This window comes from Melozone crissalis, unplaced genomic scaffold (assembly GCF_028551555.1).
Source record: "Melozone crissalis strain CALT ecotype California unplaced genomic scaffold, PUWL_Pcris_2 ptg000012l_1, whole genome shotgun sequence".
Taxonomy (NCBI): domain Eukaryota; kingdom Metazoa; phylum Chordata; class Aves; order Passeriformes; family Passerellidae; genus Melozone; species Melozone crissalis.
The window spans coordinates 13575287-13644897 of record NW_026535790.1 but is presented as its reverse complement, the minus strand read 5'-3'; the positions used below and the strand labels follow the sequence as shown (position 1 = coordinate 13644897).

The 69611-nt window shown below is 54.7% G+C and overlaps 1 protein-coding gene and 1 long non-coding RNA gene across 2 annotated transcripts in view; one reads left to right on the top strand and one right to left on the bottom strand.

Moving 5' to 3' along the window:
- LOC128933992 (uncharacterized) overlaps window positions 1–1881 on the bottom strand; it is a 4016-nt gene extending 2135 nt beyond the window's left edge. Inside the window, exons 1-2 of the long non-coding RNA XR_008482811.1 lie at window positions 1770–1881; window positions 1358–1640 (exon numbers count right to left, since the gene is read on the bottom strand). This is a non-coding gene — a long non-coding RNA (uncharacterized LOC128933992). The remainder of the gene's footprint in view (window positions 1–1357; window positions 1641–1769) is intronic.
- Window positions 1882–28033: 26152 nt separating this feature from the next.
- On the top strand, window positions 28034–57255 carry KCNJ12 (potassium inwardly rectifying channel subfamily J member 12). Its single transcript, XM_054270945.1, has 2 exons — window positions 28034–28227; window positions 55802–57255. The coding sequence occupies exon 2, from the start codon at window positions 55960–55962 to the stop codon at window positions 57247–57249; it is 1290 nt and encodes a 429-aa protein (XP_054126920.1). The 5' UTR covers window positions 28034–28227; window positions 55802–55959; the 3' UTR covers window positions 57250–57255.
- The last annotated feature ends 12356 nt before the right edge of the window (window positions 57256–69611 follow it).

Here is a 69611-nt window from a genome sequence, read left to right as displayed (position 1 = left end):
TGATTTTGGGGGTACCAAAGCAGGAGGGGCAGAGCAAGCAGCAGCCTCTCCTCCATCCCTTGGTCCTTGCCAGGGCTTGGGCATGGCAGGGAAGGCCTTGGATAATCTGAGACAGCAGGAATTTCCCCCCAAACTGGGATGGAAACAAAATCCTCCACCCTGACTCAACCTCTCTCCTGAGATGCTGGAGGGACAGGTGTGCCCCATTCCAGTGCCCCATTCCTGTGCCCCATTCCTGCTGACCCCAGGGCCCAGGGGAGGAGGAGATGAGGGTCCACAACCCAACCCCACCCCTGCAGTGCTGTGATGTGGGGCTGCTATTGCATGAGGCCACCTTGCTCTGGGTTTGCAGGCTCAGGACACAGGCTTGGTGCTCCTGCTCTGCCTGGGCTCTCCTTGGCCTGGCACAGCTCTGTTGCCCTTGGTTTGGGTGTTACAGCAGCTTTTCCTATTGAGCTGTGGCTAATTTACCTCCTTGCTGTCTGTGGTTTAATGCACCCAATCTCCTTGGACCAGAGGATCCCAGAACGGTTTGGGTTGGAAGGAACCTTCCAGATCATTCAGTTCCAACCCTGGGACAATTTCCACAGGACCACATTGCTCCAGACTGCATCCAGTCTGTCACTGGACACTTCCAGGGTGGAGAGAGAAGAGATCTAAGACAGAACTGCCAGAGGAGGATGCAGGGCTGTATTTGTGGGTGTACATCAGGAAAGAGAGACTCCTGCAAGGAGCCTGCAGTGTGCTGGCTTGGTCCAAGAGAGGTAGCAGCAAGCCAAGAGACTCAGATATCCTGGCCAGAAGGATGGGAGAACATTGCCAAGACAAGCAGGTGTCCAACAGAGCAGCTCAGGGCCTGGAGGAGACTGGGGGAGACTGAAAAGGAGCAATGAGGAAAAAAAAACCCTGAGGTGTAAGGTGACAGCTAGAAATAGAAGGGAGCAAGTGATATTTGTACCAGAGGTATCCTGGGGAAGGTATGAAGGAATCCAGCCCTGAGAGCCCCAGCTCCTCTGTTCAAACTTTTCCTCTCAAACCCAGCATAAACCATCTTAAAAGCTCAGCTCAGCTCACCATGAGAGAGGATGGAGCTGCCCATGGCAGCCAGGCACTTCCACTGGTCCACTGGCTTGGTTCTCACCTCCACTGGTTTGGTTCTGATCAATAATGAGCTAATTAGTTGCTATGGAGATGTAATGTGGGAGAACTTTGGGGAGGAGAAATTATAGGTAATTTTTATTTGTTTGGGCCCTGTTCCTATAGCAACAGGAGAACTTGTCACTGACTACCAGTTGGTTTCCATGGAGTTGGCTGCTAGTTCTGGGTTATTAATGCCTCCAAGCATAAAACAACTCACCTAGTAGGGCTGGTGGATTGTCCTCCATCATCCATGGGAACTTTGCAGTTTGCCAAGTCAGGGCCTGGCTCTCCCAAAAGTTGGGATGGAGTGTTCATCATCAACCAACAGTATGGAAGTGCTGGAAGGATCGATTGTTCTGCCCCTCTCTTGAATTGAAGACATCGTGGAATGAATAATCCATCACTTCATGGCTTGCTCCACTCGCAGCATTGCCTGATTTTTAATTGGGTTTTCTCCGTCTTCAGCTTCCAGATGCTTGGCGTTGATCTGCCTTTCTCTGCTAAATTAAAAAGTCTTTTAGCACCTGGCAGTTTTGCTGTAAAGGGACTCACTGTAATTAAGTCCCTTTCTCCTCTCCCCAGCCCTGGTTCTCCTGAATGGAGCCGTTTGTTTTCCCGCAGCCCCTCACCTGATGCGTTCCCGTTACCGCGCTCCTCCGAACAAAGGGGATGTGGTGTCTGCCTTGCAGAGGGCTGCAGCTCTGTCGAGGGACCTCTCAAACTCCTCCAGAAGCCTTGGAACCAGACCAAACACTCCTGAGCGCTGAAGAGACTGGATTTGGGAGAGATTGGTTTTATGATAGGTTGTAATTTCCCTCCCACCAGCTAATTCCTCAGCTTTCCACGGGTGATAATTACCCAGTAGGAGCTGAAATGTCTCTCCCCACTCCCCCCTTATCAACCCATTCTCCACTTTGAAGGCATCACCACTTCTTCCCAGAGTGTCCTGGCCGATCTCTTGCAGCACCTGCTCATCCTCTGCTGTTTTGGAAGATGGTGCCACATCCACCACCTCTCCCCTTGGAGACCGCTCTGGCTCCAGCTCTGGAGGCAGATAAGTCCATCAGCGTGTGGATAAACCTTTAATGGTGTTTGGCTGAGCCCGCCAGGCAGTCGGAAGGGAGGCACGAAGCAAAGGGCAGCTCCTCACCAGCAGCCCTGCCTGGGATCTCTTGGCAAGCTCTGCTGCTGGCCCCAGCCCTGCATGCTGTGCTCGCAGCTGGTCCGGCCCCGCTGCTGAGGCACGGCCCAAATGTCTCCAAGGAGGCTGCAGATGGGGCTGGAGGATGAGGCTGAGGATGAAGGCTGGCTGTGGGGATGGGAGGAAAGTCCTGAGCTGTCCAGGTGGCGTCTGGCTGGCAAAGCCAAACCTTCAAGGTGAAAGAAAGGCTTCATCCAAGAGTTCCTGCATCTCCTTGGTGCCACTTGATTTGCAGATAAATTATCTGCAAATCTTCTTCTGTAAGAAATCCCCCTGCAAACTCTGTTTGTTCTTCTGTGACCGTGTTCACAGGGGTCCTAGGATGAGGGAAGAGACAAAGATCTGACTCTATGTTTCAGAAGGCTTGATTTATTATTTTATTATCTATATTACATTAAAACTATATTAAAGGAATAGAAGAAAATGTTCCATCAGAAGGCTGGCTAAGAATAGAATAGCAAAGAATGATAACAAAGGCTTGTGGCTCGGCTCTCTGTCCGAGCCAGCTGGGCTGTGATTGGCCATTAATTACAAACATTTAACATGGGCCAATCAAAGTTCTGCCTGTTGCATTCTACAGCAGCAGATAATCAATGTTTACATTTTGTTCTGGAAGCTTCTTAGGAGGAAAAAATCCTAAAGAAAGAATTTTTCATAAAAGATGTCTGCGACATTCTTCCACGTGTTTCTTTCCAAGAGTGGTGCCCATGGAGGGAGAGGCTTGGGAAGTTCTGTATTTATGCACCACCAATAAGCAGTGATGGCTTTAGCAGAGGCTGGCTGTTGGATGGAGATGTTAGCTGGGTGAAGGGGGCACATCCAACACACCAGAACCAGCTCTGGGTTGGGGATGCAGGAGATGGGGGCAGGAGGTGCCCAGGAGATGACATGCTAGGAATGCATCCCATTGTCCCTGCCTGTGGCAGGGCTGGGGTCTCTCTGCCCACATCAGTGTGGTTGGTGGCTGTAAATAACAGGGATGCTCTGGGTGGTCACCTCCAGCCTGGCTGTGACCCGTGACTCACCAGCTTCCTGTCCACAGCAACGCTATGGATTGACTCATGGCTATGGGAGTGTTTCACCCTGGGCCCACAGCCCTTTGATTTCACCAGACACCCTTGTGTGTTTACAAACCAGAGATCTCCATTTGATCAGGGCTGTGAAAACTGGTGACATCCTGCAAAGCCACTCAGCAGGTGATGCTTCATCCTGAGCTTCACCTGGCTCTCCTCCTCCCCCTCCCTCATGTGTGGCTGGAAAGAAATTCCTCCTGGCTTGCTTTCCTCTCAAATTTACCTCCTTGCTGTCTGCAGGGTGCAGCCCTGTGGTTTGATGCACCCAATCTCCTTGGGTCAGAGAATCTCAGAATGGTTTGGGTTGGAAGGGACCTTCAAGATCATTCAGTTCCAACCCTGGGACAACTTCCACTGGGCCACATTGCTCCAAACTGCATCCAGCCTGTCTTTGGACACTTCAGCTTTCCCAAGCTGGGCTTTGCTTCACCTGTGTTGTTGCAGTCCCTTGAAAAATCTGTGTTTTCCCACTTAATGTCAGTGGGAGCAGCCTGGAGCAGCCAGGGCTCTGCACCAGAGCAGGCATGGGGCCTCATGGAGGTGTGGGAAGGCAGATGATGTGGCCCTTTGGAAACAGCATCTGAAGAGGGGTCTGAGCATGGAAATTACCTGGGAGGGCGAGACCAGCCTTTGGAAAATGGCTCTGAGTCACAGAATCATGGAATGGTTTGGGCTGGAAGGACCTTGAGATCATCTAGTCCCAGTGCTCTTGTCATGGGCAGGGACTCTGTGTCCCTGGTGCCAGTGGAGCTGTGCTGCTCTGCTCTGAGCATCTGCCACCACCACAGCACAGCAGGGAAGGGGTGGCGAGTGCCATGTCACCAGGTGAGGCTGGTGCCAGCTGGGAGAGCCATCCTGGGGGCTGTGGTGGCTCCTGGCACGTCCATGTGGGGCTCCTCTCCTGCAGCAGGCTCTGAGGGACGTGGTGGAGCCTCCTTGGAGGGTGTGATGGGAAAGGCTGGCGTGGCTGTGGTGAGCACTGGGGATCCCGCCCAGCTCTGTGGTGGGAGGAGGACACAGGGATTGTTTGGATGACACACAAGCTCGTGCTTTTACTCTGAGTAACCTTCTCTGACAGAGAATGGAGCCTTCTGCCATGCCCTGTGCTCCAGAGGGTCCATGGCAGAGCCCTGGAGCAGGGCAGGCACACCCAGCCCCTGTCCATGAGAGTGTCCATGGCCATATCTGGCAGAAGAAGGTGGCCATGGAGGAGCTCCATGCTGAGACAAGCCTGGGTGGCTGCTCCTCGTCATCCAGCAGCTCTGCCATTACTCTAACAGGCGGGTTTGGGTTGTTCTCCACAAAGTAGGCAGGACCTGTTTGGGTACAATGCTGTTCCAACCTCCTGCTGCAGGTTTCTGCTGTCCCCAGTTTTTTGTTATGCCCTCAGACAGCTCTCCTGGGAGGTTCTCTAGTGCTGAGGTGTCCAGATCGGCTTATGGTGAAGCCTGGGGTCCTTCCCAACACTTTTCTCTGCTTCCCGACACCTCCAGGATTTGTCCACATCCTAAAGGCCAAGCAAACTTTAGAGGAATGAATTAACCACAGAATGGTTTGGGGACCCAAAGATCATCTCATTCTCACCCCCTGCCATGGGCAGAGGCAACTTCTACTGTCCCACGTTGCTCCAAATCCTGTCCAACCTGGCCTTTGACACATTCACAGTCCACCCATTTTCAGCCCTGTTGGTTTCAACCAGCCATAGCCTGGACTTGGAGCACGCTGTGAACCTGCAGATCCTGGTCCTGGAGCAGCTCAGGAATCATTAGGGAGAAGCATTTCTCCAAAAAAACCTCACGTGTGACCTCACAGCTTCAGTGTAAAATAAAACTGAGGAGCACAAAGCTGTATTAGAACACCAAACACCAGAGCTACACTGGGGCGAGCCCAGGCTGGGTTAGTCCTGGATGACAAAGCCATTTTGCCTTCAGGAATTGCCTTCAGCAGACCCCATCCTGCACAAAGGCCTTGCTGGCAGCCTCGTCTCCTCTCCCTCCTCACAGCTGTGGTCAAGAGGAGGTTGCATGTGCCAAGGGGTGGATCTGCAGCCTCCTGTCCCTCCCTGCCCTGCCTCCCTGGGAACATGTCTGTCCAGGTGAGCATGGCAAGGTGTTTCCTGTGGAGCCACTAACCAGTGGTTGAGCAAGCTTGAAGGGAGGTTCTCCTCCTTCCCCAGCCCTTTCCCTGCTCTGGGTCCATCCGTGGGGATCGTCCTCTCTGAGCTGCTGAGGCTCCTCAGCATCCCCATGGCAGGAATGGAGGTGTGGAGGTCTCTGGGCTCCAGCAGCAGAACAGGGCGGTGAGGGCTGGCTCCAAAGAGGTGAGACCTTCCTACACCAGTGCTGGGGAGGCAGGAGCAAGAGGAGAGATCCAGGAGCCATCTCAGGAGCTGAGTGTGAGTCTGGGATGGGATAGGATGGGACGGGACGGGATGGGACAGGATGAGATGGGATGGGATGGGACGGGACGGGACGGGATGGGATGGGATGGGATGGGATGGGATGGGTGACCCTATGCAGCTGCTCCAGCCTTGTTTCACGTCCCACTGAGGTCCAGAAGGCTCCTTGATTGCCAGGAAGGGTCATTGGGAGGTTCAAAACAGTGATCTACAGCAGTCCACCTCTGCTGGAAGTGTTCTAGAGGCTCAGGGGACAAACCAGCCATTTCTTGTAGGACCTGGGAGGGTTAGGAGGAAATCTGGGGGTTTTCTCCAGGTCTGGGCTCCTCATCTGCCCCAGCAGTGAAGGGAAGAGTGGATGGGGTGTTCTGGGGGTCATCTCGGTGCTTGAAGGGACTCAGGGTGGTTTCCTGGTCTAGCTGGGGTGCAGCAATGTGCTCCAGCCCCAAGCTGGGCTTTTCATTCCATCTGGGCAGCCAGGCCAGAGCTGGAGTCTGTTTTTGTACGAATTGTTTCTGCAGAGGGATTTCCTTGGTCTGTCCTTCCCCATCTCACCACAGCCTTTTCCATGGGTGTTCCTGGGGGCTGTTTCTGGGGTGTCTCTGACAGGACTCCCTGTTTGGACACTGACAGGGATTTTGTTCTCGGTGTGTGGACAGGTCATTCTGTGTCCCTGTACCCTGCAGGGCAGGCTGTCCTGGGGCTGGTGGCTCTCTGGGGATGCCACCCTCTGTGTCTGTGCCAGAGAGGCGCTCACAGCGTGCAGGGTTCATGGGTGCTGCCGTTGGGTGGGACCCAGGGCTGTGTTCCATCTCTAGGACACTGTGCTCCCTTCTCCCTTCTCCATCCTGTTTAAACTTCCCCCAGCCAATCAGCTCCTGCAGCAGAGCAAACATCATCTGGTAATTAATCTGCACAGATGGGCTTTGTTTGAGCAAGCTGGTGTGCACTGGCCTCAGAGGAGGGAGCAGCAGGGCCCTGGGGTGGGGGCACCTCACACACCCTGCTCCAGGCTCTGCCCATGTCCAGGGCATCCCTGGCATCACCAGATCCTTTGTCCAGTGCTTGGAGCTGAAGGTGATCCTGGACATTTGGTTTTCTCAAGGGAGAGAGACGTGAGAAAATGAGTTTTGTGGTTTGGAAACCCTGATGGAGCCAGGCAAGGAGGGAGGGAGGAGACTCCCACTCCTCTCTCAGGGGCTTCTGGAGCTGCTCCATGCTCTGTGATCAGAGCAGCTGGGCTTGGACATGGAAAACATTGAAATGGAAAATGCTCAAATGGAAAATGTTACAATGCTGTCAAAGATCTCACCTGGAAAACCTCAAAGTGAATGGGGTCTGCATCTCTCAAGGAAAAAAAAACTTTTGGAAGCCCTCAAGTGCTTCAATACCCTTGGATTATTTTTGCTCCCCTGGTAATTATTGCCTCAGTTTGTGCTGAGTTGGCAAAGTGCTGCTGTTGCCCCAGAACCTCATTTTTCAGGTGATGTTGTTTGCTGCAGTGGTGGCCACAGGGGCTCACAGCTCCATGGGCACAGCTGAGGGCAGCGGAGGAAAATTCCCAATCCCATTGGCACCAGGAAAAATCCATTGAGCACTCAGAGCCCTGCCCTGCTCAAGGAGGGCATTTTTGGGGACAAACTGGGAACATGGAGCTGTGTCCTGAGCCCTTTAGTGACAGAGCCCAGCCAGCCATTAGGGAGATGTGTCCCTCCATGTGTCACCTCCATGTGCTGGCTGCAGGTGACAGAGACCACAGGCAGCTCCATGAACCACAGGAGAGCAGAGCAGCCCTTCCAGCCCCTGAGATTTCACCTCCCTGGCAGCAGATCCCAGCCTGAGCTGCCCTCCTCCCATTCTGTGTCCCTGCCTGCAGCTGGGGCTGCTCCTGTTTTTAACAGAGCATTTCTAGATTACAGCAAGTGACAGCAGAGTGATTTGTGGTGGGTCAGGTTTCCTGCCCTTTCTCTTACAGCCCTGGCTTATAAAAATATCCTCCCTGTGGGATTGCTTTGGGTCCATCTTTGCTGGCCAGTTCAAATCCCTGTGTTTGATTTGTGTTAGCAGGGCTTGGGAAAGCTCAATGCCTCTTGGTGCCAGTGCCCAGCACAGCCCAGCCCTTGCCACGGCTCCAGGATGGGGAAGGCTCATTTCCATCTCTGTGGAGGTGAAGGGAGGTGTCCTGGGGCCCCGAGGCAGGGAAGGATTCACCTTGGCACCCCTTGGCCATCTCTCCATGGTCCAGTTTCACAGATTCATCTCATGTGCCCTGTGTGGTCCTGCTCTCACTGCCTTATAAAAATCCCTGGCTCAGAGGGAATCTGTTGGTTTTGGTGCATGGCATGAGGCTGGTTTTGATGGGGATTGATGTCTCAAGGGTTGGCATGGCCAGAAGCTCCTGCAGATCCCAGAGACATCAAATGAGCAATTAACTGAGGCTGATTAAAGGATCTGAGGGAAGAGTTTGATGCAGGAAGCAGCACAGATCACATCCATGGTTCCCCACCACCCCATTGTGCCCCACTCTGCTTCCCCATGGCCTCTCCCTGCTTTGGGAGATCTCAAAGGGCCTCACAACCACCAATAAATGCAGATTTTTTTATTTTCTGGGCAATCAAGACTGTCCCTGCTTCCCAGACAGGAAAACAGGGTGGGGTGAGATGAAGCTGTTCACCCAAGCCCATGCAAAACCTCAGCAGCAGATCTGAGCCCCAGCCTCCAGCATGGCTGCAAATCCTCCTGCTAATCTCTGCTTTGCTGAAGAGCTCCAGGGGATTTTTAGTGGTCCCATTGAGATTACTGTCATTTCTCTCTCTTACTTCCACTCCACCTTGGCAGAATCGATTTCCTTCACTTGCTTTAGGCCTTCACTGTGGCAACAAAGCTGTGAGAAGATCCTTTTCTTCTGCAGGACCCCTCTTAAATAACCTAGGAAGCCTCCTTAGCACTCAGGAGTGGCTGCAGCTCTGTGTTCCCAGTGCCAGAGGCGCCAGCTCTCCCCTTTGAGAGCCCTTCAAGCACTTCCACTCCAGCTTGTAAAGGTACAGCACAGATCTCACTGAGAGCAGAACATTCCCAGGACCTTCAGGAGGATAGAAACACAGAAGGACAGGCAGAGGAGACCCCCTGGGACATGCAAGGGGAGGAGGAGGCAGCTTGCAGGATGGGCTGAGCCAGGGCTGCATCTATCCCAGGCAGGTTGCGTGTGCTGCCTGCATCCCTGGGCCCAGCTGGAAGGAGCCCAGGGAGAGAAAATGGGCTGGCAGAGGATGCAGTGAGCAGCACAGAGCTTGTTGCTCAGGCAGGAATTGCTGTGTCTCAGAGCCTCTGCTGCAAGTCCTCCTTTGTAGGAGGATGGTGGGGATGGATGGAGAGCAGAGATCTCTGCAGCCAGGTGGTGGAATTTGGGGTTTATTGCAAAGGGCCAAGTGCAGGGCCCTGCTGGGAGCTGCAGCCACAGCTCAGAGCAGGCCTGAGAGAGAGAAAGAGAGGTAAAGAGAGTGGTAAAGAGGATGAGAGAGCGAGGTTCCCCTTACAATACAATAAATCTTCTTTTGGTTATGGAACTTGGGGTTTATTGCCAAGGGCCTGGGTGCAGGGCCCTACTGGGATTTGGGGTTTATTGCACAGGGCCTGGGTGCAGGGCCCTACTGGGAGCTGCCACAGCTCAGAGCAGGACTGAGTGAAGAGAGGGGGAGAGGATGAGAGGGTGAGAGAGTAAAATGGGTAAGAGAGTAAAAGGGTAAAAGAGAGAGTTTCCCATTCTAATACAGTAAATCTTCTTCTGTGTTGAATATTCTAATTCTCACTAACCAATCTAGTACAATGTACAAATCCTACAGCATTTACATACAACCTGCAAGAATCATTACATCACCACATTGTGTTACATTTTAAACCCTAAAAACTCCTCTTTGGGCCCCTTCTGCCAAGCTGCAGGGTCTGCTCTGACCCTTGGGCCTGTCTGCAAGCAGAGGGTGTTGAGATTACCTTCAGTCTGGCTACACCATTGTTTGCCATTTGTTCAGTAACTAACCTCAAAGCTTGCTTTCATTTCAATCTCACTTATAGTTTCCATATTCTCAAAATCTTTTGCCAGACAATCATATTTATAAGGCTTTCCTGTTTCATCTTCCCCATAACCCTTGTCTAGGGATGATGTGGGCAGAGCTGTGGCACCCAGCCCTGCAGGACCTGCAGACCCACAGCTGAAATCCAGCTGGGAATGGTGGAAATGCAAGGCATGGCTGTTGTCACCTGCAAGGGGACAGTGCTGCAGTGTCCCAGCGTGGCACAGCCCTGAGATCAGCTGCTGCTGCCCCTGCCCAGGCTCCAGGGCAGGAATCATCCTCTCTTGCAGCACTTTGGGTGGCTGAGACACTTCTGCAACAGCAGTAACTGGCTTTGAGTCTGATTCTGACCCGACAGAACCCTGCTAATGCAGCTCCTGGATCAGGGCCAGCAGAGCCAGGGTGGAATTTCACCTTTCTCCACACAGGGAGATGCTCAGACTTGGATATGTGCAGGCAACATCTCTCTCCTGCTCAGACACTGCTCCCATTCCCAGCCAAGCAGTGATGGAGCTGCTCTCTGGGGTGGGATTGCCTTGTGGCACAAACTTGGGCTCAGCCTCCCAAAATCACTCAGGAGTGCAAATCTCTGCCTGCTGCAGGCACAGCATGGATGGGTATCATGAGTTGTTAGTGGGGATAGAGGAAATATCTGAGCCATGGCAGGGTGGGGAAGCAGAGGAAAATGTTCAGGGTCTGGTTTGAGAGCTGTAAGCCACCTCCTCTCTCCCCCTGAGCTGTTCCCAGCCCTGTGAGGTTTTTCCCTACCTGCACTGCCTTTTGAGGATTTCATAGAGAAACGGGGAAACTGAGACAGGGAGATGTGCTGAAACTCATGCCAGGAATTCATCTGAAGTGCTTGGGCTCCCTTGGCTTACATATTCCTCTGTCTTGTCCCTCCTTCTCTGGACTAAAAGGGTCAGGGAAAAGGTACAGTCCCATCTTCATGAGGAAAATGGAGAGCTCCCTGTCTATAGTCTAGATATGCAGCAAAAACATTTGCAAGATGGAAAGGATCTGCAGATTCTGGTTTCCAGGAGGGGCTCTTGGATGCTGAAAAACCCAGAAAAGCAAAAAATATCCAAAGGCTGTAGCAAACCTAGAGATCCAGCAGGTCTGCAGATGCAGAGGTGAACCCTTTTCCAAAGGGAGGGAAGGGAATTTGGGGGTGGGAAATCTCCCTGGCAGTTCTGCCACCCCTTTAGGACACAGGGTGAAAGAATGGGTCCCAAACTCACTTCCACCCCCCAGATTAAGCAGGAGGAGACAATAAAAAAAAAATCACAGTGTCCCGACAAATATAATTAACAGGAAGAAAAGGAGAGATTTTTCAAAGTTTGGGTGCTCAGCAGCGATGTTTTATTCATGGCCCGGCAGGGAAGTGCTGGCGGTGCCATTAATTATGGGAGCTGCGCCTGCTCCAGGGAGCTGGGCTGGGCTTTATCATCCTGACACCTGGAACAGGGAACTGGGGCAGCCTCTGGGGCCACCACACTCAGGGACATGAGCTCTGCTTCTCCTCCCTGCAGCCATCCTTGTCCTCAGCCTTCCAGAGGGTCCTGCCGCCCCTGCTCTGCTTGGAGAACCACATTCCCCAAAGATCAGAGGATGGACAAACAGCCCCATAGGGAGGGATCACCACTCTCCCTATGGCTGGGAAGATCTTGGCAGTGCCACTGAAGTCATGGCTTGGTCAAAGAACCAAATCAAAAGAGAAGATGATGATATAAAGAAGCGCATTCCAAGCACAACTAAAGATCTGGTTGGAACCATCCCCGGGCTTGGTGCACCCCCCAGGAGCAGCTCGCAGCTCTGATGATTTCCTATTCTGGAAAATCTCCCCAGTAACTTTCCAGAGAGGTAATAAATAAAATATTTAGTGTTCAGCAAACTAAAGCAGGTGCAAGAACAGCACAAGTGGGAGAAGGGACCTGGGAAGGGTCCCTGTGGGAGCTGGCTGCAGCTTCCAGAGATGTGAAGGAGAGGGACCAGCACAAATGGGGCCAGTATGGGAGAAAGGTGACCTTGCAGCAGGACATCCCTGTGCATCACATTTGTACCCCTGGAAGTGTCCAAGGCCAGGATGGATGGCGTATGAAGCAACCTGGGGTAGTGGAAGATGTCCCTGCCCATGGCAGGGGTGGGAATGAGGTGAGATTTAAGGTCCCTTCCAACCCAACCCATTCTAGGATTCTATGAAAACATTGCCATGAAAGAAACTTCTCCAAAAATCTCTTTGAAATACAAAAGTGGTGAAGCAAGGCTGGAAACTGGGACAACAACCTGGGGGTAAAGAAGAAGGTGACCTGTGGCATTGTTAGATCCAGTCCAGGGCTGCAGCCAGGGCTGCTGGTGCACCTGGTTGGTGACATTGCATAAGAACAGGATCTTTTGTATCTGCAGTGCCTGAAAAGGCAGGGGACAAACCAGGAGAAGCTCTGAAATGGCAGGAGCATCCTAGAGGAGCAGATGCTGGATTAATGGGTGGAACAGCCTCTGTCTGCCTGGCAAGGAGGGACCATCCCTGGGAGTGTGGGATGGCAGGTGGGACCCGCCAGGCTCCTGCTGTCACCTATGACTGGGGGAGCTGATAGTGGGACACAGTCCTGCCTGGCTCTGCTGGGACCCAGTGCTGCATTTCCCCATCTCTTTTAATCAAGGAAATGCTCAGTTGTGTCCAGGCCCGGGCAGTGTCATCGAGGATTGATGGCCTGGCACACCCAGCCCCGGTGGCAGCCCAGGCTCAGATGGTCCCGCTCATCCTTGCTTCCAAATGCAAACTGCATTTCATTTCTGCAGGAGAGGCAGGAAGGGAAGGGGCTGGCTGAGCACTACTGCCTGCATTTTCAGCCTCAAATCTTTCCTGGCTTTGCTACCTCATGGGCAGGGCTCCACCAACCCCAAATCTCTGCTGCTCCATGGAGGGAGCTCTGTTCCCAACCTTATGGTTGGATTCAGTGGTTTTTTAGGAGCAAATAATGTGTCTAAAGAGTTTTGTCTGGGGGATTCCATCCTACACAGAAGGGGCTCATATCCCCCAAGATGCAGAGGGACCCAGAACCCTGGGAACCAGCATCAGCTGCTCAGGGGGATGCAATTAGCTTAACTGGTGTGAGAATTAGAGGGAAGATGGTGTACTCTTGCCCAGCTCAGCCTAATGAGAGGAGAGGCATCCTCCTCCCCAGCCTGCTGGTTATAAATAGGAGGAAACAAGAGGGGTGGGTTGGATGCTGGGCAAGGCTTGCCTGGTGTGGGCTCTGGTGGGATGAGCTGTGCTGTGCTCAGCCCCTCGGTGCCTCCCCCAATTCCCTCAAGGGGGTCCTGGTGCAGCATCTCTGGGGGAGGTGGCGTGGGACAGTCTGTCACCGCAGCAGGGCTGGGCTGGCTCCCAGGCATGGCAGCTCCATCTGCTCCTGCAGAAAGCCCTCCTGTTCCCTCCTGTTCCGCCCCCACAGCCAGCCAAAGGTACCTGGTAACCCTTGCTCGGAGCTGGCTCCGCACAAAGCTCTGTGCTCTATAAAAAGCCAGGCTCCCTGGGAAGAGCCCCCCTTCATTAGGATTTTTATAGAGACACCCGATGATGAGCAAATCTCCCCTACAGACTGGAGTGGAGGCTCTTGGAAAGCAGATCTGGGAGGAAAGGGTTTGTGAGGGGAAAAGGACACGTGGGGGCAGAGGGGCAGGGAGCTGCTCCTCATGGTCTGAGCTGTTCAGGGGTAATAGCAGCAGCACTTGACTTATCCCTGAGCCCTTCATCTTGCTCTGAACGTGTCAGTGCCTGAAACTTTAATGCTTTTACACTGATGCTTTAATTATTAAACGTGGAGGTAATGGAGAAGCCAAGCTGGAAGAGGTGGCTGCCGTGCAGGGATACAATCCTGCATCCTGGGTGTGCAGGAGGCTGCAGCGTGGATCTGAGCATCCCAGGGCTGCTGTGCTGAGCAACACAGATCAGACACTGCTCTGGCTTCGTTCTGAGTGCTTTTTGGAATTCCCCACATTATATTCCTGCTCTGCAGGGACCACAGATGGTCTCGGTATCTCCTGCTCTCTGCCCGTGGTGTGTTTGTCTGGTTAAGTTTGCCAGAGGGGATGGATGTTCTCGAAGGACTGACAGAGGAGATGTTTGTGATCCCTCTGAATGAATGTCTGTGCCTTGGTTGTCTGTAATTTGGGAGAGAACTGTGAGCTGTGTGGCTGCTTCCAAGGCTCTTTCCCAAAGGGAAGTGTGTCAGATCGAAGTGGAGGGGAACGAGCTTGTCTACAGCCACGATCGGAGCCTGATGGTGCTGGGGAAGAGCCTCCCTCTAGCTACAAAACTGCACCGTGCTTGCCAAAAAATGTAAAGCTCTTGTGCTAACAGGGTAATTAATTAATTACAGCTCATTAGAAGAATTACAATCCCATTAGCTCCTTTGGATCATGATGGGGGGGAGCTGATCCTCAGAGGATGAGACTGAAGGCACTCCAGGCTGCTGAGAGATGCACTGGGGAAACTGGGGGTGCTCTGGTTTGTGGGGATGGGGTCCTGCTCAGACCACCCCCAAATGATGGCCCTGTGCTTCCAGGGAAGCAGATATTGAAATTGCTCCTGCCTTCCCAAAATCCCAGTCTGCTCCCAGGATCTTGTCCTGGCTGTCAAACTCTGCTCTGTCCTGCCGTGCTCTGCCCACAACCCCATTTAGAGATGGCTCATGAGACTCTGCCTGAGGAGGGATGGGTCAGGATAAGTATCTGATCCCATGTGGGACAGGTCATGGGGTCCTGGCACCACAGCTCTCTGCTTTCTCTGGAGCAAATCCTCCCTCCTGCCCTCCTTCTCCCCTTGAAATCCCATTAACGCTCCCTTTATTCTTTGCCTCGCTTTGCTGTCACTCGCCGCTCGCTCGGTTCTTTGATCCCTTTAATTTATTACTTTTATTTCACAGAATCTTTTATTATAATTTTTTTTATATATCTATAAGAAAAAGGCTCTATCATCGAGGCTGGGTGAGAGGGGACCTCTCTGATTAAATATAGCAAAGAGACGTGCTGCTCACTGCGTGCCAGCCCTGGGGTGTAGTGCTTGTCCTCCCAGAACTTGGGCTGTTTCCCTCCTCCTCCTCCTCCTCCTCCCTGCTGGGACATGGAGGAGTTCTAGGGCCTGCCACGAGTCCAGATAAATTGCTCCAGACCTTAAGCCCTGACTGGAGCAAACACCAAGTTTCCTCAATTTCCGTTCCCTGAGCCTGATGCTCAGAATCTGGGCGTTTCCATAATGCAGTAACACACCTCATGAATAAAGATTAAGTTGATTAAAAAAGGAAAACCCAGAGCAAGGCTGAATAAAAGTGATTTGCAGAGATTAGATGCTCTAGCACATCAGGAGTTCCCTAAAGGGCTGAGCTAACATGTTCAAACATAAGAGCTTTAAACCCTCTTCCCTGTTTTGTAATTAATGGCTGTGGGTTGGGAAGACTGACTCTCCCACTTGATAATTGTCCCTGTGGGACACACTGAAGTTTTATGCACTGCTCCAGAGGCCAGAATCCCCTGTAACCTGTTCCCTGCTTTCCATGGGATGTGCTTTGGGCAGTAGTTGCACAAACAATTCCCAATTCCCTTCCCAGTGGGGGGAATGGAGCAAAGAAGGGAGATGAGCCTTGTACCCTAGCATCCACAGCTCCTTCCATGCTCCTGGGTCCCCAAACTGGGGATAACTCTCCTGTGTGCCTGAGTCTAAGGAAGAGAAATAGTGAAAACCAAAATTTCCTTCTTATTTGTGAAAGTGAGACTGAATATGAAGTGTGCCCATGTGATGCCCCAGCAGACAGTGTTGAGTCTCAAGTACCTGGAGCAGACAAGGAAAAACACCCAACTCCTTTTGCTGTGCATCAAATCCAATGGGCTGCTGCTGTCCCACCCTGAGCTTTCCCTCTGCCACATAAAAACAAAGGTTTTGTCTCTGAAAAATGGGGAAAATGGGGGGAAAAAGCCTCACAGTCTTTTCTTTCTCCAGGGAATCTCCTTCCCTGGATAGCCCTGGGCCCCAAAGCTTTAAACCTGCCTCTTGCGTGCCTGGGGTGATGCTCTGGGAGAGGGGCACTGTGTGTTCTCTAATGGGACAGCAGGGAAAGGAATGTGAATACGTCATCTGGAAAATCTTTTCTCTGAGATTTGCAGGGGTAGATATACAGGCAGAATCCACCTCGCTCCATTTCAATGATGCAACCTCTGTCCTCATCAGAATTTCCCATTTCTGCTCAGGGCTGCAGAAACATCACTGCTCTGGGCCAGGCCAGTGTCTTGCTGTTTAAGCGAGTGAGACTATTCCTGTATTTAAGCCCTGTTTAAGTGAGTGAGACTATTCCTGTACCTGAGAGATGATAATGTAATTGGCCTTTTTAATTCTGACCTGAAAATGGGAGGTTTTCCACGCCACATATCCCAATCCCCCATCCCTACTCCCTTTCCTCTCTGGAGCTGCTGTCACTGAGCTGATGCTGGTGGTGCCTGACTGGGATACCAGCCCCAAGGAGAGGCTTTGTGTGTCCCAGCATGTGGGGAGCCCACCCTGAGGTGAGCACACCTGGAGTGGAGCATCCGCAGGAGGCAGCTCCAGAACAGGACGCGAGAAGCAGAGAGGGGTAGAAAATGGAGCTAATTTAGAGATTCCCAGGATGGATTTCTGAACTTGATTATGCAGCATGGCAGGGTCTGAACTTGGCACTTCAAGGTCCTCTTCTTGTCCCTGCACGACTCAGGGGCTGCCATTCCTGCTGGAGTATTTTGTGTGTGTGTGAATCAAATTCCATCACGGGCAATTACCCTCAGTCTCTTCAAACTCCTTGGGGAGCAGGGAGGCATTTGCTGGTGCTGTGCCTGCCCGAGGAGTCTCAGGTGTCAGGAGCTGCAGCCTGGAGGTGGCTGCATTGCAGCGCTGCGCTGCTTCACTCTCTGATCCCTTATCCAAATGAAATCCCTGCCTTCCTCCGAGTTCCCCAGCAGCACTGGGAGGGGAGAGGCTCCAGGGGTGCATTCATGTGCTGCCTGTGCAGCTGGGACAGCTGTGCTCCGATGCTGAGGGATGCTGCCTTAGCTTTGAATCCAACTGGAAATGCAGCTGGTGGAGCAGCAACTCCCCCCTGCTCCTCTCCCTTCTCCCTGCAGTCACAGCCATTCATCCCAAGCAGTTGTATCCAGCGCTGTGCTTCAGCAGGAATTGCTTCCCCATCAATCCAGCTGCTGTTTCTTTCCCCCCCGAGGCTTCAAAAGTCTGTAAGTCCGCAGCAATGTGCAAATATTGGAGAGCTGTGCGTGGGGGATTAGTGACTTGGCAATTAAAATATTTGACCTACATCTTGTTGAGTACCAGCAAGGTCAGATGGAGCTGTGCTTCTTCCCAAAACTTCTTCCCAAAGGAATTTCAGTGCTGCTGTTACTTCTGTTGGAACAGGCTGCTACTGAATATAAAGGGAAGGGCTCAGGGTCTGGATCTGTGGGGCTGTGTGAGGGCTGGACCCCCCAGCAGGGATTTTGGGGGTGCTGGGAGATTCTGAGGGCGGGTTGGAGATCATCTCCACAGCACAAAACCCCCAATATTTACAGGACTCTTCCCACAAACACAGCAGAGAGCAAGCATCTTTTGTTCCCGAGATTGTACGTGCTGAGAATCCTTGTCCAAACAAATGAGTGGGTTTTTCTTCCAGCAAACATCACAGATCTCTTTTTTTTTTTATAATTTTTTTTTCCTCTTCTCCTTTTCACGTGTTGTTCTCTCTGTTCTGCAAACAATGTTCTTTTTAAGCCAGGGCAGAAATCTCTGTGTGTGTGCAGAGCAGGACCAGCGATGTCCGCTTGGCAGGGAGAGGGAGAGGAAGTATTTTATAAAGCTCCTCTCATCCCAAAAACAAAGCCCCCCCAGTACTGCTGGCTTTGGATGCTTTGCTCACAGCTGGGGCTACAGGGACAGTAGTCAGAGGGTTCCTGGACACCCCCAGGCTGAGGTCAGGCACAAACCCCCCTTGGGTTTGGGTGGTGATGAGTGGCTGTGACAGGGCTGGAGGAAAACTGGGAATTTGCTGCTTTGGACTGTGAGCTGTTGATTGTTTCTCCAAAATCCACTTGTTTAGCTGGCATCCCCCCCCAACAACCTGGGGAGGATGTTTTGGGTTGTGGTTTGAGTTGTAACAGGGATCCCTTGTTGTGACTGGGTCCAACAGCTCTGCCTGTGACTCCTGCCCTTGGGAAAGTGTCTGCTCCGAGCCTGCCTGCTCCAGGCAGGGCTGCTGAGACACCAGCCTGCTGCCAGTCTAAGGGAGTTTGGAGTTCCTGCCTCCTGAGGCTGAGCACAGGAGGCTGTTGGCATACGCTAAATAAACCTGGAGGTGATTGCAGCCCCTTGGGTGTGACCACAGGGAGGGGCTGTGCAAAATTGGTGTCACTGCTCTGGGACTTGCTGCTGGCTCTAACACAGGGAAATACCAATGCACCTTCCCCTACCTGCTGAGCAGGTGCTCCAGGATGCTGCCTCAGAGCAGGAGGAGCCCAGGTCATTGTTGGGCCCAGCTGATGCTCAAACCAGAGCCCAAAACCCGGGTGGATCCTCATTTCCCAATGAACCCTGACCCTGAGGTTTTACCTGTTGGGCCCAAGAGTGTGAACCTTTACCAAGACTCAAGTAACAGGTTTATCCAACAGCAGCAATGCCAGATTTTGGCAAAAGAACAGCTAGAAAATTGAAACCAACAGGTTTGCAGAAACCCCCATGGTCTGTCATTCCATATGGAAGTCACTCACCCATTCTTTCCATGCTGAGGGCCGCCCCATCCTTTTTTTTTTTGTTTTCAGTGGGGCTGGGGTGAGAAATTCCCAATTGCTGCTGGGGACTCACCTTAGTGAAGGTCACTGATGCTGTTTGCAGTTGTGCTGCCTGCCCTGGTCCTGCCTGGCTTCCCCTGCCTCCCCAGGATCACTCCAGGTGGGATTTGACAGCTTATCTTTACTGAGTCGTGCTGTCCTTGGAGTCTGGTAGCAAGGATTTCTTGCAGAGCCATAAATGTCTTCAGGGCCACCAGTCTGTGAGCCAGCAGGGAGCAGGGAATTGCTGAGTTTGGGTAAACTTGTCATTAGAGAGAAAATAGTTCTTCAGGTTCCTCCCTGAGCAATACACGACTTAAAATAAACCCTCAAAACAACAAGGACAACAAAAAAGAGAAAAATCCAACCTCTTCAACAACCTGCACCTCAGCATGGCTCAAAAGAAAAAGAACATCTTTTTTCATTCAACAAATTTTCCTGCAACCTCTCCCTGATTTTCTTTGGGAAATGAACTTCTGGCTAAACCTATTCAATCTCACAAAACATTTCAATTTTGACAAGAGTGCATATTCTGAAGGAACGTGGTTTCATCAGAGTTCCTCCAGCCAGCTCTAATCCCAAATGCCTCGCTGTGACTAAACCTCATTTCTATGTTAAGTACTTGAGCTTGCCTGTAAGGACCAGGTAAAAACTCAATCAGTGGAGCAGCCTCCCTGCAGCTGCCTTGTTAAACAGTGGGCTTTTAAAACTTTTCTCCTTTTTATCTTAATGGAGAAGAAGTGGAAGATCCCCTGGGGAGAGGCACAGTTTGATCCCTAATAAACCAAGCCAAAAATTCACACTGGAGCCTTGCTGACATGCAGGGAGATGTGGGGGCTTGGGGGTCACTCAGGACTGGGCTCTGGGAAGGTTTTGCTGCTTTGTTTTTTATCATCCATCATCCAGAAAGGAGGGGGAGAGGGGAAGAATAAAAGGAATTCTTAAGAAGCATCTTTGTTGGGAAGCACAAAGTGCAGGCCTGGTAGGCCCTGCCCTCCTGCTGGCTGCAGGCCTCAGGGAAGGACATCAATAACTTCTGCCCTGCCACGGGCATTTACAGCTGGTGACAGCCAAATTCCCATCCCAGCAGTGCTGGATTTGAGGCAGGGGCTGCCAGGAGGAGTTTCCTGGGCTCCCAGAGAGCTGGATCACACCTGGCCTGGGTGTTCCACCTCACCTTGCTTTGCCATCCCCATGTGAGGTGCGTGTGCCACCTGGGCATTGCAGAGGGGTCAGCTCCCCACTGAAAATGAGACCTTTAGGATGTTCCGCAGCAGCTCCATGAGGGAATCAGCCCTTCTGTGTCATCTCTGTGAGCACTGGAGCACCCCAGAGCAGCAGGTATCACCTGATGGGATCTGCTGTGCGACGCCTGCATCCCAAATGGAAATCCCTGGCTCACCCCACAGGGATAAACACCCCAGGAAAAGGGAAAGGGGAATCCTCACCCCTTTAGGAGCTCCCTGCCCTGGGCTTTGCTGGGGTGTGCTGGCAACTGTGTGTGCTCAGCACTGGCACTGCAGAGCCTGGCACCCATCCCAAACTCATGCAGAGCTCAGGAATTACATGTGACTGCTCAAAATGGGGGAGAGAAACAACTGGGAACACCACAGTGCTTTACCTTGGCTTTTTGGAAACGTGAAGTTTTCAGGGAGAGTCAGAATGCTCCGTTTGGAGGTAATTTTTTTTTTCAATTGCCTCTTCTGCTTTGGAAAATGTCTTTTAAATTATCTAGAGGAGACCTGTGATTTACAAATGAGTGCAACAATGTGGTGGGGAGCTGGTTCCTTTTGGATTGAACAAAATGCTTTGAGGCTCATGGAACAAAACCTTTATAATTTAGTCTTTCACTTAAAAATAATTTGTTTCCATATGAATGTACAGTTTTATTTTGCTCCACAACCTAAAGAATACCTCAGCCTTTCATCTCCCTGGCCCTGGGCACTACTGAACCTCTATTTTGTAGGACTCCACCCTCCAGAAACCATCACAGGCAGGTGATCCCAAAATGCAGCTCAGTTTCAGCCTGGCCTCTTGGCTTCCCTGGCACAGCCCTGGTCTTTGGTGTGAGTCCTGCTCGAGGCTTTGAGCAGAGGGTGAAAACTGGGGGGTTTGTGCCAGTTTTGGCTGTTCCTTCACTGTATAAATTCCAATTCCACTTGGCTCTGGTACCTGCAGCTGCCCAGTTGGTGCTGTGTGATTGAGGACAGGACTTGAGCAATCCCTAAAGTTTTACCTTTATTGACATACCCAGATCCAGCTGCTGCCTGCACCCCTTTGCCCTCTCCCAAACCCTGAGAGCTGCCAGCAACGGGCACAGAGGCCTTGCCAAGAGCAGGACAGCACAGATATTTGTGTATATTTCTCTCTGCCAGCTACAGACCCAAATTCTCTGTCTGCCTCTCTTGTCCCCTCCTGGTGGCACGGCCAGCTCAGCCTGGAGCTGCAGGGCTGATGGAGGAGCTGCTGGTGCTGATTGTGTAGGGATAATTTAACCTTGCTCCGTGCCCAGCACTGCCCCGGGAGGTGCAGCAGGGCTGGGGATGCTTTATTTAGCAGCGGGGGCGGGTGTGAAATGCCTCTTGTAAAAGACAGGGCGGGTTTGCAGCGTTTAAGTGACCTGTCAAACAGAGCAGGAGGCTGGGGCGGGTCGTGTGCTGTCTGATCCCTCGGCCTGCTGCTGTCTGTGCCCCCGAGCATCCTCCAGCTGATGTCTGAGCCCACCGAGCTCACTGTGACCTGGTTTGGCACACGAGGGGATGCCCCATGCATGGGCAAGTCCCCCAAGGCTGGTGCTGACAGATAAAGGCAAAATCCCACTCATTTGGGGTTTCCTTTGGCCAAAACCACTGTGGGTAAATCCTTTGGAGATGTGAGCCTGGAGGGAGGGAGGAAATAGTGTCTGCCAGCACAGCCCTCACCTGAGCTTTCCCCTCACTGAGCAGCCTGAAGTGCTGAAGGTGCTCCCAGGTTATCCCTCCTCTGCATCCTGCTCATGCCCCAGCCCAGCTGGTTCTACCCTGTTGTGTCCATCCATGGGCTCTCTCCAGCCTCCCAACTCCAGCTGTCTCCAGAAGGCTGCCCAGGACAAAGAGGAATCTATCTCTCTCTCTCTATCTCTTCTCTCTGGCAGTGCTGAGAAATTTGGGGGAGATGAGATGAGAAATTCCCCACATGGTGGGAGCTGAGCACTGGCAGAGTCTTCTGGCTTGGTGTGGTGTCTCCATCACTGAGGGGACTTCAGCTGTGGCTGGGCTGGAGGTGCTGCCCTCGTAGGAAGGGCTGTTGGGCTCTTCCCAGCTCTGCACCCAGCTGCCAAATCCTGGAGGACAAACAGCTTGGGGGCAGAACTGATTTGTCGTTTTGACCCCTTCTTCTGGTGTTTTTTTGCCTCTGGGGATGGGCAATTCTCCTCCACACACCAGAGTTTTCCTGAAGCCTCCTCTGGGTCACCAAGGGGACCTGACAGGTCCATGATGGGGAAAGCCCCTTCAGACCCCCCAGACCTCCTCTGTGCCTGTGTCCAGGAGGGAATGGCTGTGCCATGGCTGCAGTGGCTCCAGCCAGGCCAGGGGTGCTTACATAAGATATTTACAGAGTGCCCAGGAGTGCCTTGGGAGGAAGCCAGCGTGCTGATTAGGTGACGTCTGCCCGGGCGGGTGGATTTGCCCTGGGAGCATCTGCTGCCTGTGCTGGTGGTCCTGCAGGCCCTGCCCTCTGCTCCTTTATGTAAGCAGCCAGTTGGGCTCTGTGGCTGCAGCCAAACCTCTGGGTTGTGTGAGGTGCCTGTCTGACCCACACCGTGTCCACCCACAGTGTGAGCAGCTCATCACTGCTGCTTTTTCTTCCTCCTTTCCTGAAATAATTCACCCTTTGGATGAGGGAAAGGGGAGCTGAGCATTGGTTGTGGTGTAAGGAAAGCTGAAAAGGCTCCATCGTTTCTCCTGGGTGCTGTGAGCCCCCAGGGGAGCTGCTCTTTGCTGAGCATCCCATGGTAAAAACCCAAAGCTGTGCTCATCACAACTGGGCCATGGAGGTGGCACTGGGATTGTGCACAAAGTCTAGGAATTCTCATCTGCTGCCCCAAATCCTCCCCCCAAACACTGCAGGCCATGACAGCAGCAGATAAGCTTTTTCCTCCTGCTTTTTCATGTTTTTTCCAGTCAGGATCCCAAAGTGATGGAGTTTCTGGCCTGGTCTTGGAGTGGTGGCATGCTGAGGGTGCACAGTTTTCCCAAACTGACTCAATTTTTGCTCTCAGTTGTGGATAAGGAGCAGGCTCCCACCTCTGGCCATGATGAGATGCACTAGCCAAGGTCTCCTCAAGTGTTTGTCCTCTCTGTGTGCAGCAGGGCAGGGTCAGCACCTTCCAACTCCTAAAAAATATCATGACCAGCTGGGAAATCCTCTGGCACTGTGCAGGGAGGTGCAAGTTTTATGGAGGATGTGCTTGTGTGGGGCAGCACTGCTCATGGAGGAGCAAGGCTGAGCCATGCTGAGCTGAGCTGTGTGCACAGGGAGAAGAGAAGCAGAGGAAGAGCCAGAGGAGGATGCTGGGGAGTGCCATTCCCTGGGGACCCTGCTGAAACAAGCTCTAATGGGTGAAATTAAACTGAGTAGAATGGGAAAATTTCCTAAGATGTGTTAGAGCCTCCCGAGGGACACGGTGCTACCCCAGCAGCACAGTCCCCAGGGCAAACACAGGGGAGCAAAGCTGGCAGTGGGATCTGTGTCCCTGCTGTGGGGCAGAGCCTGGGTGTGCAGGAGCCTGAGCTGTGGCACCAGTGCTGGGATGCGACGGGGACGCTGCCAGGGTCCGTGTTGTGGCTGGGGCTGCGATCCAGCTGGAAGCTGGATGGAGCAGTCCTTCATTAGCAAAATCTGCAGAGTTTCACTGGCTACAAGTGGCATTTCATTTTGTCAACTGGCAGAAATACAAATGTCTTTTTTTTCCCCCCTGTGCTAGCCATTCTGGGGAGAAATGGCTCACCTGCTCCTTAGCTTTTCATGGAGCAGATTATTGCTCCTGGCTGATGGTTCCTCAGGCCCAATCCTGCTTTTGCTGTTCTTTCCTGGGTGAGTGGAGACAAAGGTGCTGAGCCAAGAGAGCAAGACCTGCTGGGCATGGTGTGACCAACCTATGGAGAGCTGCTCCACATCCCTGCATGGCAATGGCCAATTCTTGCCCCCATCAGCAGTTTCTGGTCCCCAAGACCTTCACTCATAGTGCCAAAAAAGCACCATAATCAAAAGACCTCATCTGCTGTGCTCCTCCTGCTGCAGCTGGGCTCCTTCCCTGCCCTCTGTCCCTCCTGGTCTCACTGAAGCACAGCCAGAGGTGCACAGGGATGTGCATTCCTCTGTTTCCCGAGAAATCCATGGCAGTGCCACAGCTCACTGCTCCTCATGCCCTGGGGTCAACCTCCCTGAGCTCTTTTGTGCCCCCTCTGTGCTGACACAGCCCTTGAGATGCTCTGGACGTGGATGGCATGGCTGAGCATCCCTCTCTCCATCATCCAACTGCTCCTGGACATCCTTGCTGCTCTCCCAGGCTGAGATCCCCTGGTAACACAAACATCTTTTTGCCCTGGGCCATCATCCCTGCTTTCTCCCCTGCTGTGAGCACTCCAGGGGCCAGAGCAGTGCCCACAGACCGTGCCATCCCTCCCCCCCTCTGTCTGCCGCATCCCCTGGCCCGCTCTCTTCCCAAATCCCACCAGGACTTGGCTCTCTGCCTCCCTTTGCTGGCCAAGACTGTGGCCTGGCAGGGTGGGCACCCCGTGCCCGTGAGCAGATGGCCCAGGCTGGGAGCTGGGGGTCTGCCTGGGCGGGAGGGATGGAGCCAGCTCGGATGGGGCAGCAGTGCCAGGGCGAGGCGTGGCCGTGGCAAAGCTCATGGATATTTTTGACCTGGATGGATGAGGGTTTGTTTCCTGAGCTGGCACGTGTGGCTCTCACCACCCAGTGGATGGAGGGACATGTTTTTGGTCATCAAAAGCCTGAAAATGGCCTTTTTTGGAGCAGAAGTGGGAAGGGAGCAGGGTGCTGGGAGAGAGGAGCTGGTATTCCATAGGGATGTCGCGGTCTGGTGTGGCTTGAGTTCTGCGTGTTTTGCTGGGTTCTGGGCCAGGTGCTGCATCCATCAGCCTTGGGGCTTTCTCAGCTTGTATTTCCAAGTCCCAGTTATCACACTGGGGTGTATAATGGGGCTCCAAGCCTATTTCCCCCAGCACCCCACCTTCCTCCTACTTCAAAACCCATTGGAGCAGATGGGCGAGATGGCCACAGGAGCACACCCCTGCCCTGTGGGATTTGTGAGCAACCCTGCACCTTTTGGTGCTCAGCAAACCCAGCTTCCCTGCAATCCAGCTGCTAGGTTTTCAGAAGGGCTGGAGGACAGTGGGCTGTGTCCCTGGGGTGTGCAGGACCGGCTGGTGGCACCGATCCGAGCGGCCACCAGGAGGATGGGTGACTTAGCACGTTTCCCCATCCCCGCCTCCCCCTCGGCCTCCTCCTCCTCTGGGAGCCCTGACATTAATGCAGCGAGAGGGGGGGATTTATGGACGGCAGCCCTCCAATCGGGCCATCCATCCTGATTAAATTAGCCCTAATGGCTCAGCGCTGACTCGCGAGCTCACGGCCCCGCGCAGCCGCGCTCGCTCGCCAGGGCTCGATTGGAGCACCCCCATTCCAGCCCCTCATCCTCCTCCCCTCACCTGGACAATTCCCAAAAGAGTGGTTTGGGGCAGGGGGAGGTTGGATCCTGGCTGGAGCTGTTCCCTGGATGGGAGCCCACGGAACATGGGGGTCCCCAGGGCTGCGGTCCTGTGCTGACAGAAGTGGACAATGAGCTTCTCCCCACGCGGGTGGGAAAACATGGGGAACTTCTCCCCAAAAGCAGAGGGAATCTGGGGTTACAGGGATGGAAGTCCCAGGCTATTCATTTGCATTTCCTGTAGCAAACTTGGGAGAGAGGGATAAGCCACCAGCATGGGCAGGTGATGGGAACACCAGCCTGGCCAGTTGTGGCTGCCCAGCTTCACCCAGCCCCAGTCTCGGACTGGGAACCCTGAATCTGCTCCCCTCACCCCAGTGGGTGCCCCTGGCCCATGGCCAGTCTCCCAGCCCATCTCTGCAGCCAATCTTTTAATCTATTTTTGAAGGGAGTGTCAGGAACTTTGGTCTGGCACCTCTGGCTGGGCACTGGGGCAGGAAGGTATTTGGGAAGCTTTCCATGGGCATGCTGGGGTGACAGGAGAGCTGGTGTGTGAGGGGCTGCCTGACAGACAGAAAGGAGCAGTGTTTTGGGGTCAGGATGTCCCTGGGTGGTCTTTACAGGACCACCATGCTCAGTGTGTGAGCTGGTGTCCCCTTTGATCTGCAAATCCCAAATCCCTGCTGTTACCTGAGTATCCATCAGGGCTGGGGCAAGGCCCTGCAGCGCTTTTCATCCTGGGATTTTGGTGTTGGTTAAAATTCAGTGTTTCTGAGGTTTGTGGAATGGGGTGAGATGGGACAAGCCAAGGTGGAGAGGGGAGTGGAGGCAGCACTGGAAGCATTGCCCTGAGGTGCTCTGGGGTATTTGGGAGCAGTGAAGGAGCAATCTCCATCTCAGGAGAGGATGGGAGCTGAGCACCAGGAGAGTCACTGCTCCAGGATGCTGTCGAAAGAGAGAAGGAGGAATTGCTGGTCCCAAACTTGTGGTGGGAACCATGGAAAAGTGAGGGAGAGGCTGCCAAAGAGCAGGGGAGGAGGCAGCCTCTTCATGTGCCGTGTTCTGTGGGGTTTCATGTTTTCTCTGTGACCTGCCAGCTCGTGACAGCCACGCTGAGCAGCGCCGAGCATCGCTGGCGAGGCTGGAGGTCTCCTGGCTGTGATTTCTTTTCTTTCTTTTTTTTTTTTTTTTTTGTGAACAAAGCCTGTGAATCCCCAAAAAAGGAGCAGGCAGCAGCCCTGGGATCTCGTGGGTGACCGAGTGTGGAGGAAGTGTAGCAAAAATTACAGACAGTGGCTGGTTTGCATCTCCCTCTGGCTGGGAGCCAGCCGGGGTTGTGAGCCCACTGCAGCATCCCTGTGCCTCCCTCTCCCCTCCACGGGGGAAGGTTTCACTTTGACCCCCTCAAAAAGGCCTCGCTGTTATAAGGATAGTGTGACCTGGAGGCACCCAAAGCCTCCCAAATGGCTTAAAATAATGCTCACCCCCAAAGAAACAAACTTGGACTCCAGTCAACCTTTCGAAAAGAAATAAATAAAAATCCCCGCCTGCAATAAAAAGAAGTGGCTCCAATTCTCAGCCCTCCCTCTCCCCCCATCTCCCCTCCCCACACATATACAACTCCCTGCCCCTTAAACCAGCCCAAAGTGAAGCCTTCAGGGACGCTGTCCCACCATCGATTTTCCATGGAAGGTGCCTAGCGAGGATGATGATGGGCTGCAGGGCTGCTGCCCCCCGAGCAGCGCGGGGGAGCTGAGATGCATCCATCGGGAAGGGGCTGTTGCTTCCCGGCTCTGTGCCTGCCGGGCTAGGAAAAGCTAGGAAGCCATCAAGGTAGAGGAGAGGAAGAAGAAGAAGAAGAAGAGGAAGAAGCAGCAGCAGAAGGGCCGAAGGGCTGGGGCGAAGCAGCCATTAGGAAAGTGCTGATGCAGAGGTTCCCTCGTGTCTACGGGCAGAGTTGGAGGAGTTGCTGTTCGCGGACAAAGGCAGCAGGAGGGAGTGGAGCTTTGTAGAAGCCGGAGCCTGTCTCACTGGGTGTCTGTGTTTCATTCCCTGTCAAAAAGCCTGGGAGCTGGTGGGGGGAAAAAAGCAGGGAAGCAGCGGCGAGCTGCAGCGCTCGCTCAGGATCAGATAGCAGGGAAACCAATAGCGGCGAGAAAAAAAAAAAAAAAAAAAAAAAAAAAAAAAAAAAAAAAAAAGAGAAAACCAACCCACAGCAACCAACCAACCCACCCACCCTCCACGCTGAGGCTGGAACAGGCAGGTCCCTGCCAACTCCACAGCACGCAGCAAGCAGGGAAGAAGGGAAGAAGTCCACCCTCCCCGGGCAGGAGCGGAGTTGAGCCCGAAGGATATTTGATGACACTTTGGCTACGATGGGTCCCCCAGCATCTTCCAGAGCCCATTTGAGGGTGAAGGCTCCGAAAGCGCAGAGGGAGTTTGAAGCTAAATTCACCTGAGTCTGGATCTCTTGGTCGCTGGGATTTATCTGTTTTTCTTTTTTTCTCCACGGGGAAACCGAACCAAGAAAAAAAGCGAGTTTGCTTTTTTTTTTCCCCCTTTTTTAAAAATCTCCCTCCTTTTTTTTTTTTTTTTTTTAAATTTCTTTTTTTTTCTTTTGGAAGAAGATATTTTTTTTCCCCTGTGGTTGGAATGGAGGGGTTGGGTCTGTGCCTAAGAAGCAGCAGCCGAACGTCGGTCCTGGGAGAAAGCCGAGTGGATGTGGGGTGCCCTGCCAGCTAACTGTCCAGGAGCTGCAGCCCCACGGCCCGAGGGGCTGGATGCAGTGAGAGGTAAGTGCCGGCTCCGGTGCCTGCCCACCACGGCTCCTCCAGCTCCGTCTCAATCCCAAGTCAGAGGCAAAAACAGCAGTCTCATAGTGAGTCAATCACTTCCACCTATTGCAGCCCTGATGGAGAAATAAGACGGGGAAGTTTCGCAGCGCCGGCTCCACGGGGAAAGTTCCCCCTCACCCCTGTGCCCCAAATGCCAGTTTTTGGGGGGGGGGATGCTTTGTCAAGCGGCGTCACCGTGCCAGTGCCATGGGCCCCCTCCCTGCCCAGGCAGCATTGAGGGTATTGCTGCTGCTTTTTGGGTTCCTCTCCGTGCTCCCGCTCCCCTCTGCTCGCTTCCCCCCGGCCAGCTCGCTTCCTCACCCAAAACTTTTGCACAGCGGCTGTTTTGGGCGATGCCCACGCGGGGTTGTGCCCCTCGGTGCCCACACAGGGATGTTCACACGTTGGTGTGACACACACACACAGCTCCTGACCCTCCTATCCCCAGCTCCCCGGGCCCTGCCGGCGGGGACGCGCTTGGCGTGAGCCCGGGAGCTGCGGGGCTGGGGGGGCTTGGGAGGCAAACTGCAAAGCACAGGGAAAAACCCGAGCGAGCCGAGCCCGGCAGAGCAGCAGCAGCAGCAGCAGCAGCAGCAGCAGCAGCAGCATAATTGCATCACTGTAATAGTATCGGCGCTGAGCACGAGCCAGGCGAGTAAAATTGTCCAGAAAATGAGCTGTACTAAAGTGCCTCCAGTTAGCAGCACCTGCACGCCTTCACTGGGTGCTCGAGGCCGTTCGTATTTTTAGAAGTCTCTCTTAATTATAGAGCAAAGAGTGTGAGAGGGAAAATGGTGTGTATTTAGCAGCATTCCCGGACAGTTTTGCAGTGAATATGAGCACAAAATCACCAAATAGGGTTTATTTTCTTCCCCCCGCTTTGCACTTGTGATTTTGAACCACCTGTTTTGCTGTGGTGTCAGCAAACGAGGGCTGGGTTCTCTTCTTTCCTGTTCTTAGAAAGCGTGGCGTGACTTTGCCCGTGAAAAAGATGGGAAGCGGTCATGCTGCCTTCCCTCTGCACCCCAAATCCACCCCAATTTCTGACATCTTCCCATTCCCATCCCAGGGGTGATACTGCTGGGGACAGGGCGCTCACATGTTGGCGCCGGGTCCTCTGCAAGCAGCAGAGAGCTGGGGATGTTTTACAGGTCACTGTGGAAAAAAATCCACAACAAGCCCTGCAACAACTCGTTTTGCTTCTACAAACCTTCTTCCCCTCATCCCCTTCTCTGCAAAACTTTCCAGGGCCTTTTGTTTGGAACAGCAGGTGAAATTCCCTTTGTGTGAGCACAAAGCAATGAAGCCACCAGAAAATAATGAAAACAAGACTTAAAAAAAAATTTAAAAAAAAAAAGAAAATCCTTGCCTGCTCTTTTCAGGCCTGGAAGAACAGCGAGCGCTCCCATCCATGCCAGATAAGCTTAATAAAGCTCTGGCTTTGCTGGGGAAGGCACTGTAAAGGCCACTTTACTTCTTGCCTCTGATCCAAAACACACTTTGAAATCCTGTGTTGCCTCTGCTGCTCTTTACCCAAAGGAGTTGCTTTGCCTGTGAAGTCAAAGCAGTTTTTTCCTTAGCGCTGGAATGACCCGGTGGGGGTTATGGCAATTCCCGTGGGACCAGCTGGGTTGGGATTTTGGTGTCACCCTGACTCTGGTGCCGCGGTGCTCTGTAGTTTTTGGTGGTGTCACAGTGGGGTTTTCCCCTGTCCCTGCTGTCTGGGGCAGCTCCACCAGCAGCGCAGCAGAAATGCTCCTGCTGCGGATAAACTTCGGGGGAGCAGCACCGTGAGCTGAAACCTGGCATTTCCACCCAATTCCTGCCAGCTTTAGGGGCTCTTAGGGTGAGAATGTGCTTGAGAGACAAGGGAGCCTCACCCAACCCCTGTGCAGGGGGAGCAGGGCTGGGTTGGCAGTTTTGGGGGTGCTGCCTGCAGCAGGAGTGGGACAGTCCTGTCCTGCTCTCCTGTCACCGCTCGGGTGTGTGGCACTTGGAGGGGACACCTTATGTAAGCAGCGATGGCAGCGCCGTGCCCTGGCCGTGCCACCCTGCTCTGCCCCTGCCAGGCCCCGTCCTGAGGGTCCCCTCTGGGTGCAGGAGCTGCTGGATCACTGTGGAAGGAGCACAACCCCCCTGTCAGGGCAAACAGCCCCAAGCCCAGGGTTTGCCTGTGGGTTTTGCAGAATTCATGGCTGTACCCTTCCCGGTGCTGGCTCTGCCATCCCCAGCCCTGGGGAGGTGGCACCAGGCTCAAGCCCCTTTCTGGGCTCTTTTGCACCCGTTGGTTAAGTCCAGCCCTGTTTGGGTTTGGCAGTGCAGGGCAAGGGCTGGCTCACATGGATGAGGAGGGAGAAATTGTCCCCTGAGTGTGGGGACACTGTGGCAAAGGACCTGTGTCCCTGTCCCAGATCATGAGACTCCATCCCCCTGAGTGCCCAGTGCATACCCAGCCACCTGCCCTGGCCCTGGTGTGCCTGAAATGGAGGAAAAAAGAGGAAAAAATGAGCATTAGGGTCTTGGGAAGCCCCTGTGCCCCAGGGAGCAGAGCTCGGTGGGTGTCTCATCACTCCAGCTCCACTCTGGCTTCTGAGTTGGGGTGCAGGGGAGAAAGGTGGGAGTGTGGTGGCAGGGAGGCTCCCAGTGCTGCTCTGCACAGCTCTGGGTGACAGTGGGCTTGTCATCTCACAGGGATGTGCCCCTTTTTCACCATTCCTGGCTCATTCCTGGCTTGTTCCCTGCTCCCAGCTGGGTCCTGCAGTCCCAGCTTGATCCCAGTTCCCAGCTCACTCCCTGTTCCAGCTTGCAGTGAGGCAGGGCTGCCGGTGGGCGATGGATTCCTTGCAAAGCTCTCTCAGATTCCCCCGTTGGACTTTTGAAGCATCTGGTATCACTATCTCAGCGTCATTATGAATTAATTAACATTAATTTCCTGCTCTGGTATCTCCCATTGCTGGGACCTTTAGCCTGGGCTTTTTTCTCCTCCTCCCTGACATCCTCAAACAGAAATGGCCAGATCCAGACAGTGCCTGACAGCAAACCAGAGAGAAATCACCTAACTGGGAAATGGAGGGGTTTTGGGGTCCGCATCCCGCACCAAGGCAGGGGATGCTGCCGGGATCCCGATGCTCTGGTAGCCAGGATAAGGCTGATCCTGTGGGTGCTGCCAGCCCTGTTTGCCCCCTGGCCATGCCCCCAGCATGAGGATGGGAGTTTGGGGATGGGTGATGCCAGCTGTGCCACCCCTCACCTCCGTGTCCCCGCAGGGATGCAGGGCAGGTGGGGCCAGGGCTGTCCCGCAGGGGAAGGATTTTCCCTCCAGCTCTGGGAAATCCTGCTCGTGGCTCCCCAGCCTGTGCTGGAGGCACCAGGGGTGTTCCTCCTCTCTGGGATGCTGCTCCAGGGACGCTGATCCCAAGGAGGGTGATGGCAGGGATGCTGTCACAGGGATGCTGTCACAGGGATGTTGTCACAGGGATGCTGACCCTCCGGATTTGTGAGGATGGGGATGCAGATGCAGCAGGCTGGGATCAGGGCTGGATCCTTTGCATCCTGCTCCGTGAGTCACCCCGGGGGAGGCACAGCCCGGCAGTCACAGCCTGACCCTGGCTCCTTCCCTGAGCCCTCACCTGCCCGGCTGAGCCCTGGAGAGCCCAGAGGGACTCAGTGGGATGTGGGTGCAGCACCCGCTGCCTCCCAGCCCCATCCCACCCTCCCATGCCCCATCCCCTGCCCCACAGCGGCCCAACCCTCCTGTCCCCCCAGTGCCACCCCCGTGTGCCCCACAGCAGTGCCACAGCATCCCTAGAGCCACCCCAGCCCCTCCTTGCAGTGTGGGCTGGGCTGGGGGGGTTTCCCCCAAACTCCCCAGCCCCGGGGTGGGGGTGGCAGCCCCGGGGGGGGGCCGGGGGACAACCCTGGTGTCCTACATCCCCCGAGCTGGCTGGGGCTTACGTAACGGCCGTGCTGCAGTGTGTGCTCCGCTCAGCGCCAGTGCCACCGGCGGAGCTGCAGCGCGAGCCCGGCTCCCGGGAAATTCGCTTTTTGGGGACGGGGGGAGGCAGGGGGACACCTGCAGGGGAGCTGAGCTCCGGGGAGGGGCAGCATCTGGAGGGGGTGGTTGGTAGGGCTGGCTGGGTGTGGGGTTGGGGTGTGTGCTCACAGCCCCGTCTGGCAGTGACCTTGAGGGTCAGAGGGGCCCTGGATGGCAGCAGGAGGAGGGGTTGGAGATGGGGACAGCAGAGAGGGCACTGTCCTGGTCCTAAGCCAGAGGTGAGGTTGGAGTCCCTGCTGCACCCCCTGCTACCCACAGTGCTGCCTGTCCCCTCTCGGAGAGCACTGTGCAGGTGGGGAAACTGAGGCAGGGGCTGTGCCGTGCTGTGGGGAGCGGGTACCAGGGACCCTCTGGATGGGGAGGGGATGGGGAATTAGCAGCTCCTCAGAGAACCCTGGCTTGGAGGTGCCCCAGCTCAGCCCAAGCTCTGCCCCCAGAGCTGGTGTCCCCAATCAGGGCTGGCACTCGGGGCAGCCTGGCAGGGAGGGGCAGCTCGGGGTGTGTGTGACATGCCAAGGGCCATGGGGGGACACCAGGCTGGCTGCAGCACCCTTGGTGTCCCCAGCTTGAGTTCCCAGAAAGGCACAGGGTGCAAAGCAGGGAGCTGCAGGGAGAGACCTCCCTGCAGGCTGTGCCAAGGCCGTGGTGTGGCAGGGACCAGTGTGTCACCCCTGTGTCACCAGTGTGTCACCGTGCCTGACCGCTGCCAAGTGCCGGGGTGCACCTGGGATCTGACCCAGCCCTGGGGGCTGTGGGTGGGCTCAGGGTGCTGGCAGCAGCCCAGGGGCTCAGGTGGCACCTGCTGCAGGCACCTCCAGCTGCAACGTCACCTCAGTCCCTCTCTGGCCCAGCTCTGCTCCAGCACAGCTCTCTGGAAGCATGAGGAGGGTTTGTGTCCCACTGCTCACCCCGTGCTGTGGGGACCTGGTGGGTCCCTGTCCCTTCCTGCTCGTGCAGGGCCATCCAGTGCCACCAGCAGCTGGGCTGTGCCTCTGTGGTGCCTCACAGCAATGCCACCACCTGTGGGTGCCACCAGGCAGCATGGATGTCACTGTGGGAAATCCCAGTGTGATCCCAGTGTGAAATACGTGGTGTCATCCCTCAGTGACAGCCTGGGTGGGCCCAGGGACCGAGGCAGTGAGACCACCCTTCTCTATCCCCCTTTGCCCCTCGTTCCCAGGCTCAGCTGGCATTTCTGCCAGGGCTGGGTGGGATGGAGCCCCAGCACCTCCTCATCCTCCTTGAGGGCACACGCTGTGCTGGGCACAGGGACCCCACACCCCGAGGCCAGGGGGAACCAAGGACACCAGTGAGCTCATCCCTCCTGCCCGGGCTGGGAAAATCATTGCATTGTGCTCCCTGAAAGAGGCTCAAAGGCCTTTGGTTCCCTTTTAGGATGTGGCTGGAAAGGAGCCACCAAAACAAATGCCAGGAAAAATAAGGCTTCAGTAGTGGCTACTTTCTTCTTGGGGTCTGAATGTGGGTCGCTCACCTCACTTGGGGAGCCCCCAGAGCTTGAGCTGTAGGGATGAAACTCACCCCGACAGAGGCCCTTCATTTCTGCCAAATTCCAACCTGTTGGATGATTCAAATGTTAAAGAGAAGTCTCTGGGTTGTGCTGCTTTGTCCCTGCAGCTCAGGGGAGCCCTGGCACAGCCCCTGGAGGGCTGGGGCACCTGGCACGGTGGGATCCTGCCCCCCAGCCAGGCTGGGCTCTCCGCTGGGCTCAGAACACCCTCCACAGCTCGTCACACCCATGGGCCAGCTAATCTGCATCTGACAGCGAGTCATCCTTCCCACCGTGCCGAGGGCTGCGCTGACAGTGTGCCTGAAGGGGCTGATGAATTAAGTGCATCTTATAAATACACCAGATATTAAAATCCCCGTGTAATTACAGTGCAATGGATTGTGTGCGGTGCTGAAGGGGAAGCAATTCAGCAGAGCAAAGGAATTACAGAGAGAGGCATCACTGCTCTGCTGGGGTAGAGCAGGGGCTGCTTTGGGGCTGCAATGAGAGGCCCCAGAGCTCTGCTGGCGTCCAGGGCTTGTCTGGGACTCTGCAGGGATTGGGGACGTTGAGCTGGACCTGCAGAGTTTCGTGGGAGGGAGTGAGAGAGGGCTGAGCTCTGCTTCATCCCTTGCTCTCCCAGGGAGGAAGGCACCTGCTCCCAGTCTGCCTCTGGCCACACAGATCCACAAGCTCTGGCCATTGCTCACTCCAGCATCCCACTGCTCCCATGTGTGACCAGCACTCAGTGCTTGAGCAGATCTAAGACAAGAGAACCTGATTTCCCCCTTTTCCTTTCCTTTCCTTTCCTTTCCTTTCCTTTCCTTTCCTTTCCTTTCCTTTCCTTTCCTTTCCTTTCCTTTCTCTTTCCTCTTTGTTATCTTCATTCCTTTCCTTTCTTTTTTCTGTCACCCCCTTCTCTTTTCCCCTTCTGTTTTTTGTTTGGATTTTTTGTTGTTGTTGTGTGTTTTGGGGTTTTTTTTCCCCTGCTTTTCCTTTTCCCTCTCCTTTTCCCCTTTCATGCTCCACATTCCCAGCCCCAGGAGCTGCAGGTGTGTGATCTCCAGGCAGAGGCTGCTCCAAGTGGTCAAACACCCCATCCCATCACTCACATCCCCACATTCCAGCACAGGGGGGATTTTTTGGTGCTTTCAGCCCCCCTGGCCCGGGGAGGGGGTGCCACCTGCCAGGACCTTGTGGTCAGAGTGTCCCCAGCCCGGTTTGGCTGCGGGGCTGCCGGAGCAAAGGCTTCGCCTTAATGAGCCGGTGCTGCTCGGCTCGTTAATGATGTGGAGCGGCGCCATCGGCAGACAATTAGGGAGTGCTGTCCCGGGCTCTAATGAGGGCACAGAGCGAGCCTGGGGGTGCTGTGAGAGGCTGTAGGATGCTGTGGGATGCTGTGGGGTGTGCTGGGGTGCTCTGGGATGCTGTGGGATGTTGTAGGGTGCTGTAGGAAGCTGTGAGATGCTGTGGGATGCTGTGGGGTGCTGTAGGATGCTGTGGAACGCTGTGGGATGCTGTGGGGTGTATTGGGATGCTGTGGGGTGCTGTAGGATGCTGTGGGATGCTGTAGGAATCTGTGGGATGCCGTGGGGTGCATTGGGGTGCCATGGGGTGCCACATGTGTGGGCACAGAGCTGGGCTGTGCCAAGACACCCACCTGGCAGCACCAATGACCCATCCCACCACCACCCACAGCACTGCTTCCTCCTCATCCTCTTCTTCCTCCTCCTCTTCCCCCTCCCCAGAAGGGTCAAGAGTCACACAGGATGTTATCCCCGTCATGTCCCCATCCCACACTTGGTGAGGACACGGGGCCCTGTGATGCCTGCCTTCCCTGGTGCAATGGTGTTTGTTCACTAATGAGCACAATCTGGCAACCCACACCGTCCTCCCAGTCATTAATTATTATTAATTATTTGTTATGCAAATAGGGTTGAGGAGCACAGCGCTGAAGGCAGCACAAACACAAACAGTCCTGGGCCTGGGTGTTTATGTAAGGGTGGGCACCATGGGAGGGCCTGGAGCCACCAGGCTCTGTGTGCTGACCCCTGCCCAGGGTCCCCTGGGAGCTGGGGACACGCTGGTGGCATCAATGGCCATTGGTGTTGCAGGGCTGGTGCTGGGTGTGGGCTGTAATAGGGAAATTGTGCTTTTCAGGGTCCTGGGGGAGGAAGGTGATGATCCAAGGGTGAAAGGAGATGTGTTGGTGGTGGGTGGCTGAGGAAGGTGCTGCTGGCAGAGGTGGGAAAGGCGATCTCTGCATTTTGTGGGTGCTGAGGATGCCCTGTCCCACTCTTTTCCCTGTGGTTCATCGCTGGGAATGGTGTCTGGAGGGAAGTTGGGATGTTTCACCAAAGCTGGTTCAATAAGTGGCAGTTTCCTGTCTCCACCCCCAGCTGGATGGAGGATGGGGCTGGGACCCACCTGTGTACCCTCCCAGCCCATTGCCTGCTGCTGACGGGTTGATTTTGGCTGATTTTGGTGCTCCCCACCTTCCCCTTCCCCTCTGTCTGGGGCTCTCTGCTCTGTCCCTGTCTCCCTTCCCTTTGCCTGCCTCTGATCCCACCATGCACCCCAAATGCAGCCCCCATCACCTCCCTGTGCCACAGAGCAAAGGCACCAGTGGCACCGTGCCACAGGCACACAGCCTGGCAGCAGCAGGGCCCTACCCAAGCCCTGCCTGGGCAATGGGGAAGGAAACTGAGAAAAAATGGAAATTAAAGAGAGGAAAGGATTAATAAGGATCCTGCCTCAACCACAATGGCTTTGTTTCAGGAGAGCTGATACCACACACTGCTCCTCAGAGGGTTTTGGGAAGCAGAGAGGTTTTGGCCATGCCCAGGTGCAGATCTGGAGTGCTGTGAGTGAGATCTTGGTCCCTGCTCAGCCAACTGATATTCCCTGGTGTCCTGCTGCTGTCCCCAGCCAAGTGCTGCACCATGAGGCCTCTGTTGGCACAAAGCAGAGCCCTAGCAGAGTGGAGATTTGGGGGAAGAAAGGTGTTCTCACAAGGCAGTGCCTGTCCTGCTGGGTGCTCTGTGGAGCCATCCCTGGGACATGGGACAGGCTGGGATCTGTAGGGCTGCTGATGCACAGGGCATCACCCCACAGGCTGTGCACAGCTCACCCCGAGCACAGAACCACCTGTGTGTTTCTGACAACTCCCTCTTGCAAGCACCAAGCTCCGTGTGGGTCACCTGTACATCCGTGTGTCTCTGTACATCCGTGTGTGTCCCTGTACATCCGTGTGTGCCCCTGTAAATCCGTGTGTCTCTGTACATCCGTGTGTGTCCCTGTACATCCATGTGTGTCTCTGTACATCCGTGTGTGTCTCTGTACATCCGTGTGTGTCCCTGTACATCCGTGTGTGTCCCTGTACATCCCTCCCCAGCCCCGGTGTTCTTTGCTTTTTGCGCTTCCCAGATCCCTCAGTCGGTGCCCCACAAGGCTGCTTCCTGCATTTCCTCCATCCCGGGGCATTTGCCCTTTAGAGGAACATCTCTTTAGAGGTATTCCCAGCAGGGACGGGAGGGGAGCAGCACTTTGCACAAGCTGTGCTCAGAGCTGCAGCAACGTCCCGACAAAGCTCTCCCATTATTCCCGTGCCTGCTGTCCGTGGGGAGCTCAGCCTCTTTTCTTCCCTCTCCGCTGCAGGAACCAGCTCAGGCTGCCGCCAGGGTTATCTCCATCCTCCAGCTTGCAGCACGCTCTGCTGCTTCCCCGTCCCTGCGAGGGCTGGGGCTCGACCCCGGCCGGGCAGCTCAGGCTCCCGCAGCGAGCACCGGGGCTTTATTCTCCCATCGCCCATAATGAGCTCGCAGATAAAACCAGGAATAAAACCGGGGACTTGTGGAAGTTCCCTGCCTGCCTGCTGGGCACCGGTGCGTGCTCTCTGCCCCATCCCGATGCCAAGGCTGAGCGGGGGCTGCGGGGAGGGCAGGAGCCAGTTTCAGATAAAGCCAGATGCCAGTTTCTAATAAAGCTCCGCTCCCGCCGTGAGCCGCTCCAGATGAGAACGGCGGGGAAGCCGCCGCCGGACGGATACGTGAAAAGCGGCTGAAGGTGAAAGGATCTGTGCACTGCCCGTGATGTGTGGCATGAGGATGCTCTGAGGAGCATCTTTGCCTGGCTCTGTGCCCCATGGGGGGCTCGGGGGCTGCGGGGTCCGGGCGCTGCGTGGAGCGCGGCAGGAAGGAAGCGCTCGGCGAGGACCCAGCCAGCACGGCGTGCGCGTCCTTACATGTGTGCTATTTTCAGCCTGACGGGGAGCAGGCCAAGTTCTCCAACAGATTGAGTTGGGAGCTGAAATCCTCCTCTCCTCCTCCCCGCTGCCCAGCACCCACCGCCGGCAGGCGCGGCGGGTCCGAGTGCGCCGCGGGCACCGCGCTCTGCCCCGCGCACCCGAGCTCCCATCCGGAGCTGAGCCCCGCTCCCTCTGCCACCGCTGCCGCTGCCCCACCTCGGAACAAGGCCACAGGGTCTGTCCCTGCTCAGGGACCAGCGGCTGCAGCTTCTCCCTTCCCCACTTCGCAGCTTCTCCCTTCCCCACCGCCACCAGCATCCTCCCAAACCCAACCTCATCATGGGTCTTCAGCCTCACCTGCCTTTGGCTTCATCACACACATTCCCACCTGCTCCATCCTTGCTTTTTTCCCAAGCAGAAGATATCCCTCCTCCCCTCCTTCCTCCCCTTCCCAAATTCCCCCTTCCTCACCCCCATCACCGTGACCCCTCCAGAAGTGCAGCCATGTCCTCGCCCTGTTTGAAATGCAGGGAAGAAGCCCATGTGCACCTTACTGCCTCGGCACCCTGTAATCATTTTGTCAGCCAAAAAGCACTTTTGTCAAATCCCCACAGGCAAACTGGGAGGGGATGGATTGGGAAGAGGCATCTGACACCATTCCCTGCTTTTTTACCCCCTTTTTGCATCCAGGGTTTTGCTTTATGTGCAGGACAAGCATTGGGTTTTTCTCTCCTCTCCCTCTCCGCGTGTTTCAACAACTGTCCAGAGAGAGTGAAAGGAATAAGGGAAATGTTACAGGAAAGCAGCAAGGCTGGAGAAAATGTATTGCCAGAGGCTGGGTCTGCTCAACAAAGGGCAATTACGCAATGGGAGGAGAAAGCTGTTCAGGCTGGGCTAATGGAGCCCCAGGCCTGGTCACCTGGGATGGCCCCAAAATGTTCAGGTGCTGGGGGGGCATTAAATGGCTCCTTCTGCCCAGCACATGAGCTGCTCTCAGGGGTTTTACAGTGGGAGGTCAATGGCATCGGTTTGCTCCATCGTCAAAGCAACAAACTTAGTGACAGCGACTGAGGAGACAGGGTTGTCCTTGATGTCATCTCTCCCACTGCAGCTTCAGGAGGGGTGTTCCTTTCTCAGCCCCTTCATCTTCTCTGATGAGAGTCTGGGATCAGCAGCTGACAGCAGCCCTTTCCTCCAGGAAAAGGGTGGAGGCACTTGGAGTCAGCATTTCATGTGGCCTTGAGGACAGATGGGCTTCCCAGGGACAGGCAGACGGTGTGGGGGGAACAGGCTCTACTCCAAGTACGGGGACCTCTGATTTGGGTTCTGCAGCCTGGGAATGTGGCTCTGCTTTTCTTCCCTGCTTTTCTTTCGGCTGGCACTTGCCTGAGCATAGGGGCGAGCTGTCTTTGCCAGCCTGTGTCACATGAGCACCACGGGGAGTTTGCACAGAGCTGATCCCCTCTCCATAACCTTTCCACTAATGAGGAGGCAAATTCCTGGGATGGCTGCAGTGATGGAAGGTCAGAGTCATCACAGCCTGCCTCTGCCCATGGTACAATCCTCCTTTCCCACATCCTTAGTGGTTTGGGGTGTAAAGAGGAGCTGGGAATGGGATGCTCCAAGGAAATCTCATGTCCAGGATGGCACCACTGACTGGAAAAATGAGGCACCACAAAGCACAGCCGAGCCCTGCCTAACGAACAGGCTGTCGTTAACTCTGCGCTGAAGTGTTTGCAGGTCTCCAACACAGAAAAAAAATATAAAAAAAATCCCCAGAACCCACTTGCAAATGCTGCTCATCTAATTAGGGTACCAGGAAAGGCTCATCCATCCTTATGTGTCCAGTGTGTCCTCAAACACGCACGTGAAACCCGGGCCATCAAACACTCGGAGCCGGCGTCGCAGCGAGACGCTCCCGTCCGGAGACAGGTCTTTAAATCATCCCCGAGCTCTGGGAAAGCTGCAGACAGCTCCAGAGCGGAAAATGAAAAGGCAAAACGTTGCTCCTGGAGCTCTTGCCCTGAATTATTTGCTCAGCTTTAATAATAAGTTACACACAAGCCAAACTGAAGCTGCTCGGGTGGTTTTGTGGGGAGAACCAGCCTGGTGGATGCTGTGGAACAGTGCCTGGGCCCTTGGTACTCCAGCACCTTTGGGAACTGATGTGCTCTGGGAAGACAAGCTGGGAAAAGAGGGGAAAAAAATCCCACTTTAATGGGCCTTTGTGCAGTATGAATGTGTGGGAGCTGGGATTGAAGCTTTTCATTGATTGTCCTGGAGGTGGAGGGGACAGCAGTGCTGGGGATGATGTTCCTCTGTCTCCTCTTCCCTGGCCCTGTTGCTCCCTTGGGTGAATAACTGGCAGGTACCAGCAGGGAAAACCCTGGGCTCTTTCCCTGCCTTATTCTAGGCTAGTTTGACTGAATCTGCCTCGTTTAGGATGAATCACTCCAGCACTGCTGGTTGTGACCTGCTGGCCACTGTGCTTGCTGAGCTTCTGCAATTTCTCTTTTATTGGTGAAAATGAGAAGTTGCTTTTTCTGCCCTTTTCTCTGGGATCACAGATTGCAAATAATGATTGCCTTAAACACAGGCTATTTCCCAGCTTGCTGGGGATGGGATTGCTGGGTGTTCAGTGCTGGTGGCACCAGGAGCCAGGCCAGCTCTGTGTTAACACGGTCCAACAAGCATCTTGATTTAACTCTCTGTAATTTAACTCTCCTTTATTTAACTCTCCCCTTTCTCAACTTCATCTTTCCTAATGGAGCAGAGTGGATGAGGTCTTGCCACGAGCCATGTGCTGCATCCTGCACACCGGGCTCTGGGTTGGTTTCCATGTGTTTCTCATGGAAAGGTGATGGATCCTGCTTTGTTGAGCTGCAATGGATCCCATTTTCTCTCGTGCCTGATTCCACGGGATCCCATGGAGCACAAGGAGCTGTTCACACTGAGTGCCTGTAGCTGAACACATCTCCCTGCATTTATTGGTTGCTGCTTTTTGCTGCTTTTTCTCCCGTTTCCTTTCCATGGGATTATTTATAGCCAGGCCAGCTCTGCTCCCACCCTCCTCTCCCTCCGAGGTCCCCAGGTGCTGCCTGAGGAGGCAGGCACCTTGTTCCCAGTGAAAGATGCTGTCAAGGCTTAGCCCAAGGGCACAGGTATAAAACTTCCTGCAGGAGCAGTTTGCTGCAGGAATTGTGCTGTACCAGCCAGACTGGGTGGTTTCAGGGGATCAACCAGGACTGCACTGAGATGATCTCACCCGCTTGCTTCCAGCCTGATCCCGTTGCTTGTGTAACTCAAACACGTTTTGAAAGGAAAATATAACCTGATGATCCTTCCTCCTATGGACTAAGCCAGGATCTGATTTTGGTGTTCCTGGCAATAGCAAAATATGAATTTTTCCCCACGGCTTCTTCACTTTGTGACTCCCATAAGAGCCCTGAGGATTCTGCTGGTGCCCTGAGACAGCAGCAGGTCTGGGCTCATGGTTAAAGGTGCAGATGAGACACTTGGGGACGTGGATTAGTGGTGGCCATGGCAGTGCTAGGTTAACTGGGTGATCTTAGACACCTTTTCCAACCCTAATGATTTTGTGTGGTGCAGAAAGGCAGGGAGGTCTCCGGGAACCCAAAGAGTGGCTCCACATTCGCCTTGGGTCTGTCAGCAACCTTTCCCTCAAACGAAAACGTGCTTTTGGGGTAAAAAACCCCAACAAAACACATGAAAAAAAAAATCAGTATCTGTGATGCCATCTGTGTCTGCAGTGTGGCACAGCAGGGACAAGCTGTGCCCAGACTGCTGAGCACCTATGCCAGGGAGCTGAAAGAGGTGGCACGAGCCTTCCTCCTCATTTTCCCCCCCTGGGAGAGGAATGTCCTGTTTCTCTTGGGAACAACATATCTCCTTGGCATCTCTCTCTTTAGAAGCTTTGATTTCTTTTCCAACTGCAGCTCTCTAGCCTCAACAGCATGTCTTGGATATTTTTTTCTCCCACCGGTCCCCCTCCTGTTGATCCCAGGGGAAGGCTGGTTGGAAACCTCTCCAGCAGCCCAGGCAAGAGGCAACAGAGGGCTGGGGGCAGCAAGTTGCCAGTTCATTTGTTTTCCTCGATGGGGTTTCAAAAAAAAAGTGATGGGCTGATGAGTTTGGAGTCTCAGGGGGGCAATTTCCCTGGCAGCATCCAAGTTGTGTCACCTCTCTGCTTGGCTCTGTGACGACAGTGTTGATTTGAATTCTTCCAACTTAAGACTGATTTAAATGATGGTGAAGTTGGGGGGTGGCATGTGGGAGTAGAGCACTGAGCGCTATTCTTTTTCGGTTGTCATATGCCTCCATAAAGGCTTCTCCTGCCTTGGGGATTTGCATAGATCCCTGGTCCAGATTGTGCTGCAAAACCCACCGGTGGTCCTCAAAGCTATGGCAACGCTTCTGGGCTGGCTCCTGAGGCAGATGAAGCTGGGAAGTTTAGGTGTGTTTGCAAGCCTTATGCCATCATTGCTCCTTTTTGGGTTTGGGAGATGCAGATGGGGCTGGGAGTGCAGCTGGGAGACCCCATTCTCCTCCTGACCAACAGCATTCCCCCTCCTCTGCAGCCCCATGCCCTGGGGAATGTCTGGCTGCATTTCTATTCTATTCTATTCTATTCTATTCTATTCTATTCTATTCTATTCTATTCTATTCTATTCTATTCTACTCTATTTATATTCCATCCCATTCCATTCCATTCTATTCCATTCTATTTCTCCTCAGCATGTTCTGCTTCGCTGAGCTCTCCCAGCTTCGCACTCCAAACCACTCTAATTTGATGGCAAGATGGTGAGGTCAGGAAAAAAACCCAACATTCTCAATGTTTTTGTGAAAAATAGGTGTTTGGGTAATGACCTCATGGGGAGGGAGGCTGCAGAGTGAGCCAGTCTCCTACCAGCGAAACCGCAGGAGGCGAACGAGTGGGATTGTGCAAATGTCCCAGCCACAGGGGAAGCTTAATTCGGTGCTTGTAATAGCTGAGGACACGCACATCTGTAGGGAAGCAGGCTCCCTTCCTCGCGCTGCTCCCAGAAGGGCTTGTTTGTTTAATTTTATCTCGCCGAGAAAATTATAAAAGGAAAAAAAAAAAAACCAAAAAAAAAAAAACCAACCCATACAACCACCACTCTGTGGTTTTACTCAGCTGCAGCACAAAACCACCCCAGCAGCGGAGCCTGGAGAGCGCCGGGAGCGAAGCCCTCGCCTGAGCCCAGGTATTTCCGTGGGGAAGCGGGGCAGCGAGGGGCCCCCGCGCTCTGCCAGGACCCCGCTGCCTGCTGGCACAGGGCCAGGCAGGATGGAGCCGCTGTAGGAACCGTCAGAGCTGGAGAGATCCGCACATCGCACTGGCTGAGCTGCCCTGCCGTAAACCGCACCGCCCCGGGCAGCGGTGCCCTGCAAGGAGGGAGATGTTTGCCCTTTGAGAGGCTGCAGCAGGATGGGGGTCTCTGGGGCCCCCAGCACAACAGCCTGGCTTGCTCAGGGGCCACCACTGCACCTTCTGGCCGAGCAGAGTGGGCAAGGTTGGATTTTGGGGCAGAAAGTTGAGATCTTTGTGGTGATTTGCGCTCTGCGAGCTGCCATGTAAACCCCGGCACAGAGATGGCTGGTGCGGCTGGATAACGTGGGAGCGCCTGTGCTCTGGTTCCAGCTCATTTTCCTCGCTGTCATTAGTTTAAATTTCCGAGGGAGCCTGGGCTTGGCATCAGACGCTGACATCCTTTAATTTAACAAATGTAAAAACGGGACGGTTTCCAAGTGGAGTGATTAGAAGCGTCCCGCTCCGTCCCGCAGCCGCGGTGCCGGGCGCTGGCCGGGCCGCCCCTGTCACCGCCGGCGGGGCTGCGGCTGAGACCTCCCACACTCGTCACACGGGTGTGACACCCATCCTCACCATCCTCACCGTCCCTGCCCGCTGCTCAGCGCTGTCGTCCCCATCCTCACCATCCTCACCATCCCTGCCCAGCAGCGGGGCTGGGAGCAGGAGCGCAGCTCACCGAGGGGAGGGATGGGCCCGTGCCCCCCGTGCCACCCCCATAGCACCCCCCGAGATGCCGTCACCCCTTCGCCCTGGCAAGGGCCTCCTCCGCCTCCGGGTTTGCGTAGGAGGGCGCGTGTCCCCCCTAAGCTGCTTAATGAGGGTTAAGAAGCTAACGGGCTTATTTCCAGCAATGGTTTCCACAGCTCTGCAGGTGTCCCTGGAAGCAGAGTGGCCCTGCTCCCACCCGGGAGCATCCTGCTGGTGCTCCCACCAGCCAGCCTGTGCTGCCATGAGCACGTCAGTGCTCAGCCAGCTGCCTGAGTCAAAGCAGTGCCTGTTTTCAGGGTGCTTCAACACCCTGTGACAAAGACCCAGGCTGTGGTTTGGGTGGGGAAGGGGAGTAGGGGGGTGGCATCCCTATGGATACATCCCCCACCGCCCTGGTCCCTCTCGCTCTGCCTCCAGAGCATCTCTGCAGCATCCCTAGGCGGTCGCCTGGAGACGGCCGCCGCGGGTTGCCACAGCGACGGAGCCTTCGCTCAGCATCCCTCCAACTCCGCAGCCTTGGCCGAAGTTGGGCGAGAGGAAAATATCCCAGGGAAGGGATATTTGTCTGTCCTCCCCTGGGGTAGCAAGCGCAGGGCTGGGGAAACTGAGGCACAGCTGGTGGAGTTGGAGGCAGCTGTGAGGTGATGGAGAAGGGTTTGGGAGTTGCCTGTGAGGTTTAGTGGGGTAAAAAGGGGTGGAAATGGGGCTGGTGGAGGGCAAGGGGTGCCTGCAGTCAGCACTTTGGGGGGCAGGTGCTGTTGCAGTACCTCCACACGAGTCCTCCCAGCAGCAGCCATCAGTTGTCACCATGGCAATGCTAGCTTGCTCAGGTTGTCATCTGTCGTGACACCCAGCATGTGCTGGGATAGAGGCTGCAGGGGTGTGCACACCCTGGGGGGCTCAGCCACCCAGAACCCAGACAAAAATCTGGGGTCCCCACGCAGGATGGGGAGACTGGCCCCAAAACCATCAGGGTCCCTCAGGGATGGGGCTCCACAGGGTGACACGGTGGCTCAGGCTGGTGCCTGGCCCTGGGGACTCTCTGTGGTGAGGGAGAGGAGGGTGAGACCCTTTGGGGTGACCATGCAGTGGGGCCCCCACCAGCCCCACCACGAGGGCTCCCGCCCAAACCAAGCCTACAAGTGAAGGCGATGTCCGCAGAGGGCGAGGAGAGGTTACGTAACTTCAGCGTCTGGAAAATTCTTTCTGCTCCCTTATCGGCTTTATAAATATCTCGGCCTGGGGCCAGGCCAGCCAGGGGGGAAGGTGATGACAAGGGCTGCTGCCAGTCCCCACACTCAGGCCTCTCCAGCCACTGTGCCTCAGTTTCCCCACCTCTATGGACAAGAGCATCCCTGCTTCTCCTGCTGCTGTGCAGAGGGGAGGGCTCCTTGCTGCCTATGGGAGCACAGAAGGTTTTTCCCCTCCAACAGAAAAAGAGGGGGATTTTTCTTCATCTCCTGAAATAGGCTTGAGGGTGGTTTTGGGTTGCAGACCTCCTTAAGTGGCAAGACCAAAGAACCAAGGTCCTTGCCCTGATCTGGTGTCACATTCCCCAGGTTTGAATTTGTTGCATCCTTCTTGCTGGTCTTTGATGTCCTGGAAGTCCCTGGCTGGGGGTCATGCAGTGCCTTACCCACTGTGTTTTCCCAGCAGGATGCTGGGGTGGGTGCCTGCCCTGTTCCCCCTGCTCCCCACGCCCTCCTGCCCCCTGAACGGCACAGCCCAGCCAGGGGACAGTGGGATGCTGGTGCGTGGCTGTTGCCCACTGCAGGAGCCCTGGGCTTTGAGGGGGGGCTCAGCAGGTCCCCTGCTCACGTGCACTCCCATCTGTGCCACTTGCAGGGCTCTGTGCCCGCGGGGATGTCGGAGGGCGGCCGGGGCCGTGTCGATAGCAGCGCGCAAGGCACACACAGCCCAGGGCAGCGTTGTGTAACTCTCCATGAGGCTCTTCACAGGGCCATGTCACCCTGTCCCAATGCCACCAGACCTGTCATCCTCCCCAGTGCCACCAGACTTGGCCCCTGCCCCAGCCACGGGGTCCTTTTGCTCTGTGCCCTCCCATTGCCATCACGGCCACCCAGCCATGCCAGGATGCTGTGTGATGTCTGTTTGTACTGCTCAGGGGATGCTGGTGGGCAGGACCAGGACCCCAGAGGTTCTGCAGGCTGTTGTGGGTGGCAGCAGCGTGACACCACTGTTACCTCCCCAAATCTTCCTGTTTCAGCATTTTGGGTTTGCCTGCTGGTGCCCCTCTCCTTGTCAGCCCATGTGTGCACACAGCAGGGCCCGGGCTCGCCAACGCCGGGCTGTGCACTCGCCTTGTTCATTGTAGGGTTGCACAAGGACACACGTGGGGGTTGTTATTTTAGGGCTGGCCAAAAAAAAATAGGGATCCCTTCATTGCTGTTGTGATCTGCAGTGTGTGCCTGAGCAAGCCACCCACCAGTGACCTGCTCTGTGCAAAGGAGCAGAGGGGGAACACAGGCAGATGTGCACCAAACCTTGGTTTAGGAATGACCTTTTAAATGCCTTAAATGCCCACATCTCTGCCACAGGCTCTGTGTCTGCTGAGCCCCTTAACAACAGAACCTGATGTTGGGGCCCAGAAATAATGAATCATTTTAGGGCTGTCTGTCTGGCTCCTTCATGGCCCCCTCAATTTGAGCAGGGCTTTCCAAGCAAGGTGTGTGGCCTGGGAGGAACAATGTGAGCCCTGGGTGGTGGCAATGGGTGCCCTGGGACGTGGCAGTGGAGTGTCCCACAGCACAGCACATCACCCCCAGGCTCTGGGCTACCAACATCCGCGCATGCTGACGTCGGGCAGAGATTTGACTTCTTGCTGCCAGGGCCAGGCTGAGAGGGCACCCATGGCTGGTCCCCGTGGGCAGGGAATGAGGGAGGATTAATTGAGTCTCTGATCTCTGACGGCGAGAGGGGCCGGGAGCAGTGACCCCCCCAGCGTTACGCAACGCCTGTGCTAAATCTTCATTCAGCAGATAAAGACGGTCCCCAAAATACCCTGCCCTGCCTCTGCTGCCCTTCAGCTGCTTGGGTTTGGGGTCATGACTGAAGTTTGGGGTCATCCAGCTCTCCGGTGACAGCAAAGGGGTGTTGAAAAGGCAGAAAGATTGGGACAGAAACCTGTTACCCCCTGGGAAGATGATTTCCTCCCATTGAGGAATGAGAGCTTTAAAGGGAGCCCTTACAGGATTTTGAAGGCACTGAAACTCATGAACTGCTGCGGGCAGAGCCATGAGCTGGAGGAAAGCTAATAGCTGCAAAAACAGTGCAAGGGCCTTTTTTGTCTTGAAGATGCCAGGGGAGCTGGACATCCCCAGCAGAAAAGGAGGGTGATTTTTCATCCTCTCCTGAGACGATGGGGTTTGTGTCACGGCCATCATTAAACAGCAAGAACAAAGTGGTCTCGCCTTGGAACACCGCCTGCCTGACACCGCTGTCTGCTCCACCAGCTTGGAACGTGTCTCATCCTTCTGGCTGGTCCTTCACCTCCCAAAAAACCTCTGAAGTCCCCTCCAAGCTGCTTCTCTTCCACCGCCCCTGGCACCGCTAAGGCATCGTGGGCTGCCCACCACTGTCACACAGCGATTCCCCTCCCTGCCCCTTGGAAATGCCACTGAAGGTGCACATCCCCCTGGCTGGCCGTGGCTCCCCGGGGCCGCGGCCGAGGTGCCGTGTCCTGTACATGTAGGGAAGAAGCGAGGCTGTAACCCGAGCTGGGCAGCAATCAGGCAGGACATCCATCCATCGGCAAAGCCCCCGCCGCTGCCTCGGCTCAGCATCGCGGCTCTCGCTGCCACCGCGGGGTAAGTAGGGCCGGGAGGGCGGCTCTCCCCGAGCCTGGCGTGTCCTTCCTCCCCTTTCCTTCCTCCTGGGGTTGCCAGTCACCTTTAGGGCTCTGCTGACACCTTAACCCACGCTGGAAACGCAGCACTTCAGAAATGACAGCTTTACCCTGGCACTGCCGTGGAGGCAGGAAAAGTGCCTGGGATGCTGGGACACAGGCTGGATTTCTGGCCAAGTTGAGCAGTTAATGTTTTGATGGAGCAGGAACCGTAGTGGGTTTAAGGTCCGAAAAAGGGTGGAGGGTGCTGATGAGCAGTTGATGGCTCAGCCTTGCTTATATTAAGGAGGAAGTTTTTTTCGCAGAAAGAGTGGTCAAACACTGGAATCATCTACCCAGGGAGATGGTGGAGTCACCATCCCTCGATGTGTTTAAACAAAGACTGGATGTGGCACTTGGTGCCATGATCTAGTTGAGGTGTTAGAACATGGGCTGAACTCGATGATCTTAAAGGTCTCTTCCAACCTAGAAATTCTGTGATTCTGTGATATCCCACCTCTCCTGACTGGAAGGGATGTGTGTGTCCTGAGCTGCTTCTCGTGGTCATCCCGCTCCTTTCCGAGCATATTCCCAGCTGGAATGTCATCCTGCTCCTTCCCGAGCATATTCCCAGCTGGAATGTCACCATGGGAGATGCCATTGCTGTCCCCACAGCCTCTGGCTCTGGCTGGCAGCTCCATGGCTCCCAACCTGTGTTTGTGCCTTCAGCATAAACATTTCCTGGGTACCCGTGATTTCTCTGGAATGGAGGGGTTGTGTTAGGTGAGAAAAACTGAAACCTGTTTCAGTTTTTAATTTTTTGGTGGTCTCTCTCCGTGACAATCTTGAGGCAAATGGAGGATATTTCAGACAGACTCTCACACTTGGGAATAATGGGATTTGGGAAAGAGGCCTCCACTGGAACCAGGCAAGCAGGAGGTACAGGGTTAGTCCTGCTGGATGAGGATGAATGGATCCAGATCCGTCATCTCCTGCCTCTGACACTGAGGTGTGAGAGGGCTCTTGAAATAATCCGTGCCTGTGATATCCCAGGGATGGATCCACTGGTGTTACCTTCAGGATAGGAAGCCCTCAGCACTGCGCCTTCAGCTCGTTTCCATCTGGTTGGTGACAAAATCCACTTGGAGACATTTGCCCTTTCTGCCTGGCTTTTCCCTTTCTTCCCACGGTGGTTTTTAGCAGCTGCATGCTCCCCCTTGGTCAGGCCAGGGCTGGGGCAGGGCTGTTGCCTCTCCCCTGAGCCTCTTGGCATGTGCTGGATGGGAACCTGCCATTCCTAATGGAAATCCATGTCCCTGCAGAGGCCCCAGCTGTGGCAGGCAGAGCATGAATGACCAATTCCAGCCCTGTCATCATCTCCATTTCTCAACCTCCATTCCTTGGAGCTTTGGGGCTGGAGCTGGAGCCCAGCTCGTGTCTGGATTTGGGAGCTAGCAGGAGGGACCAGGGCCATGTGATGGAGACACCCCAAGCTCACCAACCCATCCAAGCACATCCTCTGGCCCATACGATCCAGGGATGGCTTTTTTGGGAGGGAGGCCACCACCACAGCCTGGCCAGGGAACAGGACTTGGTTGTACAACCCTCTGGCACCTTGGGCATGGCTGGGGTGGGTGGTGTTTCGGTTCTAAGCCCTGGATATCCCCCTGCCATGAATCCCACCCAGGGGGGCTCCTCTTCACCCTCCAAAGACCCCACTGACCCAGCCCCAGCCATCTCCATCACCAGAGTCCCAACCCCAGCAGCTCCTGAGGCTCCTGGGACACTGTCACCATGGCAGGACACGGGCATAGGGCATTGCTGCTGCAGAACTTTAATTTGCAGGGCCCTGGGGCTGCTGGGAGCAGAACTCTGATGTCCTGTGGGTCAGATCCTGCCGGGTGCAGGGTCTGGAGCATCAGCAGGCTGGGAAACCTCCCCTCCCCCTCGCTAAATCCCTTCCCAGGCGCAGGACAGTAGGTTACGGGACTCGACCAGAGGTTGGATTTAAGGAGATTACAATTTCTCCCCCAGGATAATCTAGAAATTCAATTAAAACTCTCTGTCTCCTGCCCGGGCTGCAGCAGGGCCCGGGGCACCCTGTGCCCTGCAGCCATGGCCGGGGAGCGCTGGGGTCCCCCCGGGCACACACCAGGTAAGGGCTGACCCCCCGGGACCCCTGCCTGGGGAGGAGCTGGGCTCTGCCCCTTCCCAGGCTGAATTCCTGGGATATTTACACCATCCTCTGAGCCTGGGGGCTGTGGGGATGGGTAGGGGGTGTGGGGATGGGTAGGGGGGCACCCCAGAGGTTTGGGTGGGTCTCATGTGGACAGGGCAGGCTGGGTGGGTTTTGGGGCATCCTTTGGCAGCCCCTGCCAAGGCCTGTGACCCCCTTGCCCTCATCCTTGCCCCCTGTCCGGGTGTGTGGATGTGAGGGGATGGAAAAACAGCCTGAGATTTCCAGGAGAACGAGATGGGAGTTCAAGACTGGGGGGACAGCAGGGCTGGCTGTGGGTTGGGGTGCCTGTGGGTGTTGTGGCATTGATCCCAGATCCCCCTGGCACTGTCCTGCAGCCAGGCAGGGGGACAGCAGCAGGGGTGGATGTAGAGCCCTGGGGCCCTGTCAGTGCAGGGATGGGTGCTGGAACAGGGATGGGAGCTGGAGCAGGGATGGGTGCTGAGCTGGAACAGGGATGGGAGCTGGAGCAGGGATGGGAGCTGGAACAGGGATGGGTGCTGGAGCAGGGATGGGTGCTGAGGTGGAACAGGGATGGGAGCTGGAGCAGGGATGGGTGCTGAGGTGGAGCAGGGATGGGTGCTGGAACAGGGATGGGTGCTGAGGTGGAGCAGGGATGGGTGCTGGAACAGGGATGGGTGCTGAGGTGGAGCAGGGATGGGTGCTGGAACAGGGATGGGTGCTGAGGTGGAGCAGGGATGGGTGCTGGAACAGGGATGGGTGCTGAGCTGGAACAGGGATGGGTGCTGGAGCAGGGATGGGTGCTGAGGTGGAGCAGGGATGGGAGCTGGAACAGGGATGGGTGCTGGAGCAGGGATGGGTGCTGAGCTGGAGCAGGGATGGGTGCTGGAACAGGGATGGGTGCTGGAACAGGGATGGGTGCTGAGCTGGAGCAGGCATAGCTGGACTGGGGTTCTCAGTCCCCACATCACGGAGTTTGGGGCCAAATAAACGCTCAGTGCAGCCTCTGAAAGGCTCTTTTCCAGGATTTCTCTGATCCAGGGCACATCCAGCAGGAGTTTTAGGGTGCTTAAGCACCAGCCCATCACCCCACAGAGGCCGCCTGGCCCCGGTGGTGACGAAGGCTGCACGTGGCCCTTTTCCTGCTCCTGTACCCGTGGCATCCACACGTGGCTCAGGGGGACAGGGATGAGCCAGTATCTCTCCAGGCACCCTGGGGAGAGTCTTCCTTGTCCCAAGGGCCTTCCTTGTCCCACGTGCCTCAGTTTCCCTTCTGTATATGCCACCAAGACTTGCAGACAGCAATTTCTCACCTGCTTGTTGGAAATAGGGAGTACATGGGTGTTCTGGGCAGGGGTATGTGCCCGTGGCTGTTTTCCTCCTGCGTCCTTGCCAAAATGGAGCAGTTCTTTCTCATTAGGGATGCACTGTGGTGGGAACCTCTTCCCTGTCCTCCCCATTAGTGGAGGGGAAACAGGGAGCCATTTATCCTCATTCATTCTTTATATGTCCTGACCTGGCCTGCCTTGTGCTGACCCCTCATTTTTTGGCAGTGCTCAAAGACAGGCCATTGTAGGAGGGAGTTATTCAGGCATTGCTGCTGCCCTGGCATGGCTGAGCAGCCCCTGAGCTGCCTCCCCTCGGTTTGGGGGTGCCCTCAGTGAGGGGTGGCTTTGTGGGGACGGGGTGAGCAGGGGATATTTGTGCTTTCTCGGCCTCACACAGAGCTGGGTGGCATTGCTGTCCTCCTCACCGCTGACATTGCTGTGCTGCTGCTGCTGGGCCATGAAGGGCATCGCCGCGGGAGATAGCGGCGTTATCTCCCGGAGCAGGGCAGCGTTATCGCGGCTCGGGGCAGGCAGCAGCGCCCAGTGTGACCCGCTCAGCCATCCCCTCCCTGCCCCTCCAACGGGGTTCCTGCAATCTCATCACCCCAAACTCCTCCGAGCCTCACCTGAGCTGCGCCACATTCCCAGGAGAAAGGAAAATCCACGCTGGGAGGGTGCGAGAGGCGGGTGCCAGCCGGAACGCGTCCCCTCCAGAGGAAAGGTGTGATGATAAACGGCATTGACACATCCAGCCGGCTCTAACTAATGACTTCCCCGGCACCCAGCGCATTTTCCCAGCGCGCTGGCCGTCCCGAATATTGTTGTAACATTTAACATCAAAAAGTAAAATAAATAAAATTAAGCGTGCAGTTGGCAGATTGCCGGAGACTCTCGGCGGGGATCCGCTCCGCGTTGGGAGCCGGGTTGCTGCAGCTTCGTGGCAGGAGTTGTTCCTCTCTTGTCAGCTCATTAGCTGGGGCTGTCCTGCCTCCCGAGCCGCGGGGAGCCGGGGCCGCGAGTTCCCGAAACTCGAATTATCAGCCTGGTTTGTTTCCTACACGTAACCGCTGTTTGCTCAGCCCGGGACGCGTGGCGCCGACCCCAGGGGATGGTCCCGGTCCCGCTCCTGCCCCGCACCCAGCGGGGTTTGCCGGAGCTGGAGCTGGGCTGGGATTAACGGGGCTGTCAGGGAAGTTTTGATGTTGTTCCTCTGCGGGAAAATTGTGCTAGGCAGGTTTGTGGGACTCCTGGGAAGCAGAAAGGAAGGGGGATGTACCCTAGGATCGCCTCTGGTAGCCCCTTGGGCAGTTCTGACTGCGGGGATGCCACGCTGGTGCAGAGGATGCACTCCGGAGCCGGGGAGGTGCAGAGTGACCACGGGGATGCTGTCCCCGCTGTTCCCCTGTCAGAGCCCGTCCAGCCACGGCTTTCGTGTGTTTGCATGAGCCCTCTCCCAGCCCGAGCCTCCCGCAGCGGCAGCGTGGGGTTCCAGCCTTCCAATTTAAAGCAAACCAGAAACCCAGCTTTCAGCGAAGTCGAGAAAGTGTATTTCCAAACAAAACTGTGCTAAATAAAGGACGAGCCGCAGGCGGCCGCCTGCTCCGGCGCATCCACTTTGCTGCCTTTATTTAGCTGCTTTATTTGTCTGCTGTCGCTGCCGGCCCGGGACAGGGGGGTCTGTCCCACCAGGAGCTCCGGGAAGGACTCGGGAATGTGGGGTGGGAAAGGGGCTGTGCCGCAAGATTGTCCCTGTACCCAAACCAGAGTCGGCTCCTGGGGTCTGTCCTGGTATCACCCTGCAGCAGTGGGGTCCCTGAAACTGTGTGTGACATGGAAAGGGAAAAGGAAAAAAGGAAAAAAGGAAAAAAGGAAAAAAGGAAAAAAGGAAAAAGGGAAAAGGGGAAAAGGGAAAAGGAAAAAGGAAAAAAAGAAAAAAGGAAAAAAGGGAAAAGGAAAAAAGGAAAGAAGGGAAAAGGAAAAAGGGAAAAAGAAGGAAGGAAGGAAGGAAGGAAGGAAGGAAGGAAGGAAGGAAGGAAGGAAGGAAGGAAGGAAGGAAGGAAGGAAGGAAGGAAGGAAGGAAGGAAGGAAGGGAGGAAGGGAGGAAGGGAGGAAGGGAGGAAGGGAGGAAGGGAGGAAGGGAGGAAGGAAGGAAGGGAGGATGAATAAAGGGGTGCAGGCAGGGGGAACAAGAGCCTGAGGGTCCCTTGAAGCTCCACCACAGGTGAGGGCAGCTCTGCTGCCTCTGCAGTCACCCGGGCACAGCTCCCCTGCCAGCACAGTTAATCCAGACCCCAGCTAATCCTCTCACAGGTCACTGGGGGCTCATTGCATTTTGTTCACTTCTCAAATGCATCTAGAATTAATTAAAAAAAACCCAACTCTAAATTCCTCTTGTGGCAAAAGCATTCGGTGCATTGTCCTGGGGTGAGCCAGAGGGGTGATAGAGGAGCAGCCTTTTCCGGCCCAAAATACTCAGATCTCATTTAAAAAAAAAAGAGGAGAAACATTAATGGATGCAGCCAGGATGGGCAGGAGGAAAACTCGGGGTGGGAGACCAGGTTGGTGCTGGGCAGCTGGCCTGACAGATCAGCTCTGCAAGGCCACTTTGGTCCTGTTTAAATTCCAGGGACTATAAGATTGTAAATATTTACTATTAATATTAACTGTTTGTGCCTATTTTGCTCTCCCCTGTGGCTCCAAGGAGGGAGAGGCTCTCATTCAGTATGTGAGCAATCCCTTGGTCTTCTGAGACGCCAACAAACTACTGTGGCTCTCCAAAAATCAACTTTGGTTGATAAAAATCTTTGTACTTGTATTGCAGCAGGACAAAATGTGTTGTTTGGTATGAGGTGGTGGCACACATGGGTCTGTGTCCAGCAGCTGGGAGGTTTGGGCAGGCTTTAGTGCTCCTGCTTGTGGTGCAGTGCTTCTGGAGGGTTTCCTGATTCTCAGGCTGGGTTTGGGGAGCATTTCAGTAAAAGGCAGTGCAGGGTATCATTGCAATGATGCAGCCCCAGGCAGGCTGTGCCTGGCAATGCTCCCTGGCACTGGGACACTGTGTAATGGAAAGGGTGTGTTTGTCCCAGCGTGTCCCCGGGCACTGGAGCTGATTGCAGGAATCGAGCGCATCGATCGGGCCGGCGGATCCGGCACAGCCTGTCCAGCCCAGCGGCTTCTCTGTGCTTCAGGCACAGCTGGGCTCTCACAGGGGGCTCTCAGCTCTCACAGGGGGCTCTGCACCCGCTCCCCACCCCATGCTGGTGCTCTGTGCAGGTCTCACTACCAGAAAAGTGATTCCATCCTCAGTGGCACGTCCCACGGCGCTAAATAATGGGGTGACCTGTGCCAGGGGGTGGTGTGTGGAGAGTTCCTGTGGTGCCATCTCTTTGAGGGGCTTGAGATATGCCACATGGCTTCTCCACAGTCCTGTGCACTCCCTGATGCAGCCCCACGAGGGGCTGGGGGGGTCCAGCAGCCTGGCAGAGTGGGCTCCCCCACCACGTGCCCATCTCCACCAGGCTTGGGCCACCTCTCCCATGTCCATGTCACCTCTCTCCCAAGCAAAGCTGAGTGTAGGTCCTTGACCCTGCAGCTGAGCCTTCCAGAAGGGACCAAAACAGCTCCCCATTCCCCAGTGGCAGCTGTTCCTTCATGAGACTTGGCCAGCTCAACCCATCTGTGACCGTGGATGGCTCCATGTCCCAATGGACACGTTGGGAAAGTTGCTCCTCAGGACATCTGCCCTGAGCAAGTACCTTCTCCATCCAGATGCATGTTGGCTGCATCCTCTCCCATCCCCGGGCAGGGGGACAGAGGTTAAATCCACATCTCCCTGTGCTTTCCCTCGAGCCCAGAAGAGCTGATGCTCTGAGGTCGCCGCTGGGCTGGGCACCGATCCATCTGGCATGGGCAATGTGAACTGATGGAGCTGCTTCCAGGAGTACCTTTATTGGTATCTGTGTCCCAGGGAGAACAGCTCGGCCTCTCTGCTTTCCTCTCTGGTGGCAGAGCTCGTGGGAAAAGTGAAGTGGAGAAACTCTCCAGGTTTTTAATCTGCTGGAGATGTTGAGTGTCCCACAAATGCAGTAGGATTTGTTCACTCACTTCATATCATGAAAGAAGAAACTCTAACACCTTCTCCTTTCCTTGGTGTGGTTTTTGAGAGCAGCCCAGCCAAGGAAGGGAGAATTAGAGCAGTGCAGGACGTTGTCACTCATCAGAACCATTGGCCAAGCAGCCCCTTGGGTCCCTGTGCCATGAGTGGTAACGGCCCTGTCTCTGTTTTCTCATTGCAGAGCCTCTCACAGGATCCACGTGGTGACGTGGCAGCCAAGACGTGGAAGTTTGGGACTTCTCTTCCACCGCAGCAGAATTTGGGGGGTGGGCAGGGGTGGGTCAGGGGGACACTGGGAGTCGCAAGACCCTTCACCTTCACTGTGGGCTTGGCTCAGGGATGACAACGGGCAGAGTCAACCCTTACAGCATCGTGTCCTCCGAGGAAGACGGGCTGAGGTTGACCACCATGCCAGGTATCAACGGCTTTGGCAATGGGAAAATCCACACCAGGAGGAAATGCAGGAACAGGTTTGTAAAGAAGAATGGTCAGTGCAACGTGGAATTCACCAACATGGACGACAAGCCACAGAGGTACATTGCAGACATGTTCACCACGTGCGTTGACATCCGCTGGAGGTATATGCTCTTGCTCTTTTCCCTGGCATTTCTGGTGTCCTGGTTATTGTTTGGGCTGATTTTCTGGCTTATTGCACTCATTCATGGAGACCTAGAAAACCCGGGTGGAGACGATACTTTCAAGCCTTGCGTTCTGCAGGTCAATGGCTTTGTGGCTGCTTTTCTGTTCTCCATCGAGACCCAAACAACGATTGGGTACGGCTTCCGCTGCGTGACCGAGGAGTGTCCGCTTGCTGTCTTCATGGTGGTGGTTCAGTCCATCGTGGGCTGCATAATCGACTCTTTCATGATTGGTGCAATAATGGCAAAAATGGCCAGGCCCAAAAAACGGGCCCAGACATTACTTTTTAGCCATAATGCAGTAGTGGCGATGAGAGATGGAAAACTCTGCCTGATGTGGAGAGTTGGGAACCTACGGAAAAGCCACATAGTAGAAGCCCACGTACGAGCTCAGCTAATTAAGCCCAGGATCACAGAGGAAGGGGAGTACATCCCGCTTGACCAAATAGACATTGACGTGGGCTTTGATAAAGGTTTGGACCGTATTTTCTTGGTGTCTCCCATCACCATTCTCCACGAGATCAATGAGGACAGCCCCTTGTTCGGGATCAGCCGCCAGGACTTGGAGACAGATGACTTTGAGATCGTCGTCATCCTGGAGGGCATGGTGGAGGCCACAGCCATGACGACGCAAGCTCGGAGCTCCTACCTGGCCAGTGAGATACTGTGGGGCCACCGCTTCGAGCCCGTCTTGTTCGAGGAGAAAAACCAGTACAAAGTAGACTATTCCCACTTCCACAAAACCTACGAGGTCCCGTCCACGCCCCGCTGCAGCGCCAAGGACTTGGTGGAGAACAAATTCCTGCTGCCCAGCACCAACTCCTTCTGCTACGAGAACGAGCTGGCCTTCATGAGCCGCGATGAGGAAGAGGAAGACGACGACAGTCGGGGTCTGGAGGACCTCAGCCCTGACAACAGGCACGAGTTTGACAGGCTTCAAGCCACAATAGCGTTGGATCAGCGGTCGTACAGGAGGGAGTCAGAAATATGACTCTTGGTCCTTCCGTTGACTTTTCCAAGGGTATTTTTTTTCCTCCTCTAATCTCTTCCCCTACAACCCGCTCAAATTATGCAGAACAATGCAAGTGCCATAGGAATGCTTGAGAAATTAGTATCGTTCATAGTTTTCAGTTTCATCGCAATAACCACTGAGCGGTCTGCAGAGGGGACGGTGGCAGGCCACGGCGCGTCCCCCGCGCCCAGCGCCCGCGGCAGGGCCCACGGCTCTGGGGGATGGATGGATGGACAGAGGGATGGATGGACAGAAGGAAGGATGAGGAGAGGAGGGTCTGTGGGGCGTGGGCAGGTGCTCGCCCCGCTCGGCCCCGTGGGGCTTTGCTCTCCCCATGGGGAAAACGCCAGCGTTTTCCTGGAGCCGAGCACTGCGAGATCCAAAAAGAGGAAATATCAGGAAACAAATCTTCCTCTCTCTCTTTCTCTCTTTCTTTTCTTTTCCTTTTATTATTTAACCGAGCAGCGACAACAAAACAATTGCTCCTTCGGCAGGCGGTCTGGTTCAGTTGCACAAGAACAACACTTGAAATAACATGCAACATTAATGTACTTCTTTTTAATTTGGGAAAAAACGGGGGAGGGAGGTGAGAGGGTTTTTAATATTTTCACTGCACCGTTTGGGAGACTGTTTACCAAAATAATAATAATAATTATTATTATTATAATTATAACAATAATAATAATATTAAATCTGAAAGAAGTCATTCAGTATTTTTTAAAAATGAACAAGGGAATGAAGAAGTCACTGGGGTCCTTTGAGGGGGTGACTTGTTGGGTAAATGCAAGAGCTAAAAGTTAAGATTGCATCCGATTTTGGGGTGTTTTTTTACTACTGGCATGACTTCATATGCAGATGTAAGTGACTGTAGGTCTGTGACAGTGAAAGAAAGTAGTGGAATTATTGACAAAGGAGGTAATAAGGATAAGCAGGGCTGTGAGAGAAAAAAGCATTGTAAACATGGTAATTAGCCAATTTCTAGAAATGTTGGATTTTGGGGTGGAAATGGGGTCTGGAACTTCAGCTGCTGAAGTGTTGGGTCTCCCCCAACATCTCTGATGGGGAATTCATAAGGTTCACCATAACAGGGACATAACAGTGAAAAGCACAAAAATGAAAGTGGAGAGCTCTCAAGTTTGGGTATTTCCCCACTTTTCTGACCAATTTGGTATTTTTCTTCCTTGAAGAATATTTTCAAACATGGAAATCAATGGGAAAGTCATCTTGTTGGGCTGCACTTCTAGTCCTGGAGCTGTGTCCATGCCAGGCTGGGCCTTATGAATTCCCAACTCACCAGAGAGTGCTGCTTCAGAGGCAGGTGTTCTCCCCAAAACTACAGATGCCAGTCGACAAAATCACCCCATCTTGCGCTTCAGCCCATCCCTGTGTCCCAGCCTCAAGGTGGATTGTGCCTTAGAGATGCGAACTCATCCCGTGTCCCAGCCCTTCTCCACAGCCCCCATCCTGCATCCCCCCTCTTGCTCTGCAGCACCCTCATCCCATCATCCACCGCCTTTCAGGCTGGCCTTGGGACAACTGCTTCAGCTTTGGCTCTGGCACAAGGCAGAGCACCCCATGCATGGGAAGGGTGCTTCCCCCTGCCCCTGCCCTGCTCCCACAGAGGGAAGGGGTCAGGCAGGTGCAGGTTGTGGGTCCCTTCATCTGGCTGTGCTGCTCGTTGGTGCTCTGGGAGCCAAACTCTGGCTCCCTGCTCCCTGTGGCCATGGGAAAGGCTTTGTACCCTCATGGGCATCCCTCATCTGACCCTGGGCATGGAGCCCTTGGGGAGGGGGCTCAGCAGTGGGGTCCTCCACAGCATTTTGGCTGAGATGGGCTCCCGGTGCTTTTCCCCCCACAGCCCAAACCAGGGAAGCCAAGTCTTGGGGTCAGGACTTGCAGTGGTGTGGCAGAAGCAGGATTTGTCCTGTGTCCCCATCCCCATCTTTTCCTTGCCAAGGGCTCTGGGGAAAGGCTGCCCTGAGTGTCCCTGTGCCACCACGCACCATGGTGGGGACCAGGACATCATCCCTGCAGAGCTTCTGCCCACCAGTGTCTGTCACCATCACCCCACACTGCTGCTCTGGTTTTGGCTTCCTCTAAAAACCACTGGGAGAAAACCTTCTCCAGGGGCAGCACTGGGAGGCAGCTCTTCCAGCACTGAGTGCCCCAAATGTGTTGTCCCCACAAGTGGGGACACGTAGGGACGTGCCATTGAGCTCCAGCCATGACATTTATGTTTCTGAGGCAGCAAAGGTGGATGCCATCCCATCTCCAACCCCTTTGCTCCTGGGGGGATGCTTTTACCCCCTGCTTTTTGCACCACAGCATCTGGGGGGTGGGAAGGATGGATGGGGGTGGGGGGCAGAGAGATTTTGTGTGAGCACTACTTATTTATTTTTTTAAAACAAATGCTTTTAAGTGGTTTTAGGTTCTTTTGAATAAATAATAATTGTTAAAAAAAATAAAAGGTGCACATCTTGCTGCTGTAGAGTTCTCAGAGGGTTAACTTCTTTATAAATATATATATATATATATATATCACAGTAAATATTTGTATAAAAACGAAAGAGAAATAGAGATGTCTTTAAGTAAATTATTGCTTTTAAACAAACTTCTATGATTGTACAGTGTTACCTGGGAGAATAGAATAATATATACAGGTGTATTTTTAAACTGCTGTGTAGGAGGATGTGAACTGGGACAGGGAGAGCCTGTGGCTGGCACAGTGAGGGGATTTTGGACCTTCCCTGGCCCCTGTTCACACACCCCTGCCCCAAGCCCTAGTGAGGGTCTAGCTCTGGTGAGATGTCCTATATCTACTGTATAGTCCTTGTCCTGCCCATGGACCACGCCGGTACATAGTGTATAAATATTATTTTTGCCTACCTGTGAGACCTCAGAGCTACTGGTCTTTTCTCCTACCACCAGGGAGCATTGGGAAGGCTGCCCAGCCATAGCTTAAATCCCATCATTTGGCAAAGAAAGGGGTAAAAAATTAAAAATGAAACAAACAGAAAGGTGGGAAAAGCCCAAGTTCAGGCCTTGTGTTTCCTTAGGGGGCTGGGAAGGCACAGGGGTGCTTTGGGGGTGTGGGTTTTTGTGGAGGGGAATCCCTGTGGGAAGGGGCTTGGAGAGGAGCAAGGTGAAATGTGCCCCCCACCATCAACAGCCGCCGGCCATTTCCTGCAGCCAGCTCCATCCCCGGAGCGCACTCCGGTGTTGCACCTGATCCTTGGGAAGGAGGGAGCCGCCGATTCCTTGGCCAGCATCCCGCAGGGATTGCCCCGGGCCGGGGCTCCCCAAGCCGGGGGTCGGGGCCGGACCTGCTCCGGTTTGGCCTCACCCTGAACAATCCCCAGTGAGGGCAGCAAGCAGCAGCATCCCCACACCCCAAATCCACCTCTGGGGAGAGCATCCTGTGCCCTGGGCGCTCCTCACCAGGCCGTGGAGGGCCGGGGGCCATCGGGACGAGCCTTAGCTTCTCATCACCGAGTTTAGTGCACTTTGTCTTTTAGGGCTGGGACAATCACTTAGCGCTCAACCTCTCGCGATTCGGTGCCTGCCTGACCTTCAAACCTTTTGTAGGAGATGATTTCAGAGCCACCTTTTCTATCTTTAATAAGGCAGAACGAGTACGTTTATTTTTAAACCCTCACGCTTTTCCCTTTCCTCTCGTGCTGACAACCAAAAGAGCCCCCTCTGTGTGTGTGTGTGTGTGTGTGTGTGTGTGTGTGTCCCCTCTCATTTATTGCACACAGAAACGAGCGTGTGGCAGCTGTGGCTGTGTCCAGCACTCCGGCCACATCCTGCTCTCCCACCCCCCAATTCAGGAATGCTGCCACGAGGGGGTTGGCACAGGAGCAGGGACAGGACGTGGGACAGCGCCCAGCCCGATGCCACCCATCCCTTCACCCGCCAGCTGTGCACATCTGTCCTGCTGCCCACCCCAGGGCACCGTGTCCCCTCCATCTCCCCCCAAACGCAGTGCTCCCCCAGGCTTGGCCCCACTTGGGTTTGGGGACAGAGACCTGGCACCAGTTCACAGGGCAGGTTGGCAACTGGGAGCACTGGTTTCCCGGGGTGAAATGCTGAGTCTGTTCGCTGGGGCAGTGGTGGTAGAGAAGCTGAGGGATGCAATGAAGGATCTGTACCTTTTCCACCTCCGGTGTTTCTCTGTCTCATTGCACATATATTTGAGATATATGTGACAATGTATATATATATTTGTAAAATGTATTTCAGATGACAAAACTGGCCAATTTTATGTTATTTTAAATATATTATATATATTATATATAAGAGTCTCCGAAAGATATAAATAGACTAGAGAAAATAATATAAATATGTAATAAATGTATTTTGATCTATTTAAAATATGTCGCGTCATGCTGTATATTTTAAAGATCATAGTGAAGTGTCTGCCTGTAGCCAACTTCCAATGTGTTTCCAAGTCTGTCAGTTGTCACACACACAGGATATGTGGAGCAAACTTTGAGCAAGACTGGGGCCAGCACGACAAAGAGAGATTATTTTTAAGAGCCTTTTAGCAAATATCCATCCTGCTGCCTTTAGGCAAGAGCAGAAAACACACATTTGAATTTTTCTTGGGAGGATAATTTTCTTCCCTGCTGCAGGAATGCTCAGAATCAGGGGGGGCTCTGCAGAGCCCCTCCCTGGGTACCACTCGCTCCAGTGGCTGCCCGCAGGAACAGAGCGCAGCCATGCAGGGAGCCCGGAGATGGGAAAATGTGTCAGGCAGAACAAGCCAAATCATCCAAAACCGACCCAACAAATCTTCCCGGAGCGACCTTGGTCCCCTTGGGCCCTGGAGGATGCGTTTCCTATGGCACTGCCTCCTGTGGGGACCTCAGGGGACATCGCACCGTGTCCAAGTGACAGTTTGAATGTCTTTAATGGTCATGGCTGGAGGAGAGCGGAGACAGTGTGAGATGCTATTTACAGAGAGGTTAATGGCCTGCTGGACACACAGCCCCTGGATTTGCCAGCCTGGATTTTCCTCCTGGCTTTCACACCTGGCTGCCACAGGGAACAGGGCTCATGTACTGAGATAACCTGGGGAAATTATCCAACATCATTCCTCAGGCTGGGCAGGGGCTGAATCCAGTTCAGGTGACCTCTGGCTGATCATTTCCACCCACCAGTGATGGTCTGCTGGGTCCCATCAGCTCCATCCCTTTTGCCATAAGGAAGTTTTTTACTAATTTAAAAATAAAAATCCCCGCCAGCCACTCACTCTAATCATCACAGAGGGGGCTGGGGCTAAGCAAGATTTAAGAGCAAAGCCCGTTTAATTTAGCAAAGGGGGAGACTGAGAGGTGAGTTGATTACAGCATTTGTCACGGGGAGGATACACTGGTACAAAGAGGTAACTCAATCTAGCAGGGAGAGCCATAACAACCACCTCTTCCTGGAAGCTGGAGCCAGACAAATCTATCTTGGAAATAAGGAGCGATCTTTTAATAATGATTAGCTATTAGAACAAGCCACCAATCTCTGTCTCTTAATGCCTTTAAATCTGGACCAGATGCTTTTCTGGAAGCTTTTCTGTTGCTGAGGAGAGGAGCGGGGGGTTCTCGGGGATGCTAATGGCCTGTTAGAGGCAGGGAGGAGAGGAGATGGGAAACACTCTACTCCGAACCACAGGCTGGATCTCGGCAAGGAAAATGCCAGGGAGGAGGTGGGGGATGCTCTGGCAGCATCTCCTGGGGACACGCACAGGCCCGTGCAGCAGCTTCCCACTGCTCCTCCCGTGCTGCTGGGGTTTGCTGTGCCATGAGGCAGTGACTCCTCTCACAGCAGAGACTCCTCTCACAGCACACACTCCTCACACAGCATTGACTCCTCTCACAGCACAGACTGCTCACACAGAATTGACTCCTCACACAGCATTGACTCCTCACACAGCACACACTCCTCACACAGCATTGACTCCTTACACAGCATTGACTCCTCACACAGCACACACTCCTCACACAGCACACACTCCTCACACAGCACACACTCCTCACACAGCATTTGCACTACAAACCCCAGCGCTTCATTTGTGGAAGCATTTAATGATTCAGGAGTCGGCAGCTCCCTGGGGACAGCTCCCACTGCCTCCAGAGTTCCTCCCTCGGTGGCTGCTGCTTGTACAGAAATCCCCAGGGAGCTGAGCTGATGCTGGCACCACGGGAAATGTGCTGCCAGGGTGTTTGGTCCTTGCTTTATTCCCAGTCCAACCATCCTCGTCTTTGAGAGCTGAGCTGAGGGTGGGAGCAGCAGGGATGGGAAGGAGTGGGTGCCTCTGAGGGGAATGACCTTGCTTACACCTCACAGGCCTGGCTGGGGAGTTTTCAGCAGGGATGGGCACCAGGGTAATGAGTCTGGGGCTGTTTCTTAGCTGGCAACATCCACTTCTAATATTCAAGATGTCTTTAAGGGTTAAAACCCTCTCTGAACTCAGCAATGCACCAGCCCTCACTGACTGCCCTCCTGCCTCTCTCCCTTCAGATTCAGGGGATCAGAGCATCTCTCTGTGCCCTTGCAGAGGCTTTTGGCCTCCCAAAAAGCAGGGTGTCTTTTCACCAGCTTGGATGGGTTTGGCTCAAACCCACTGAAATCTGGTTGAGCCAGTCTGTCATCAAGAGGCAGAGAGAGGGCAGAGGGGCTGGGAACTCTGCATTCCCACCAGCTCCTCACCTCAGAGGGATGAAGGCAAGGAACTTTGCCCTGGCCCCACTGGAGATGCTGCTTCTCCATCCATCCTGGCTGCTCCAAGAGGCTCAGGCCCTTCAGACCCCTCAGCTCTGTGCCCTTGCCCCAGGAGCTGCCCCAGTGCCATTCCAGTTCGGGTACCTCGGATACCCAGGGATGCTGGGTTGTCTCTGGGGGTAACCATAGTAACGGAGCATCATCTCTGCTCTCCTGCTGGCAATTTGCTTTTTCATCCTACATTAAGGTGGACCCTCTCCAAGTCCTTTCTGCCCCTCTATAAAGGCAATACCAAGAGCTCTCTGCCAGAGGGGCCAGCTCTTCCACTCCATCCCACACCAGGTTTCACCCCACCAAAAGCAGGATCCAGCCAGGGAAGCAGCCTCCAGCATCCTGCAGGGAGTCCAGGAAGGCAGCAGCTGGAGTTTCTCCTTAACACAGATTTTTAATTGTGAGTGGGACAAAATTAGGGGTTTCCTTACACTTGTTGTTAACAGGTCACTGTCAAGGTTAAAAACCTCAAATACTTTAATTTTTTTTTAATTGTAAAATGCCTCTACTAGCAATAACACTCCGGCTTATTAATATGGATTGGCTTTTTTCAGCGCAGAATGTAATTATCACCCGCTAAGTACTTTGTTCACCTTTCACATTTCTCCTCACTCGGGGAAGGCAAACACATGAGTCAGCGTCCCTTTTTCTGTCACTTTTAGGCAGTTTTTTTGTGACAAGCCATTGTGAATCAGCACAACACTGCAAAGTTCAGGTCACAAGCGCTCCCGAGGTGCTGCTCACAGGGAAATTCGGTGATTTTCATGAAGGAGGTGAAGGACATCTCCTGTGTTGACCCTGGGCTTCGGTGGGAAACACCAGATGAATAAATTTGGAATCAAACTGGGCTCGGTGGCGCTGATTTGAGGGGAGAAGTGAGGAGGGTTTCCCATGGGATATCAGCATGGGGAGGATGCGCTCAAGCTGACAGATCAGCATCCCTTCCCCAGCCAGCCGACACTCCCTCTCCTCTTCCCCTGCAGCTGGCACGTTTATTTTGGAAACACCTCATTAGGATGTAATTAATCCTTCCCCTCTTTGCCTGACGACCCCCAGCATCCCCCCCGTCCCCCAGGCTGGGGCTGTGCCCTCACTCAGGGATGGCACCGGTGGGGGGGATGGCCCCAAAATCGCCTTGCCCGTGGGTCGGTGCCCGCCTCGGGGCTTTGCTGTCCGCTCGGGTTCGTGGCTGACTCAGCCCCAGATGGTTCCGCAGCGCTTACATAACGCGTGTTGTGGCGGGGGCCGGGACGCGGAGCGCGGCGCGGAGGTGGGCGCGGGGGCGAGGGAGGGAACAGAGCTAAAGATAAGCCTGGCAGCATTGGCAGAGCTGTGCCAGGCCCCGCGGGAGCCGCCGGGGGAAAGGCGGCCGGGATCGGGCACCGGGATCGCAGCCGGGCCCCGTCTCCATCCCCGCTGCCGCCTCCCTGGGACCCACCCGTGCCAGGGTCGCCTCCCTCTGCCTCTCACGAACACACCCAAAATGACCCCTGATGCTTCACAACAGGTTTATTTCCCCCTGGTGTTTCGTGATCCAGGACTGAAGCAAGCTGGGTAAAGATTTCCCAGATTTCGTCCCCATCCCTCCTTCCCTCCCTCTCCTCTGCCTCACCCTTGACTGCTGACCAGCACTGGAGCTCACAGTGGGAGCAGAAAACTGATGATATTTCTCTTGAAGGGATGTTTGGGGTGACCTTTGACCTCTGTAGAAGTCTTCCTCTTTTTCTCAGTTTACAGTTCCAATGTGCACACAAAGATGAACCTTGTTTTAGGGGAGTTTTATTTTCATGCTGAATAAAAACCATTCTAATACACAGGGTGTTCTGGGTGTGATGGCTCTTCTCAGGTGGGGCAGCTGTGGGGTTTGGGGCAGGTAATTCATTACCTGAGACACTGCTTCATGTCCTTTATTATTTATACATGGATTTTATTTGTCTGGAGCTGCCCCAACAGGAGCCTTCCCCAGCCCCACTGATTTCATTCCCAAATCCCTTTTTTCCCAAACCCGTGGCTACAAAGCAACCCCAGCTTGGGGGTCCTGGAGAGAGGCAGGAATCCCTTGGAGGGATTCCTGGGTGGCTGAGGGTTCCTGCTGCAGGAGGGATGCAGAAGGCCCCTAGCTGTGTCCTGGATGTCACATCTGAGCACCCCACACTGACACTTGGTGTGGGGGTGACAGCAGGAACAGGCTCTGTCAGGAGAAGGAGCACTGATGCTGGCAGGAAGTCCCCAGCTCCTGATAATTAGGAGAAAAAACTAAATAAATCCCTCAGCAAAAGACAATGTGCAGGGAGAAGCTCAGGCCTGGGCTGCTGCCAGCCCTGGATTTGCGGAGCTGCCCACGCAGGATGGGAGCAGAGACGGGGATTGTCCCCCCAAGGTCAGGGGGACAGGGGTGGCATTGGTGGCTCCAGCCCAGGTGGGGGGCTCTGGGTGCCCCCCTCACATGCAGGTGCCCTCCCAGGACAGGGCTCCATCCCAGATCCCCCAGCACTGAGAGCTGCACTGGATTTACGGCAGCAGGAATCTGGGGATTACGCCGCCAGGGTCTGACCAGCCAAAAATTGTTAAAAATCAGAATATCCGTAGCTCAAATCCAGCTTAAAAGTCAAACCAATCATCCAAACCATCTGCCTCACCATTGAAGATAATACTACTTTTATTGTTTCCATAAGCTGCTAAGCAGCTTTTCAGCAGGAAAAACCCTCTCTGCTGGGACATTTGTGGCCGTGGGACAGCACGGGGGCCTGCCTGGTGGCAGCCAGGTCCTGCTGGGATGGGGATGCAGGGGAGGATGTGGGGATGCAGGGCAGGGATGGTGCTGGGGGTTAAATTCTCTGTGCCATGGTGCAGATACCCACTGCTGAAATCCACCCATGGAGGAGGGCTGGCACTGCCAGCTCTCATCCAAGACATCCCAAAATTTTCTGGAGGTTCTGGCAGCTGAGGGGGATGAGTGGCAGCCTGTAATGGGAGCTGCCCGTGCTGCTGCCCACCTGACCTTCTCCCAGGGGTATTATTAGCCCATCAGGAGCAGCCAGCAGCTCTCCATCTGCAGGTCCTCCCTGTCTGTGGGCCAGAGAGGGGAGCTGGGCACGATCCTCCCTGTTTCCCTGGGAGATTTGGGTTGGAAGGGACCTTAGAGATCATCTCATTCCAGCCCCCTGCCATGGGCAGGGACACCTCCCACTATCCCAGCCCCATCCAGCCTGGCCTTGGACACTGCCTGGGCAGCCACAGCTTCTCTGGGCAACCCCTGCCAGGCCTCATAGCCAAGAATTTCCTCCCAATATCCCAGCTAACCCTGCCCATTGCTAGTTTGAAGCCATTTGTCCTGTCATTCCATGCCCAAAGTTCCTCTCAGACTCTCTTGTGGACCGCCACACTGAGGGCTTCCAGCCACTCTCCAAAATCTGCCCTCCAATTCCTGGAAGATATCCATGCCCAGCACAGAGATCAGTGTCCTGCCCCTCCTAAACCCTCCCTGTTTCATCCCTTGAAATGGCTGCTATGCAGTTCACTCTCTCCCAAGACCTCACTCTGCAGCCCCTGAGGTGAGCTGAGGTCTCTATTCCCACCCACAGCTTCCCTGGGCAACAAAAGCATCCCCTGTCCTGTCCTTATCTGACACCCTGACAGACAGACAGACATCCCCTTCACCCTGGATTTCCAAGCAGGGCCTGTACAAGGAGGAAAAGGCCAGGTTGGATGGAGCTGGGTGCAGCCTGGCCCAGTGGAACAGGGGACTGGGACCCTCACTGGTGTCTGTGGGTCTGCACGGAGCCAGGGAGAGCACAAGAACTCGTTAATGAAATCACCCTGGAGCTGCTGACAGTGCACATTGGTGCTGCTGACTGGCTGCTCGTCCTACCTTCACCCAGGCTGAGTTTGCTTGGAGACATCATTATCCCATGGGAAGACACCTGAAACAAAAGTTTTTTCCCTCATGTGGAAATGAGGAAGGAAAAAGAGCTGATAGATCAGCAACCGACAAGCCAAGAGGAACCTACTCTTCTACAGATCACCCAGCTTTTATTTTGTCTGATTTTAAGCGCCTGGCAGTGAACTGGGCCCTTCCTGTGCCCTGGGAGAGGCAGAGCATGAGAGGCAGAGCATGTCCAGCTCACCAGACCATCCTGGATTTGCTGCTTTTGCTGCAGAGCCCCAGCTCCACATGGAACTGGAGCCACCACTGCAACCTGGAAAGGGACTGTGCAGTGACACAGAGCATTTCCCTCCTGCCCAACAACAGCTCAGGGACACCCTCAGCTGCCCCATCTCTCTGGGCTCTGATTTCGTGGCCCCTCAGGAGCACTCTCTGCTGTCTGGCTCCTCTGCAGCCCCCAGCCATGGCAGGGGATGTGCCAGGCTCCAGGGATGGCTCCGTCCCCCTCCACCTCCCAACCTCTGCCCCAGGCTGGCCTGGGGGACCTGACTGCAGCTGCCAAAGCCACAGCACTGATTTTTAATTAGACAGAGGTGCAATTAGTGAAACACAGCAGAGTGAGAGGAGAAGCGCTGGCCTGTCAGTCTTGGCTGTGAGGTCCCTGACGCTTTCCCTTATCAGCCCAGGAAGACACATTGCCTTGACTGTGACAGTCCAGAGGGAGGGGAATGCATCAGACCTTGCTAAATCCCAGCTGGATTTAAATGTCTGCAGGATATCACCCAGCAGAGCAGTCTGGAAGCCTTTCCCCTCAGGAAAATGGACAGGTGATATCCACAGCTTCATTGCTTTTGTGTGTGTGTCCTTTGTCCACACAGCAAGGTAAGGGCTGTGCTGAGGGTGCAGAAGAGGGCGGTGCTGTGTGCCTGCATCCCTTGCACCTTGTGTTTCCAGCACTCTGGATGAACAGAGGCTCTTTGATCTCAACATCAGAGATATCCAGGTCCAGGGATCCAGGGAGACACAGCTGGGAGGCACCAACAGGGTCAGGCCCTTGGAAGCTGAGTTAGGCTCAATGCACCCATTGCCAGATTTCCACATGCTCCCACATCATCCATCCTCGTCCTGCTGCAGGAGGGATTTGCTGCTCTGAGCTGCAGCTCCTTGAGTGCCAGGGCTGTGCTGGGGCTGCAGATCCCACCAGGGCCATTTCCGAGACGCTGGCAAAGATCCCCTCGAGAGGAAAGGAGCTCAGCCAAGCCTGGAATGACCTGCTGGGGCAGGGCAGGCTCCTTCCACTCTGGCTGGGATTTATTTAAAAGGGGATTCTTTGCAGAATGGCCTGCAAAGGGGGGATGTTTGCAGTGTGTGGCCCCCAGACCACAGCTGGAACAGCCCCAGGCTCTGCCACAGAGCACTGTTGAGGTCAGGCTGGGCTTGTGAGTGGAGTCACAGCACCCCGGGCTGTGGGATGCTGCTCAGGGCTCTGAACAGTGATCACTCGTGGGATGCCACACAAACCTGCACCCTGGTCCCTCTTCCTCATCCCATCCCTGATAAATCAACGTCCTGTTGCTGTGTTCCCACAGACCAGACCCCATCCCTCTGCACCCCATGCCCCCAGAGCCCATCCCAGCTCTGCTCCCACCCCCCCAGCGCAGACCCTGTGAGCTCCCTGCAGCCACAGCCC

Excerpts from the sequence above, each read along its gene's own strand:
- KCNJ12 (XM_054270945.1), top strand. The coding sequence starts at position 55,960 with ATGACAACGGGCAGAGTCAACCCTTACAGCATCGTGTCCTCCGAGGAA.